The 54,982-nt window shown below is 52.5% G+C and overlaps 3 protein-coding genes across 3 annotated transcripts; 2 read left to right on the top strand and 1 right to left on the bottom strand.

Annotated features, from left to right (window-relative positions):
* Positions 1-15,955: 15,955 nt before the first annotated feature.
* Positions 15,956-23,764, bottom strand: NYAP1 (neuronal tyrosine phosphorylated phosphoinositide-3-kinase adaptor 1). The gene is made up of 7 exons (XM_060077920.1): positions 23,677-23,764; positions 22,276-22,427; positions 20,392-20,747; positions 18,406-19,926; positions 17,332-17,547; positions 16,995-17,104; positions 15,956-16,510 (listed from the first exon to the last, which is right to left on the bottom strand). The coding sequence occupies exons 2-7, from the start codon at positions 22,341-22,343 to the stop codon at positions 16,247-16,249; spliced, it is 2,535 nt and encodes an 844-aa protein (XP_059933903.1). The 5' UTR covers positions 22,344-22,427; positions 23,677-23,764; the 3' UTR covers positions 15,956-16,246.
* A 3,078-nt stretch (positions 23,765-26,842) lies between these two features.
* TSC22D4 (TSC22 domain family member 4) lies at positions 26,843-37,010 on the top strand. The gene is made up of 5 exons (XM_060120121.1): positions 26,843-26,931; positions 27,376-28,417; positions 30,719-30,885; positions 35,851-35,899; positions 36,336-37,010. Exons 2-5 carry the CDS (start codon positions 27,656-27,658, stop codon positions 36,543-36,545), a joined length of 1,188 nt encoding a protein of 395 aa, XP_059976104.1. The 5' UTR covers positions 26,843-26,931; positions 27,376-27,655; the 3' UTR covers positions 36,546-37,010.
* A 260-nt stretch (positions 37,011-37,270) lies between these two features.
* SPACDR (sperm acrosome developmental regulator) lies at positions 37,271-41,037 on the top strand. Its single transcript, XM_060120123.1, has 3 exons — positions 37,271-38,276; positions 38,541-38,878; positions 40,603-41,037. The coding sequence occupies exons 1-3, from the start codon at positions 38,223-38,225 to the stop codon at positions 40,823-40,825; spliced, it is 615 nt and encodes a 204-aa protein (XP_059976106.1). The 5' UTR covers positions 37,271-38,222; the 3' UTR covers positions 40,826-41,037.
* Positions 41,038-54,982: the final 13,945 nt, after the last annotated feature.

Raw genomic sequence — 54,982 nt, 5'->3', positions numbered from 1 at the left:
TAGGGCTCCTCGTTTCCACTGCAGGGGGCATGGGTTTGATCCCTGGTTGGGGAACTAAGATCCCACATGCCGCGTGGCATAGCCAAAAAAAAAAGAAAAAAAAATTGTTTTGGTGTCCTAGCTTTCACTCTTCCTCTCAGCCACATACATTTAAAAAATTGAGGGAGTTCCCTGATGGTCCAGTGGTTCGGACTCCTCGCTCTCACGGCCGAGGACCCTGGTTCAATCCCTGATCTGGGGACTAAGATCCCACAAGCCTCGCAGCGCAGCCCGCAAAAAAAAAAAAAAAATTGAGATGTAATTCCTATACCACAAAATTCACCATCTTGAAGTATACAGTTTGGTGGTTTCTAGCATATTCATATAAATGGACTCATACAATATGTAACCTTTTTGTGTCTGGATTCTTTCACTCAGCACTGTGTTTTTAGGGTTCATCTGTGTTGTGTGTGTCAGTACTTCATTTTTATGGCTGAATGATATTTCACTGTATAGATAAACCACACTTTGTTTATCCACTCATCTGCTAATGAACATTTGAATTGTTTCCACTTTTTGGCTATTATGAATAATGCTGCAATGAACATTCATGTACACGTTTTGGTGTGGACATATGTTTATTTCTTTTTATCTTTTATTTGCTTGTGGGATCCTAGATTCCTGACCAGGGATTGAACCCGGGCCCTTGGCAGTGAAAGTGCATGCAGAGTCCTAACCACTGGACCACCAGGGAATTCCTTGGACATATGTTTATAATTCTCTTGGGTATACACCTGGGAGTGGAATTGCTAGGTGATATGATAACTCTGTTTAACTTTTTGAGGAACTGCTAAATTGTTTTTCATAATCATGTATATTTTTACATTGAGGAAATAACACTTTTTTAAAAATTGAAAGCCACTTATCCACAAGGGGAAAAATAATCAGAAATTATATCACTCAGAAGTAACACAATTTAGAGACTAAGTATGGAGGTACACTCACATTTACCTCTTCTTCCTGAAACCCCACTGAAAAAATAGTTTAAAAATTTCTTTTAAGATATGAACCCTCATGGATAAAGAAGACAGAAAGGAGAAAATGATAACAAAATGTTTTGAAATTGAAAAGCAGATGGACCACGGCAAGTGACTCACAGCAGACCAAAGAAAGCTAAGACCTAAGCTAGCAATGGGGGAGCTCAGTAGAAAGCTGACATGGGTTGCACAACAGTGTGAATGGATTTTTCACTACTGAACTGTATGCTGGTTAAGGTGGTTAAGATGATAAATTTTTTGTTAAGCATATTTTACCCAGTTAAAATTAAGTTGATAAAGAAATAGATTCTTTGCTCCCCTTCTTCACCCTGAACAAAATGGCGGTCCCGGGCTTCCCTGGTGGCGCAGTGGTTGAGAGTCCTCCTGCCGATGCAGGGGACACGAGTTCGTGCCCCGGTCCGCGAAGATCCCACATGCCGCGGAGCGGCTGGGCCCGTGAACCATGGCCGCTGAGCCTGCGCGTCCGGAGCCTGTGCTCCGCAACGGGAGAGGCCACAACAGTGAGAGGTCCGCGTAATGCAAAAAAAAAAAAAAAAAAAAAAAAAAAAAAAAAAAAAAATGGCGGTCCCTCCTCCAATCGAGGGTGAAGATGTGTTGCTGACTCTCTGAAGAGGTTGAGCAAGAGGAACTCTGGGCCAGAGGATGTAACACAGCTGAGGGCAGGGGGCTTAACAGGGCCAGTGAGACCTCCAGCAGCCCCTCTCCCTTCATTCACATTTCTTAGTGCTAGAAGCTAAGATTATGACCTCTGTTCCCACTCCCACACCCCCACTGATGATCGGTGGAGTCCTTTCTGGATTAATTGATGGCTCAAGAGAAAGACCTTCGGATACTGACATATAAATGGAGAGCTGAAGGTCACACCAGCCTTTGACCATAAAAGACAGAAACCAAAGCAACAAAGAGAAAGAAAAAATGACCTTGGGAGAAGCAGGAGTAGAAGAAAATCTTAGAGAAAAAATTAATATTGTTAGTTGTTGGATAGATAAGATTGATATTTCATCCTTGAAATAAATAAAAAATACCATGTAAAAGGAACATTCAGAGAACAACAACAAAATCTCTTAAAAATTAAAACTATGGTACTGCAAATGAAAAATTCAGTAGAAGCATTGGAAAGTAAAGGTGAAAAAAAGCTCCTGGATAGTAGAACAAATGACAAAGACACAAAATAATGAGAAAATTCAATATGGCACAAATGAACCTATCTACGAAACAGAAACAGACTCACAGACATAGAGATCAGACTTGTGGTTGCTGACGGGTGACGGGGTCGGGGGAGGAAGGGATGGACTGGGAGTTTGGAGTTGGTAGATGCAAATGCAATAACATCTAGAATAGATAAACAACAAGGTCCTACTGTATAGCACAAGGAACTATATCCAGTCTCCTGGGATAGATCATAATGGAAAAGAATATTTTAAAAAAGAATGTATATATATGTATAATTGAGTCACTTTGCTGTACAGCAGAGATTGGCACACCATTGTAAATCAACTATATTTCAGTAAAAAAAAAAAAAAGAAAAGAAAAAGAAAATTCAAGGATCCGTTTAGGAGATTGATCCAACATCAAAAAACTAGACAGGAAGAAGTTATCAAAATAAAATAAAATAAACCTCTAGAAAAATTGCCAGAATTGAAGAAACTAAATTTCTAGGTGGGGAGGCCCCGTGTGTCATTGAATACATTGAATTAAAATAAACCCATATGAAGACAGATAATCTTGAAATTTCAGAATGCAGAATCCAAAGCAAAGATCCTGCAAGTTTATAGAAAGAAAGAACAGGAAATCAGAGTGACTTCAGACTTTTCAACAACATCATTGAAAACTAGAAGACAATAAAGCAATGCCTTCAAAATTCTGAGGAAATATGCTTACAAAAAATCATTATGCTGTACACCTAAAACTAACACAATATTATATGTCAATTACAGCATAATTTTTTTAAAAAGCAAGCCTTCCATGGAAAAGCATAATATTAGTCTTAATACAGTTTATTGAAAAACTATTATCAAAAGAGACTGATAACGAAATTTAAGGAAAAGTCTGAGGAAGTATGATTGAAAACCTAGAATTCTGTACCTCGCCAAACTATCAGTCCAGTTAGGGTAAAAGACATTTTCAGGTATATGAAGTCGCAAAAAAATTATCTCCCTGGCACACTTTCCCAGGAAGCTGTTGGAGGAGAGGCTCCAATAAGATGAAGGAATAATCCAAGAAAGAGGAAACAGGGCTCAGGCACAGGAGCAGGGGAGAGAGGTGAAAAGTGTCCCAGGATGACAGCTGTGTCGCAGCCTATAGCAAACCACCTAGAGCCACCTAACGGGATGAAGGGCTACAAGACAGATGTCTTCAAGAAGATTAGGCTGGGGGAATTTCCTGGTGGCGCAGTGGTTAAGAATCCGCCTGCCAGTGCAGGGGACACGGGTTGGAGCCCTGGCCTGAGAAGACCCCACATGTCTCGGAACAACTCAGCCCGTGCGCCACAACTACTGAAGGCCGCAGGCCGAGAGCCTGTGCTCTGCAACAAGCCACCGCAATGAGAAGCCCGCGCACCACAACGAAGAGTAGCCACCGCTCGCCGCACCTAGAGAAAGCCCTTGTGCAGCAACAAAGACCCAACGCAGCCAAAAATAAAAATTAAAAAAAAAGATTAGGCTGATCGATCACCTTTGCGATAGGTACCTGGAAAACTAGGCAAACAAAAACTTGTTAATTTGACAATTAACTCCAGGGGAAGAAAACTCCAAGAAAGAAAATACAATCATAGTCTATCACATGGCTCAGCTGTAAATAATATTTGTATAATAATAATAATGTTATAAACACTGTATTCTGCTCTGACCAAAAATTAGGATATAATTTTTTTCAGGGAGGATGAGGGAAGGGGAAGAGTTGTGTATGTGTGTGGATTCAGGTGTCAAAGTTAAGCTCTAATTTTCTGTCTTAAGAAATCATATCTAAAACTGAACAAAATGGAGAAATAGCTGCACAAGCATGCTGTTTAGAAACAGGGAGGTACATACCAGAAGGAACGGCTGAAAGACTTGAAAATGATTGAATCTGAGAAGCAGATGGAGAGTGTAATGAGGTGAGGTTGCCTTTATTTATTTATTTTTGGTCGCAGCATACGGCTTGTGGGATCTTGGTTCCCCGACCAGGGATGGAACCCAGGCCCTCAGCAGTGAAAGAGCGGAATCCTAACCACTGGACTGCCAGGGAGTTCCCTGGGGTTGTTTTTCTTCAGGATTAGTCTTTGACTTTGTATTTGAGTATTTGACTTTTAAAATGATGTACGTGTCTAACTTGATAAAAATAAAAACAAATTAATTAAATCAAAGGCAAGGGGAAGGAGCAATAAAATGAAAGAGAGATTTAGGTGGAGCCATGGAACATTCTGTCCCTTTGCATTTTAAAGTAGGGGCAGGGCACATCGAACTATATAATATGTGCAATGCATAATAAAAGATAGGATTTATATGGGACCAATTATAGAGCAAAAATGAGGAGAGACAGATGATGAGAGAGAGCAAGTGATAGAGAAATAAAGAAAGGAAGGAAGGGGAGGGTGAGAGAGAAACAAATGCTAAGACACAGAAAGATATACCCAGATGCACATACACAAGCGAGAAACATGAAGAGATACAACAGGAAGAAATCCACAAATACGCTACTGGAGTGTATACCCCACATGTGTGCACACAACCAAGTAAGGACAGAAACCCAAGTCTTCATGGGTAACATCTCAAGCTTTTGTTAAGTGGCACAGAATTAGATTATTACCACTAAACATCACTTCCACCACCACCATGAAACTGAAACTCCTCCGCTTTCAAGACTCAGCTGAAGACTCCTCTTCTTGGGAGCCTTCCCAGCCACACCAGTCTGGAGCCACTGTTCTGTCTCCTCAACTTCTAGAGAAAGAAGGTCTTGCCTTACCACTCACTTGGGGGAAAAACATCATAGATGGCCTTGTGACATTCTAACATAGCTATATTAAGCTGTTGCTGTTTAGCTTTCCAATGTTCACATGTTGCTCTTCAACTTGGTTATAAGCATATGGCGGTCAGAGGAGCCAATCCTTACTCACTGAGGAATCTGCCACAGGCCCAGCTCCCAGGGAGGCTTTGAGTTGGAATACCTTCTCTGTCATTCACTTGCCATGTGACTTTGGGCAAGTTACTTGACTTCACCGTGCGTCAGGGTCCTAAATCTGTAAAGTAGAGCCAGTATGGGGTTGAATTATACGATATTGCCAATATTCTACCATATTTGACCAACAAAAATGGCAATTTTATATGGTTCAACCTAATAAAACTGCAGCCTCTTAGGTGGTATGTGGATTACATGCAGTGCCTGTTGAATTGTAAGCAAGCACCACCCTGCTGCATGAAATGTAGACCTGGTAGTAAGCCACTCAGACCTTGTGGAACAAAGGCAACACCCTTGGAATGCAGAGCAACCAAGCAGAAAGAGCAAGAGCCTGGCCCTGGATATCCTGCAGCCTTCAGATTTGCTATGGACTGCTTACGTCTAGATGCGTATATGAGGAAGAAATAACTTCCCATTTAGGTTAAACCAGTGTTGTTTGGGTCTGTTTTGAAGCAGTTAAATTGATATCCTAATGAATAAAGTGTGTGTGTGAGAGAGAAAGGATGCCGGTATCTCTGCCTCGGGAGACTGGATGTGATGCTGTTGAGCCAGCAGCCTAAGACACCGCAGGTGGCTTGGTGGGAGGATAACGAGTGCAGGAAACTGGCCTGTTCTCTTGGAGCCCAAGAGAGAGGTTGGAAATAACTAGTTTGGGAATCACATGTGTGTATATGATTATTGTAATCTTGGAAAGGGTGTGATCATTCTGGGAAGACACGTAGATACAGAAAGAAGAGACTCTATTAGCCAAGTATATCATGAAACGGTGAGGACGCTAATGACCATGATTATTATGACCAGTGCTGAAGCCCTTCGCCATGAGCCAGGCAGGCTCTGAGCTAAATGCTTCAAGTGTGTCAGTTTAATTCTCAGGATAACCCCTTTGGTGGATATCATTAATCCAATTTTACTGACGAGAAAACAGGCTTAGTGGATGGCAGAGCTGGGATTTGAACTGAGGTCTGATTGGCTTCAAAGTCCACATTTCTAATCCTTACTCCATAAATCTAAACATAGTTTTGGTTTTTTTAAACTTGTGGATGCAGGCATATAGAGTTGTCAAAACTCATCAAACTGTAGGCTTGAAATGGGTACATTTTGTTATATGTAAATTATACCTCGATAAAACTGATCTAAAAAAATAGAAATGTGATTTCAGAGCTTTCATTGTGCATGCATCAGGGGTCAATAACCAGTTGTTAACAGGACAGAATATAAACATAAAGTGTTAACAAGTGATAAAGGTTAGAGCTCAAGGAAGATTTTGTGTAATTCCCCACCCCCACCCAATCTGAGTTACAAATAAGTCTTACTGGCACACTCAAAAACATACAAAAACTGGTGGATGAAATAAACTTGTTAGGTTTTACCACAGGAATCTCAAGGTACCACTTTCTAAAGGTTAAGATCCTCTAACTCAGAGCTTCTTAACCACAAGACGCAAGGTTTTTGGTTTTTTTATTTAATTTATTTATTTTTGGCTGTGTTGGGTCTTCCTTGCTGCACGCAGGCTTTCTCTAGTTGCAGCGAGCAGGGTGCCTGGGCTTCTCATTGCGCTGGCTTCTCTTGTTGGGGAGCACGGGCTCTAGGAGCGCAGGCTTCAGTAGTTGTGGCTCGTGGGCTCTAGAGCGCAGGCTCGGTTGTTGTGGCGCACGGACTTAGTTGCTCTGCAGCATGTGGGATCTTCCCGAACCAGGGCTCGAACCCGTGTACCCTGCATTGGCAGGCGGATTCTTAACCACTGCGCCAGGGGAGTCCCAAGACACAAGTTTTCTTGACCGCAATGCTATTGACATTTCAGACCAGAGCTTCTTTCAGACCAGGTGCTGGTAGGGGGACTGTCCTGTGCATTGTAGGATATTTAGGCAGCCCCTCTGGCCTCTACCTGCTAGATGCCAGGAGCAACTCCATTTTCAGTTGAGACAACCAACAGTATTGCCAGATGTCCCCTGGGGAGGCAAAAGAGCCCAGCTGAGAACCATGCAATTAGCACATCACCTGGGTGGTAGAGTCTCCTCTTGGGCCGCAGTACCACCAGAGTCAGGGACTCTTGTCCACTGGGCCTACCCAGGGTGCCACAGTCACTTTCTGGCCACCTGAGCTCATCCCACGCACCCTTCTGGGAGGGACAGCTGTTGCTTGCCTCCTTGGCTGGATGCCTCTACAGCTGCACCCCGTCCATCCTCTCCCTGAATTGATCTGGTGGTTTGATGCTGTTTCTTCATCTGCACCAGCAATGGCTGGCCTCGCTGCTGTCCTCTTGTACCTGCCCCCACTGCATACACTGTAAAGCCCAAGTGGATTCCCCTTCCAAGGTGTAAAGAGCAGTGGTCTGTTGGTGGACGGGGCAATGCCCCTTCTCCCAAAGAGGCAGCCCTGCACTTCAGAATGGCAGTGGAAGGGCAATCCTCCATCCATCATGGGAAGGGTGCGCTGGGGGCAGGCCTCATTCAAAGCAATGATTGAGAGCAGCAATGTTGGGTAGGCAGCCACCTATTCTCTTCTTGGGAAGGATGTGGATACCCCCCCCCCCTCAGCAGGGAATCCTAGAAGCTGACTCTCCCTGTTCGGGTCTGTTCTGTGGTCAGGGGCCCTTCCCTCCCCGGGTGTATAGCTTTGCCTCTATAAGAAGTTCCTATTAGGAGCTGTCTTCTTTCTCTTGCCTTAGGACCTGCTAGGTGGGAAAGGAAGAAAGAAAAAAAAGGAGAGGAGGGGAACTTTTCCCCATAGACCTTTCCACTCACCCACCCCAACCTCAAAATCGAGGGGGGAGGTGTCCTCCATTTTTTAGATTTCCTTATCTCTAAGTAGACCAACCATGAGAGTTTTATGACCCAAATGCAAGGATGCATTTTATGTTACTAAATGAGCAAAGTGACTTCGGATCTGAATGGGCAGTGAAATAAGTAATATATATAATTTAAAATTTTCCCTCTGGTTGCTAATTTTTCCAGAAAGTCTCCCCTCATGACTCTGAAATTTCTGGAATGTGTACATCTCACCGTTCCACCCATCCCTGGGCTTTAAGGCAGGAATGTCAAACAATCAGCATAAGGTCACCAGTTGGTCAGTGGAAATTTTTTGAAATGGTGGTGACACCAATCTCTGGTGCCTCCAGCCTGCGGTTTCTGGCTCCCAGCCATTTTTGGTAGCAAAAGATTGCCCTGGGGTGGTGGCAGAGGCCAGTGGGTGGCCTGGATGAGTCCCCAGCCAACACTGCTCCTCACCTCATCCTGGGGGCAGTTTGGACGTGGCAGAGGAGCAAGCAAGAATGGAAGCTAGACCCTCAAAAGAGGCTGCCCCTCTGAAGGTGCATCTATTAGGGGCACCCGAATCTGAATAGCAAGCGACTCTAACTCTTGGTGCCTATAAACCTTAGAGGCACCCTGAGGAAACAACCAAGCACAATCCAGGGAGTGTGAGTTATGGGAACAAAGGAAGCAAAGATAATGTGTCAAATTAGACGAGACAAAGAAACATAACCACCGGTTGCAATGCCTGGTTCTGGATAGAATCTCGGTTTGAAAATCACATGTTGAATACGCTCCAGTGTGATAGCATTTGGGAGGGAGATCTTTGAGAGGTGATTAGGTTTACATTAGGTCATGGGGGTGGGGCCCTAATCCTTAAGAGGATTAGTGTCCTCTGAAGAGAAAGAAAGACTAGAGCCGCTCTCTCTCCACCATGTGAAGACACGATAAGAAGGTGGCTGGCTGGCTGCAAACCAGGAAGAGACCTCTCACCAGGAAGGGAATTGGCCGGCACCTTGATCTTGGACTTCCCAGCCTCCAAAACTGTGAGAAATAAATGTCTGTTGTTTAAGCCACCCACTCTATGGTATTTTGTTATGGTAGCCCATGCTGATTAAGACACCAGGACACTTTGGGGCACAATTAGGGAAATGTATATACAGCCTGGATATTAGATAAAATGAAAATCTATTGGGACTTCCCGGTGGCGCAGTGGTTAAGAATCCGCCTGCCAGTGCAGGGGACACGGGTTTGAGCCCAGGCCCAGGAAGATCCCACAAGCCATGGAGCAACTAAGCCTGCACGCCCCAACTACTGAGCCCACATGCCACAACTACTGAGCCCACGCGCCACAACTACTGAGCCCACGCACCACAGCTACTGAAGCCCACACGCCTAGAGCCCATGCTCCTCAATGAAGAGAAGCCACCACAATGAGAAGCCCTCACACTGCAATGAAGAGTAGCCCCCGCTCACTGCAGCTAGAGAAAGCCCGCGCACAGCAACAAAGACCCAAAGCAGCCAAAAATAAATAAATAAATATATTTATTTATATTTATTTTATTTTTTATTTATTTTTTGTGGTACGCAGGCCTCTCACTGTTGTGGCCTCTCCCGTTGCGGAGCACAGGCTCCAGACGCGCATGCTCAGCGGCCATGGCTCATGGGCCCAGCTGCTCCGTGGCATGTGGGATCTTCTCGGACCGGGGCACGAACCCGCGTCCCCTGCATTGGCAGGTGGACTCTCAACCACTGCTCCACCAGGGAAGCCCAATAAATTTATTTAAAAAACAAAAAAAGAAAATCTATTGACATGGGGAAGTGGAGACCATTAACGGAGAATAGCAGCTTTCAAAACAGCATGTGCAAGATAATCTCATTTTGTTAAAAAACATATATATGCATAGGAAAAGCCCTGTAATGTTATACAGTAAGCTGTGAAATGGTAACCTCTGGGTGGTGGAAATATGGTGTTTATTTTTTCTTTTCAGTATTTGATGACTTTCTACAATGCATATATATTGCTTTGTAAAAATAAAAGTTTTTTTTTAAAGGTTATTTTTAATTAGAGAGGGAGTGTGGTCTGGGAGGGGCTTCATAGATTGTTTGATCCCAACCCTCATTTTTTTTCAAAGGAGGAAAATTTTTGACTCATCACACTGACTTTTAAAAAAACAACAACCCTTTTTATTGTGGAAAATTTCAAACAGACCCAAGCGTAGACAAAACATTCTACCAGCCTCAACAATGATCAACTCATGGCCATTCTTGTTTCATCCCCCCTCCCCTCCCGACCCAATGCACTTTCCCCCTTTCCTTTTTGTTCTGAAGCGAATCCCAGACCTCACATAATTTATCCCATTAATATTTCAGTACTATCTCTTTAAGGACTCAAAAATACACAACCACAATACATTATCATGCCTAAAAAATTAATAATAATTCCTTAATATCATCAAATATCCAGCCAGTAGCCATAATCCCAATTGTCTCATAAATGTAAGAAGTCAGTTTATTTGGTTGAATCAGGATCTAAATAAGGTCCACAAATCACAGTGGATGATGTCTTTTGCAGTCTCTTTTAATCTGTGGGTTGTTGCTCCATCTCTTTATTTTCCCTGGTGATATATTTGTGGAGGAATCCAGGTGCTTTGCCCTGAGGTGTTTCCCACAGTCCTAATTTTGCTGGTGTTCAATGTGTTCTCCTCTCCTCTGTATTTCCTGTAATTGGTAGTGGCCTCTAGAGGCTTGATCATATTCCTAGGTTTGATTTTTAGGGGGCAAGAACACTTCATAGGTGGTGGTGCATTCTTCCGTCAGGAGGCATAGAATGTCTCGTTGTCTCTTATAATGTGATAGGTGATGTTAGCTGCTGTTGAAACTCAATACCTGGATCCATTCCTTCAGGGTGATGCTCCAATTCTAAAATTCTATCTTTGTTCATTAGCTGGGAGAGTTCTATAAAGAAAAACTTCCCTTCATCGGTGATCTGATAAAGGCAGACAGATGCTTGATTTTTCCCTTTACTTACGAGTTTTCAAAATAATGAAGTGATTCTCTGGCATCCTCCAAAGGCGAGCAATTTTTCAGCCATTATGAACTCATGAATTTAACTCAGTCCACTGCAGTTCTTACCCTTCCTGATGCTCCAATTATCCCATCCTTTGGCCATTGGGAGCCTCTTCAGATTTGCTCCTGAGTCTTTTTCATGTGATCCTAGTAATCTTTGATAGAAATCTCTCATCAGAGCTGAAACATGATCTCAATGGGTAAAATGGGCCATGAAAGATAAGGCAGGTGTTATTTCTGAGGTCTTTTTTTTTTCTCCCCTTTGGTTCGAAAAGCATTCCCTCCCCAGTAAGGGTCTCCCCTACCCAGCTCCTGTCTCCCCCTTGACTTGAATGTTCCAGGGCCCTCTCACCTCTGGCTGTGCTGCCCTAGAGTTCCCTGCTTTGCTGGGGTTTCAAAAAGTAGAAAGTCAGTGTTGGAAGTGCCTTGGTGACCCCAGGAAGGGATGTGGAGTCCCAGGTGAGTTTTACCAGGTGTCAGGCAGGCAGGGCTGGGTCCAGGCTGACTTCCCAGGGGATGCTCATTCCTCCAGATGCTATGTAAGGTTTATAATTCCAGCACACCCTGTTCTTTCAACTTCTAACTCTTCTCAGGCCTTTGATCTTGTACACCTAGCAGAAGGGCTGTGTACCTCTGACTCATGGCAGCCTCAGCTGCCTGCCTTTGCCTGAGCCCCTCCTACCCTGACTCTGTCACTCCAGCCTTGCTGAGGTTCTGGTCTCTTTCTCATCTCCCCCATCTTGGTCTGTATCCCTACCCATCTCTCTTCAGCCTCAAAGGAGGCACTGTGCTATCTTATTCAATCTCAACAACCCTCTAATCATTCCCATTTTACAGATAAGGAAAGTGAGAAACTTAGCTGTTAGTGCTGATCTGGGACTTGAACCCACACAGGCCAGCTCCACAGTCCCTGACACCTCGTGCCTGCCTCTGCTTCTTGTCACTGAGCAGTTTTTCCTTTTTAGAAAATAATATCTATTTTCTGATTTCAGAATGAAGACATACACATAAAAATTCAAGCAATATAAATTTTACTATTTTTTAAAAGTAAACTTAAGTCCCCTCTCTTCTCAGACCTCAAAATCATCACCATCAACTATCTGGTGTATTTCCTTCCAGACCTACATAAACATTTATGAATAAATAATTTTTCTAAAAATGGGCTTTCTCTGTATGTACTTTTCTGCACATTGCTTTATTCACTTATTAATTTATTGGGAACTGCTTCTTGTGTTTAGAACATCTATATTTCCTGCATTCTATTTAACAGTTTTAGTTTTCCATTGTTACCATAATTATTTAGTCAGTGCCATACTGATGAACTTTGGGGTTGTTTCCAATTTTTCATTATTTCAAACAATGCTGCAATTAGCACCCTTGTGCATTTAGCTTTGCACACCTGTGTAACTATTTCCGTAGGATAAATTCCTGGAAATGGAATTTCTGAGTCAAAACCATGCACATCTAAGATTTTCATAAATATTTTTAAACCGACCTCCAGAGAGACTGTATTAATTTACATTTACACAATGAATGCCTGTCTTCTGCACATAGTTGCCAGACTGATGTTACGAATTTTTTTCAGTTTTGTCTGATGGGTGAAAAGTGTTTTATTATGGTTTTATTTTGCATTACTTATTGTTAAGGTTGAGCACGTACGTTTGTTGGTAATTTCTCTTTCTTTGGTGAACTGTCTGTTCATGTCCTTTGTTCGCATTTGCTGGGGTTGTTTTTTCTTTTTCTTATCAACTCACAAACCTTTCTTATATATTGCATCAATCTTTTTAATATGTGTTAGAAATAGTTTCCTAGTTTAATGTTTCTAGTTTGACTTTGCCATATAGAAGTTCTAGCTGTGAATGAGATCAAACTTAAGTGCCTTTTGGTTTATTTGTTACTTTTTTTTTCTAATTTTTATTGGAGTATAGTTGATTTACATGTTACTGGTTTTCATATGATTTTAGAAGGGCCTCCTCCCTCCCAAGGTTATAAGAATGTTCACCCACTTCTCCCTTTTAATATTTTGTTTTTACATTTAAATCTTTCGATGTAATGAATGAAATAGAAATCCAGCTTCCCACACTCTCACTTGACTAGCTAATTGTTCAAGAAACAATTATCAAATAATCTTTTCCCCACTATTCAAGTGCCACCTTTATCATATACATGCTAAATTCCCATGTGCATTTGCTGCTATTTCTGGACTCTGTTCTGATAGATTGTGCCATTCCTGTGCCAATCCCAGCTCACTGTGCTTTCAATATTTGATAGGCCAGGTCCCCCCCTTACTCATCTGTTTCAGAATGTCCTGGTTTTTCTCATTATCATTCTGGATAAACTTCTGAATTGTTTTGTCAAGTTTCCCAAATTATCCTTTTGAGATTTAGAGACTTCATTGAATTTACTGATTTAGGGAGGACTTACATCTTTTACATTACGGTCTTCTTATTTAAGAACTAGTTATTACTCTGCTTATTCAAGTCTTCCTTGGTTGAGTAACTCAAAGTACTTTAGTTTTATTGATTAATCGAATAGAGGTCCTATACTTTTCTTGTTAAAGTACTCTTAGATATTTTATGATTCTTGTTGCTCTTATAAATGAGATATTTCCTTCCATTAATTTCCTAACTAATTATTAAAAAGCTATTGGAAATCCTGCCATTTTCGACAACATGGATGGACCTTGAAGGCATGATGCTAAGTGAAATAAGTCAGACAGAGAAAGGCAAATACTGTATGACCTCATTTATATGTAGAATCTGGAAAAAAAAAAAGAAAGAAAACCAAACTCATAGATACAGAGAGATTGGTTGCTAGAGGTGGGAGGTGGGAGGTGGGGAAAAATGGGAGAAGGTGGTCAAAAGGTACAAACTTCCAGTTATAAGATAAGTAAGTCCTGGAGAGGTCATGTACAGCACGGTAACTATAATTAACAATACTATATTCTATGTTTGAAAGTTGCTAAGAGGGTACATCTTAAAAGTTCTCATCACAAGAAAAAAAAATTGTAATTATTTGTGGTGATGGATGTCAACTAAACTTATCAGGGTTATCATTTCACTATATATATATATATAGAAATTAAAAAAAACATAAATAATTTAAAAGCTATTCCTTGTTCTTAACTCTTATCTCCGTCCACACCCTCTCTATGGAGCTTAGTCTTGGCCTTGAGTACCATCTTTTATGTTGATGACTCCTAACATCCAGTCTTGTCGGCTCTCCCAAACCATCATCGTCTTATCTCTGACTTGGTATTTCCTAAATTTCAAAAATTCTCACACCACTGTCATAATTTTTCATATTCTGTATTCCACCTGTACTGTTATTTGCTTACTGTTTTTCTTTAAACCAATTCATTAAAAATAAATTTAGCCTTATCTTGTGCAATAATTGCCGTGAAATAACAAGTAGTATTCTGATGTGCTGATTATAATTTCTCTAATATGCATGAATATAAATACAAAACTATTAAAGCTTTTAAAAAATGTTCTTCATACCACTAAACGACATCTCTGGTATCATCCATTGCATTTTTTAATCTCTGGTCTAGCTGGTAACAAACCTGAATATTCACCATTGCTTCAGAGTCAACATTCTTCCCTCATAGCCCCTCTCAACCCCACTTTCCATGCTATGTCAGGCTGATCATTTCCTCAGTCACCTGAGCGCCAAACTTGGGCTTCATGGATACCCCCTTCGGCTCCTTCATCCCCATCAGAGGATGTTTTCTTTCAGTTGCATCTTGCAAACTGTCCCTTTGCCCTCCATTCTCCCAGACACTCTTTTTATCCTCCTCCCTGGATTCCTTCTTGAGGACCAGCCTCTTGCTTTGAGGCCCCTCCTTCTGCACCAGCTTCATCAAGGTTGACTCACTGCCCTCAGCATTATTTAAACACAGTTGCTGTGCCCATCCCACCATGGCAGATAATCATGACACGAGCTTGGGACCTTCCCCCTGCTCATCCAAACCTTACCTGTACTTTTAGGCTCACTGTGCCTTGTCAGAGGAGTCCAGCTCTCTCCCTCTCCTACTCCTGGAGCACTGCCTGGTGTCGGCTCAGGTATATCACCTCCCTGAATAGACTACAAGCTGCTTGAGGACAGGCTTCAGTCGGAACGTTCCTTCTGCATCGGCGCACGGCCACGCAAACATCAGATGCTCAATTAGGGTTTGCTGAGTCACTGCACGGTGGCGTTCCCAAAGACTTTCCTCCAGCTCCACCTCTCCCTCTCACGTGCCATAGTAACCCGCCCTGCACAACCTCCGGCTCCCACCAACCAGGGGCAAGAGTGAAAACGGGACAGGTATATGAAAGGCGGAGCGCACTGAAACATAAGAAGCCAGTTCTAGGATCGTTAGTCTTTTAATATATTATTCTGAAAAGAAAGGAATTTAAAAAAAGTTCCTGACATCTCTGCTGGGTTTTTTGTTTTTTTGCTTTTTAATTTAAATAAATACCCTGCCCGCCCCCCACCCGCGAAAATTTCCCTCCTTCCCCATCATCCCCCCCATCCCAGGTGCCAGCCCCTCACCCCGGAGCTAAGTAAGATGCCTGCTTCAGAGCAGGCCAAGCTCACTACCAAATACTGGCGACTTGTAAATACTGTAAATGAGCCCTCTAGCCCCCGGGCTCCCCGAAGCCCCTCCCTTCTCCTGCTCCACTCCCCACTCCAGACCTGTCCCTAGCGTTGGTGGGGCGTGGATGGCAGGGCCTTTAGGCGCTGGGGAGAGTGCTAGCTTGGTTCCCTTTACTTGCCTGCGATTCCCCACTCCCTGTTCAGGAGCAGGTCAGAAGGGCCAAGAATTGCCCCCCAGCCCAAAATAAATAAAATAAACAGCACCTCCCCCACTCCCTAAAAGAGCTCCTCTACCTCTCACTCTCGGGTCCCTGTCCCTCGCTGACCCGCCCCCCCTTCTTCCTCCCTGACCCTTCCCTCCTCCCCCATGCTGACCTGGCCTTGGCCTTCGCCCTCTCAAGAGGAGGGGTCTGCTTGGCTCAGTGGGAAGGGCGGCGGAGGGCCTCACTCCCAACCTCAAGCCAACCCTCCCCCAAGTTTCTGGGGGTGCTGCTTGGCGCCCCCAACCCGATGGGCCCGGCCGATTCCCCGTCTCGGGGGCTAGGGTGGAGGGCAGGGGTTCTCCCCGGCTCTCTCTCACCTGGTCCTTCAAGCGTCCCTCTTTCGAGGCCGGTCTCCCCCGCCCCGCTCCCCGGTTCCGGCGCCCCGGCCTCCTCAGATGGCGGTGTCCCAGAGGACTGTGTGCTGCCGGCGGCAGGGCGGGGTGCCGGACTTGCGGGGCTCAGGCCCGCGCCGCCAGCTGGGGAGGATGGGCATGCTCTCCTGCTTGCAGAGGCCGCGGTCGGGCCGGTGGCGCGCCTTGATCTCCTTGCACACGCAGCGCTTGCGCTCGATCACCTCCAGCAGCTTGCCGTCGCGCTCGCGGGCGGCCTGGGGCGGCAGGGGCAGCGGCAGCGGCAGCGGGAGCGCAGGCTGGGTCTGTGCCCCTTCCTCCCGCCGCCGGCCCCGACGGGGATGGGGGGGGGAGGGAGGAATAAGGGGGTCAAGGACCTCAGAGTCACCCGACCCTGTCCCCACCGCCGAGCGCCGAGGCCAATGCGTCGCCCAGAAACAAGTCCTCTCTTGCCCCTAAGGCCTCCGTCCTCTCTCCCTGCGCCCTGGTGCCAGGCGGGGCGTGTCTCACCCCAAGAAGGGGCGCCTTTTCAAAGCCGTCTTCCCAGCAGGATGCATTTTTCCACCCAGAGGGGATGTCTCTTTCTAAACGCAACGCACAAAGGCGCACGTCGGCCAGTGGCAGCCCTGGCTGGCTACCCAGGATCTCCCCCACCCCCTCGCTCTCCAGCCTTCCCTGTTAGTCTGTGGCAGGCCCCAGCCTGAAGTCTTGCCTTTCTTCCCTCACCCGGGCCTTCTTACCTACCTGTTCCTTCACAAATAAAATGCCCAACCCCGTCTCCCTCCTCACCTGGCTCGGGGCATCCCTGGGCTGGCTGCAGGGCCGAGGGGTGTGGAGCGCGGCCTGCCGGACTCCTGAGGTGGAGGCGGAGCGCCCCAGGCGGTAGCCTCCCGTGAAGTCTGAGGCAGAAGATGGAGGGGTGAGAAGGGAAGGGGCCTCCACGTTCCCCTCCCCCAGTTCCCTGAGGACAGCCCCTGCCAGGCCGCCCCCCACCCCCGCAGCCTCATTAGAGGAGGAAAGGGCTTGGAGACGTGGTATTAGAATGTAGGGCCCAGGATGAGGACCCTGGGAGATTCCCCCCAGCCCGCCCATCTGTGTGCTGGTGTACGAGGGCAGAGCGTGTCACCTCCGTTGCGGTGGCAGGCGGGGAAGGTCTGGCAGGGTATGGGCAGCGCGGGGCGGCTTCCTCCTCGGTCCCCTCCGTGGTGGATCCTGGCCAGCAGACCCTCTGCTCCCTGGCCCCTCACTGGGATCCCTGATGCCATAGAGCCTCTGTCCTCACGCTCCACCTTGCCTGGACCCTCGGCACTGCCATTCCAGGCCTGGACACTGTCCTCGACCTCTGCTGGGTGACAAGGAGAGCTCTGAGACTGTACAATGGGAAGGGTCTTGCTGTCCCCCCAGCTACACACACCGCGGCCTGGGTGGACCAGGAGAAGTAACTTGCCCCGTTGCGGGTCACAGCTGGGAAGGGAGGGGCCCTGCTTCACACAGAACATACACAGAAGGAGGGACGCCAGTCCTGGCACCACCCCTGGGCTGAGAATCATAGATATTTACTGCTGCCAAACCCTTTTCCCTGTTCAGAGGGGTCTCCCCTACCCCAGTTTAACTTCAGAGCCCACCCCCCAGCCCCAGACAGTGCCAGAATAAACACCATCTGAAACAGAGACCAGGGGCGCTGTTCCCTAGGAGGGGGAGAATTCCCAAAGCCGGGAAGTGAGAAGGGGGGCATTGGGGGAAGGGCTGCATGTGAACTAAGCTCATCTCCCAGAGTAAGCCTGGCAGAGCATTGCGTTGCCAAGCAACGGTAGGGGCCTCCCTCTCCTCTCCCTCCTGTCTGGATGGGTTGCCATGGTAACGGCTGGGAGGCAGCTGTGTTTAGCTCCTAGTGTGCGCACACTCACAAACACACACCCCTGCAGCCCAGCGAAGGGAGGGGCAGGGAGTAGAGCGGGACAGGGCAGGAGGAGGAGACCAGATTCTACCCCGTCCCCATCCCAGGTCTTCCTGCCCCTCCAGAGCCCACACGGGGACCCTAATCCCTTCAGTTTGCTGCATACCCCCATCCCTCTGGTCTCCCAGAAAAGTTCCCAGTTCAGGACAATGGGCTGTGGCTTCCAAGTATGCCCTTCAACACCTCCCCCAAATCATCACGGACATCCCCGGTCCCCCTCCCCGTCACCCCCTCCTCACTCACTGTCCAGCTCTTTCGCCTTCCTCCCGCCATACAGGACCTTCCTCTGCAGAGCCCAGCCTGCCCCAAACGTCGAGGCGCCCATCTCCTCTTCTTCCTCCTCTGGTGTCCCCGCGCTGGCGATGACGTGGGCACAGGAGAGGCTGGCAAAGGCCCCCCCGTCGGTCCCTTGCTCCTGCAGCTGGATCTTGACCACGGGGGATGGAGCCCCCATTCCACAGCCCTTATTCAGCACCCCCCCAGCCTTGAGGCTCTCATAGGCAGGGGGTCTCTTGAGCCCAGCTGCCGCAGCTGGGTAGGTCCACAGCGGGGTCAGGGGGCCTGCAGTTGGGTCCGGAAGGCTGTGTGGGGAGGCCAGGCAGGCGCGGTGGTGGATCACCCCAGCTGCTGCGCCCATAGCCCCGCCATGGGGGCTGGACTTCCCAGGCACGGGGGGCCTCGAGCGGGTGCACAGCATCCCGTGGAGGACTGAGATCTCCTTCTCCGTCTTTGGCTCCCCAGCACCCAGGGGCGGACCGGTGGGCAGGACGGAGTGCGTGGTCACCTTGACTGCTGAGTACACCATGGTGTAAGACACGGCCTTGTCCTTGGGGGGGCCGGGGAGCAAGGCAGCCGGGGCAGGAGGGGCTGCCGGCACCCCTGCCGCCTTGGGGCAGATCATGCTGTGGGAATTGGGGAGCTCCCTCTCCCCCCGGGGCTGGCCAGAGCCCTGGGGCGGCAACGGTGTCGAGTGGCTCCGGGCTCGGCCCGAGGGTCCCAGCAGCAGCAGGTTGGCAGCGGGAGGCGGAGGCGGTGGGGGAGGCGTCTCCCGCTCCCGGGCAGGCACTTGGGGAGCTGGGGTGGAGCCGGCTGGCTCCTTGGAGTGGCAGAGGACCGGTAGCCTCGAGACCCCATCGCCAGGGGCTCGGGAAGCAGGCTTGGCCTGGGGGAAGGCCAGGAGTGGAGGACGGTGCTGGAGGAGGTTGGGGAAGGGCGGCGGGATTTCACAAGGAGTGGTCTTGGTGGGCGTCCCCTCCCTCCGGCTCGGGAGGGCTGAAGCTGGACGGCGCTGGGTGTGGAGCTGAAGGGCGTGAGGCTGGTGCGGTGTGGAGCTTGCCGTCAACGGAGGGGCCCCATTGGCGCGGCCTTCCCCGGCCTCCTCGGGCAGCGGGTACTTCATCTCCTCGTATATGGCCTCGCTCTCTTCTGAGTCCGAGTCAGCGCCAGCCGTTGGGGTCGGCCCCCCCCCACCCCCAAGAGGGGGCCCAGTCAGTCCCCCTCCACTCCGCCCTCCTCCCCTGAAGACATCCCCCACCATCTCGATGTACACCGGCTCTTCTTCCTGGGCACCCACCTCAGGGTCCCCAGCTACACAGGACCCCCTACTGAGGCGCTGAAGGGGCGGGTTCCCCCCTCGAGGAGAGGCGGCTGGGGGACAGGACTCATCAAAGGAGACAGAGAGCTGGGTGTTGGGACTTCGCCTGGGCTTCTGTGGAGGAACCTTCCGGCTGGACTCGCGGCCCTCCGGGGTTGGCTTCTGTGAGCCTGGGCGGGAGTGGGAAAGAGAAAAAGAAACCGGGCTCTAAGTCGGGGAAGGAAATGGGGAGACCCACTGTGACCTCTTGACTCACCGGCAAGGACATTTCTGCCGCTTCATTTTCCCCACGTCCCTCAACTTACAGCCCCAGTAGGTTCTTTTCCTACCGGTCTGCCTCCCGTCCTTCTAATGAACGCCCCAGAATCTGCAGCTCCCACCCTCAATTCTCCCCAACCCTCAAGGCCCTCCAAGGCCACCCCTTTCCCAAGAATGAACTTTTCAAGGAGCTTCCCCTGCCCTTGAATGGTTCATCTCAGGCCCTTCCAAAAAGGAACACCCCCACTCCTTCTGAGAATGGAACCTTCCACTTCCTTGGTTCTTCCCTGAATGAACCCTCCCGGCAGGCCTCCCCTGGCCTGGAATGGATCCTCCCAGCTCCCGGGTCCTACTGGGCAGGGGTGCTGGTGTCTCACCTGCTTTCTTGCTGGGGGGCGTCTCTGCCCCCGGCCCTGCCATGCTGAGCTTGGTGCTGGGGTGTCTCCGGGGCTTGGCCGGGGGTCTTCGGGTGCTGCCGTCCTCTGTGAGGCCCCCCCCGCCCCCCCCAGGCCCGCCCCCCACGCTGTCCATGCTGCCCACCGAGTGGCAGGAGAGGGAGCGTGGGGCCATGGCGCTGCGGCAGGGGTGGGGGGTGTGCTCTTGGGAGGCGGGCATCGTCATGAAGCCCATCCTGAGCGAGCGGCGCAGCGAGGCAACGTCCCGCACGCGGACCCCCGGCCCTGGGCCGGCCCCGGGCCCCGCGGAGCCTGCGGGAGCCCCCTCCTTACTGGAGCTGGGGAGAGAAGGCCCAGATGGAGCAGAGGTCGGGCCTCAGGCCTGGGCCCCCCGCTCCCATACCCCAAGAGGGGTTTGCAACTCTGTGGCCTCCCAGGTAGGAGGAGGGGGGCCGGGGTGGAGATGGGGGGAGCCTGAGGGTCCAAAGCACTAAGGTAGAATCTTCAGACTGAATTTCTAGGCTTTGAAAAAGGCAAGGATATGGAGGGCAGGGATGAGAGAAGGGGTGAGCCTGTGTGCAAGGGAGCATTCCTGGAGCTGGCCGACCCCAGCCTGGGCATCTCTGGTGCACACACACGTGTGGACAACTTCGTACATGGAGATGCAAACCCAGGCAGCGCAGCCCCGCCTGGCACATGCTCCTGCCACCCTGGCTCTGCTCCTTCTCACTCTCACGCTGGCCCACACCTGGCCTCTGGCCTCCCTTCATGTCTGGCTGCTGCAGCCTCCACTCCCACACCGCCTCCTTTCCTGGACCCGGGCTGTACCGCCGCATCCTCAGAGGAGCCTCCCCCGGCTGATCCTTCTTCCTCCCTGCCTCTCTCTCTTTCTTTCTTTCCCTTTCCCTCTCTCTCCCTCTCCCTCTCCCTTGGCGCTGTCCTCTCTCTGTCACCCTCCCAAGCTCACCCCCCATTCCCTTTCACTGTCTCTGAGCTTCTGTGTGAGTGAAGGGGGGGCGCGGCCGGCAGGGAAGAGGGGAGAGCTGTGGTGGGATGGGCTCTCATTAAGGCCCTGTCTACTAACCCTTCATTAGGGAGAGATCAGTGCAGTGATAGCTCTGATTAATCTAATTAACAACAAGAATTAAACTTCACAGTTTTGAGGAGGGAGAAGGGAGCAGGGAGGTGGCTCTGACTCAGGCTCCGAGCTGCTGTGCCGTCAATGGGAATGAAGAGAAGGGAGCAAGACGGAAGAGGCCAGGTGCCAGGTCCCCGGGAGGGCAAGGAGAGGGGGCGAGCCGTGTGTGTTGGGGGGGGGTTGGCTCCCAGTCCTGGCTCCTCTGCAGGGCCAGCCTGCCCGTCCCCCACCACACACACACACACACACACACACACACACACACACACACACACACACAGCCCTGTCACTGGGAGGGAGCCAAATGGATCGTCTCTGGCGCCCCTCAAATGACCCATCCCTGGACCATGAGGGCAGCAGGGCCTGCCCCTTCCAAGGTCAGGTGACAGGGGAACCAGGAGCCAGGCCCACACTGACAGAGAGGAGGACATCACAGGCCAGAGGTGAGTCAGGAAGGAGTGTCTTGGGCCTCTGGGGATGGGGAAGAGCCAACAGGGTGTCCCTGGGCTGGAAGCCCCCTGAGAGGCCAGGGCAGGGGCTGGAGCCAGGAGCCAGGAGCCGGGCAGGGACAGGGCGTGTGCAATTCCAGCAGTTCTGTACTGAGCACGGGCTCTGAGATCAGACTGATGACCAGGCTGTTGGAGTCAGGAAGGGCAGAGGGATGTGGCCCCGCCACGAGGGAAACAGAGGTGGGACAGGCGAGGGGGCAATCTGGGATGCGGCCTTACCTCCTCTTGGCCTCCTCTTCCTTGTGCTGCCTCCACTCCAGCTTGGTTTTTCGGTAGAGGAGGTTCATGTCGTGGGGCAGGAGGCAGGTGCTGGGGATTCCTGCTCAGCGCCACCAGGCCCGGGGGGCGACCCTCCCTGGGTCCCGGATCCACTTGGTAGGGGGGAATGGAAAGGAAAAAAAAGAAAGACGTGGGGTGGTCGGGGCCAGGAATGAATGAGAAAGAGAGAGAAAGGAGCAGAGATGTGACTTGGGTCCTCATAGAGAGGAAAACAGATGGAGGCACAGAAAACCCAACACCGCCTCCAGGACCCACACACGTATAGACACAGACGGACATGTATCCAGAGTCACACACCCTGACAAAGGTGTTCAGAGCCACAGATACACACTCTGGAGAGATCAGACTGAGAATCCCATCCTGTAAATACATCCTGATCCACCACACAGACAGCCCCCACCAACCTACAGCAACCCTGCAGCCACACAAACACACATTCAGACCCACAAACCACCGGGCCACAGACCCATATCTACCAACAGAGGACCAGACACAGTGATTGGCATAGGTAAACACAACCTAGGAACAGCCAGACACACAGACATAAACACGCCGACACACCCACAGCACACACAGACCTACAGACACACACAAATCGGCTGCACCGACTGGACGTACCTATAGACAAGGAGTTATGCTGGGGCCTACTTGCCTACACTGCACCCCGCTGGGGAAGGGGGAGACAGTCAGACTCCTCACCCCCTCTTGGGGCCTGAGGCTGGGGGGTGTCATGAGGGCAGGGCGGGGATGCTGGAGAAAGGGTGGGGGCATTCTGAGTTGGGCAGCTACAAGACCACCCATCCATGTCTCTCCATTCCCTGCCGACCCCCTCACCAGTCCTTCGCCTGGGCCCGGGCTTCCGTCCACCCCTATTCCTGCACCCTGGCCCCTCAGCGATGGTCTCCGCCTCCCTCGCTGAGGGCCCAAATCACCTTCCTCCTCCGGGATCTGGGAGGCTCCCGGCTTCCCTCTCGCAGTCCCCGCCCCTCCATCCCACCCGGGGGTCTCCAGACTGGCCTCATAGCTACCTTCTGAGCTGCGGCCTCCATACCTGCCCTGGTTTCCCTTCCCCCAAACACACTCTCCTTTGCGCTTTCTGCCTCACCTCTCCTTCTAGGCGCCTCTCCTCACTGCCGTCCTCTCCCTTCCCTGTTTGTTCCAGACCTGGCCGGCTTCATCCCCCTCTCCATCCAAAGGCCCCAGGTTCCCGGGCACCCCTCCCCTTCCCCTTGTCCTGCTACCCTGGGTTTCTCCGTCTCTCGCCCCGCCAATCCTCCCTACCCCTTGTCCCCCCATCCCACCTCCCCGCACCAAGCATCCCCAATTTCTACATCACCGTACCTGGCCTGCCGGGCGCCGGCCCCCCCATGCCGGGCTCCGCCCGAAGCAGGAGGAGGGAGGAGGAGAGACAGAGAGAGACCGGTGGGGGGAGCCGAACAGGGCCCTGCCGCAGAGACAGCCCCGCCTCCGGGTCCGCCCCCAGACCCGCCCCCGGCCCCAAACCCACCCTTCCACACCCTCCAAGGACGGAGCGGGAGTGGCTGTGCTGCGCTGCGCCGCTAGCCTGGTGTGGGGGGCAGCGGGCCAGCGGAGCCGGTGGGGGGACTCGGAGAAACGTCGTGGGGTTCAGGGGACCCGGCGCCAGCCCGCCCCCGCTTTGGGGCGTCCGCTCCTTGCAGCCCCTCGCCCCTGCCCGGCAGGGCCGTGCTGGGTTTGGTGTCCAAGGGCCCGGCGGAGCGAAGCTGGGCGCAGCGCGCAGCGGCGCCCCCCAGCGGCGACCCGGGGCCTGTACCCACGCGCGTACCCCGTACAGCCGGCGCTCCCCGGGTGCGCACACCACGTCCGGCCCGGGCGAGGTTGCGGCTGCGGGGCCCGGGGTGCAGTGAGGCGGCGAGGCCGGCAGGGGGGGCCGGTTTCCGGGCTGAGCGGCTCTGAGAGTCGGGAGCTGGACCATCCGCGTCTTTGTCCAGCAGGGGACGAGCTCCCTGGGCCGCGCCCCGTCTTCCAGCCGCCCCCCAGGTACAGGGAGGGCACTGGAGCTGGCTCTCTTGGTGCTCGTCGCCAATCCTTGCAGGTTCCCAGGGGTCCAGACCTGTTTCACCGCCGGGGCTCAAAATCTTTTGCCCGTCCGCCCCCGCGGCCCAAGTCATTCTCCCAGTAACCTTTGACTCCGCAAAATAATGAATATAAAGAATAAGTTGTAAATGGCCCCATATATTAAAAGGCTATTATAAATGCCCCTGGGAGAGTTAACACATTAAAATACATAACTGTCCTTTCACATTTACACCTTAGTGTGAATAAACTTTTATTTATTCATTCAACAAACATTTACACAGAGACCAACAATGTCCCTGGGACTGTAGGCAAGGAGGAGTCCAAGTTGATGTTGATTGTCTGAGTTGGTGGGAAGAGGAGGATGCAAAGATAAGTTTGAATAGTTTGTAGCGAGCTATCGCCGAGGGAAGGAGGATCTGGGGGCGCAGCAGCGGGGCTGTGTTCTGAATATTGCCAGAGGGGAGAGGGTCTGGGGGTGGGGGTGGGGCCGTTGTGTGGGAGGCTGCTTCCTGCACCTCACCACTTGGGAGGCCTCAGGATCTGGCTAAGGTAGTCATTGTTACCATTTGAAGGGAGAGAGACAGGAGTGCAGGTGTATTTTAACAAAGAGATAAAGATAAACTGGGGGAAAGGGGGTTTGCATTATTTTGTTTTTGTCTACTCGTAAAGGGTGGTTAAAAATTTCCATGAGCTAAAGCTGAGGAAGGAAGGATGTGTCAGACAGCCCAGAGCTAGTCTCAATGCCATCAAACGCTTGCTCTGAGGCCTTGGGCAAGTAACCCAAGCCTCAGTTTCCTTAGCAGAGACGCTGGAGCTCAAAACCCACCCCATTTCTGCCCAGGGCTGTTTTGAGAATCCATGAGATAATTTCGTAGAGTGGACAAATATGAAGAATTTTAATATGCTTAAAAAGAGTTCCATATGACCCAAATTAATTAGAATCCATTTCCTTCTGAACCTGGGAGTGAAGGCAGATGCGGTCGTTAGACGCTGCTTTTGCTAAAATAATTCTTTTCAGAATGTTGGGGGGCGCAAAAAAGAGAAAATGGCAGTTGGAGGTTTATTCTTTCATGCCAAGCACATAGTAGGCCCTTTGAGTGTGTGTGGATTATCCACAGTGAGCAGGGGATGGGATGGAGAGGTGGGAAGGGTGAGAGGTGGGTGTGTGGGGAAGGGTCCAGGCTTGTGGCCAGCCAGGTTCCTCCTCCGGCGGGCACATCTGTACGTGTGCCTGTGTGTGACCCGCAGTTGGAGAGAAAATGCAAGTCAGCACCTTCCTGAGTGTGTCTCTGTCATTTCTCTATCCTGATCTAGGGAGCCAGACAAGGACACACCTGAGTGTGAGAAATGTCCCTGCTCTACCACTGATAGCCTTTCTGAACGTCCTGGGTCTCAATTTCCACATCTAACAAGAGGAATAGTATGATGTTTGGGGTTTGATTCAAATACTCCAGCACACTACAACAAAAGATATTGGGGGTATAGATGAAACAAGACTGAGTTTCAATTGTGAGTTGACAATTGTTGAAACTCCATGCTGGGTCCCTAGGGGTTCATTTTACCATTCTCTCTAGTTTGGGGCATGTTTGAAAATTGTCATAAGGATCCACTTGAAAAAATAAGGACCGGGGAGAAAAACAGTATCTTCCTCGTACGGTTGCTGTGAAAACCAGCGACGACGATATGATAATAACAGCTGCAGCAGCACCAGAACAATTTACTGGGCGCTTATGGAGTGGCAGGCACCCAGCGGGATCCTGGTAAGTTCCTCCCTACTCTTCCGTGCGTCTGTAGGCCAATGGCAGCAAGCTCCTACAAGTAAGGGAATCCCGGGCCTCCCCGCAAACTCCTCCCCTTTCTCTCCGCCCTCCGCGGCCCCTCCCTCCGAGGAAGAGCTGGGCTAGGGCCCAGCAGGTGTGGGGTTAAGGCAGCCTGTCCCGGGCCCCTGGAACAGCAGCGGCAGCGGCAACTGCACCAGCAGTGGCCGGGGCAGACCTGGCCCCGGGCCAGCTGGCTGGGAGCCCCAGGAGCGAGAAAGGGCGGAGGAAGGGGAGGAAGAGGGGAAAGAGGAGGAGGAGGAGGAGAGGAACAGTCAGCAGGCCCGAGGAGGCAGGACTTCCTGGCGTGGGGGTTGTCAACAGCCCCGAAAGAGAAAGACCGAGAGGAGCGGAGAGAGACCCAGCGGTGCCACGCGGGAGGAGACTTGGGAGAGCCACTCGCCGCGACGACCACCGAGGCGGCTCCACCTGCAGGATTGGGGGCTAAGCCGCCCCCTCCCGCATCAGTCCGCAGACCCTTGGGGCTTCGGAGGCCGCGCCTGAGCTCCGCCAAGGAGGCGGGGGTTCCTTCTTTTCTGGACAGCAAACTTTCCACGGAGATGCCTTGCGGGGCGAGGTGCGGCCCCCGAAGAGGACCGTCCAGCCTCTGACTGCCGCCTGCGCCCCCGAGCTGCTGGGGCCAGGAGGCGCCGGGGAAGGGACAACCCAACGTCTTAGGCGGCCGGGACCCCCGGCCCAGCTCGGTGGCCGCGGCCGAGAGGTAGGGCTCTGGGTTGGGCGGGGCGGCGGGGCGGCGGGGCGGCGGGGCGGCGGGGCAGGGCCTGCCTCAGGGATGGGGGAGCTGGGGTGCGGGGGACCTCGGTGGCCCAGCACAGGCCTCCCGTTGGCCTGGCCGGGCTGAGGAGCGGCTTCACTCCTGTTCACCCAGGCCTTGGAGCCCTTGCTCTTGGGACGACTTGGGTCCCGTGAGTTTGAATCCCAGCGAGAAATGCCCAACTTTGGGTCTGGGCCGCCCCTTCCTGCTCTCTGCGCCCGCCCGGATCTGTCCCCTCTGCTCTGGTCTCTGTCATTTCTGTCTCTTTGTCTCTGGCGGTTTCCCCTTCCTCCCCCCATTCCGCTCCCCAGAGAGGAAGCCCCGGAGGTGGCCTGCCCACTGCTTTCTCACACATTCTCTCTCTGTCTCTCTCCCTCTCTCTCTCTCCAGTTTGCAAACTCAGCTCTGGAGTTCGGCGGTGACAGCGACAGCAGCAGGAAAAACCTGCCCCTGCCCCCCCAGCTCCCGCCGCCTCCCCTACCCTGTTCTCCCTTCACTAACCAGGCACCCACAGTTCCCGTAAGGCCCTTCTGCCATGTCGGACCCAGACATCCCCAGGGGCCCTGGTGTCCTCACCATGTGGCCCCCCTGTTCCTGGGGTGCCTGAGCTCCTCGAAAAGCCACCACCGCCCCCCTGCCCACCTTGGCCCAGTCCTGAGCCCCAGGGACCATGAGTGGGGGTAAGAAGAAGAGTAGTTTCCAAATCACCAGCGTCACCACGGACTACGAGGGTCCGGGGAGCCCAGGGGGTCCAGATAACCCTGCCCTGCCGGTCCCCACTGGGCCCCCGCCCCGCCTGCCCAGTGAGGAGCCCAACCCAGAGCCAGGGGGCAAGGGTACCCCCCGGAATGGCTCCCCACCGCCTGGGGCCCCCGCCTCCCGTTTCCGGGTGGTGAAGCTGCCCCAAGGCCTGGGAGAGCCTTATCGCCGAGGCCGTTGGACATGTGTGGATGTTTACGAGAGAGACCTGGAGCCCCCTAGCTTTGGCCGGCTCCTGGAAGGGATTCGAGGGGCCTCAGGGGGCAACGGGGGCAGGTCTTTGGATTCCAGGTTGGAGCTGGCCAGCTTAGGCCTGGCCACCCCTACCCCACAGCCAGGCCTGTCTCAGGGCCCCACCTCCTGGCTCCGCCCACCCCCCACCTCCCCTGGACCTCAGGCCCGCTCCTTCACTGCGGGTCTGGGCCAGCTGGCAGTGCCCGGCAAGGCCAAGTTGGAGACAACCCCCCTGTCAGCCTCCCCGCCCCAGCAGCGCCCCCCAGAGGCCGGGACGGGGGATAGCGCGGGCACTTCCCGGGCTGCCACGCCCCTGCCCTCTTTGAGGGTAGAAGTGGAGGCAGGGGGCTCAACAGCAGGGACCCCTCCACTTTCGCGTGCGAAGGATGGAGCTCTGCGGCTGAGGATGGAGTTGGTTGCTCCAGAGGAGATGGGGCAGGTAAGAGCTGGGTTCAGGGTTGGGGGAGACACCTGAGGGGTGGTGCTTGCCCATTTCGACCTTGGCCTCCACTTCCATACTGACCTCTCCCCGCTCCATTGTCACCTGTCCATCACATCAGACAGCCCCGTCTTTTTTCTTCCTGCCCTCTCACTTGGAAGTCCATTCCTGCTCCTCACATGGCCCTTGTTTTCTCTCTTAGGCTCCCTCTTCCCCACGTTCTGCACTTTCTTTCTCTTTGGTCTTTCATTTGTTGCCTTTGGCCCGAGTCTCCATCTCCAGGTAGCCCAGTCCTGTCTCTCCATCATGGAGATGTGACCTCCTCACTTTGGCCTTCACCTTCTGTCTTGGTCTCGCTTCTTCACGCACTGAGGGTGGAGGCCCCAGGCAGGGCTGGGGAAGTTGGGCCTGCTGGGGTTGGGAGGGAAGGGCAAAAAGTAGGTATTCCACTGTAAATCTCTCCTTTGCAGTCCCATCTCCAGTTGGGTGTGTGTGGGGGTCTTCTTTCCACTCACCACCCTCCCAGCCCCACCTCCAGCTTTGTCCCAAGACAAACTTCTCCAAGACATTGAAGAATTGGGTGGGGTGAGGGAACCCATTACAAGGACGGGACGTTGGCTGGTTCGTCCTTTCTACCCCCAGTTGTCAGTCTCAGTTCCCTGCGTCTGGGTCTCTCTAGGATCAATCACTGGGGGTGGCCACCATGCATTGGGAGAGAGGTGGGGAGCAGCCGAGAAAGAGTTAAATCCTTTGCTCATTCTGCTTCCTGCCTCCAAAAGAGCAACAAGTCCAGGCTCGGGGGCAGGATGCCTGGGTCCTTGGGGTGGGGGGTGGGCAGCAAGGGATGTTGGATGTGTCTGTCCTGAAGGAGAAAATAACACGTTGGATGCAGGAGGAAACGCAGGTAGTGTGAGGATGAGAACTTTTCCCCTTCCTGGCCTTGGGCACAAACCACAGTATAAAAATAACCTGAGACTGTGTGTCTGGGCCTTGTCAGGACCGGTCAGGACCGGCTCCCCCCACCCCCTCCTGTCCTCAAACTCACGTCTCTCATGCCACCCCCCACTTTTCTTGAGTTCTTTCATTCAGTTCCTACCCCAGGGGAGAAGATGCGTTTCCTTTACTGGTCCCTGTCCACACACTCTTCCAAAGCAAGCTCCCTTTGCCCCCAGCCTCAGCTCTCTCTATCCTTAAGCCCTGCCTGAGCTTCCCTTGGGCCCACAGACCCTGCCCCTCTCCCCTCTGTGCCCCCAGTTCCCTTTCCTTCCCCCACGTCCTGATTCCTTACTGTGCCCCTGCCTCTGTGCTGCTGTTTCCCTGTCCCAAAGTTTGTCTTCCTCCTACACTCCCCCATGCCTCTTCTCCCCGGGTTGCCTCTAACAGGGGCCTGGAGGAGGGCCGGGGGCACCACCTGGGCCCCCTTCCTCTGTTCTGTCCCGCCAACCACCCTGGACTCTCTGTTCTTGGCTTTTTCCGAGAAGCTGGGGCCTCCTGGGGCCTCACAGAGGCGTCTTGTTCCTGTGGCCCCCGCCCTTTTGCAGCCACCCCCAGCGCCTGTTGGGCTGTGTGGGTCCACGCCCAGGCTCCGCCTCTCTCCATCTCCGTAACCGCTCCCCGGTCCCCAACCCCCAAGAGCCAAGCTCAGGAGCAGAACTTCATCTGAGTCCCTAGAAGTTTGAGAGGAGAGGCTAGAATGGGTAGAGAAGGGGGGAGGGGGGAGGAGGTGGAGGACCAGTTTCTGAGGATTCATTCATTCTACAAATGGCTATTGAACAAACTACAAGTTCTGCCCTCTGGAGCTTACCTCAGCAGCAAGGAGGCAAAAATACTTTAATTTCAGATAATTTTAGGGACTATAAAAAAAAAGTAGAACAGTTCAGTGGAATTCACGAGTCACAGGATGGAGAAATACCTCTCTGAGGAAGTGACATTTGAGTCGCCTTAAGAAGTCAGGTAACAGAAGGCACAGTCTCTGACTGGCCTCTGATTAGGGGTCCTAGTTCAGGTGGTGGAAGGGTACTGGAGTGCAGACCACAGCCCCTCTCCGATACCCCATGAGCCACTTTTTGGAAGCCACTCACCCAGTCCTCAGGATGGGTGCTGTTTCCCTTGTCTCTAGTACCTCCTTCGGCAGAGCCGGGGGAAAGAGGGGCTGCGGGGGCAGGACACCTGGGTCCCTTGTCTTCAGAAGACGGGGTGTGTGGGGAGAGCTGGGGAGGGAGGAAGACTAGTAGGCAAGTTGTAAGGTGGCTGGATCCTTTCTCTCACTCAATGTGACAGTTCCCACCTGTCTGTCTCCAGGTGCCCCCACTCGACTCTCGCCCCAGCTCCCCAGCCCTCTACTTCTTCCCCGATGCCAGTCTGGTTCACAAGTCTCCAGACCCCTTTGGAACAGCGGCTGCCCAGAGCCTCAGCTTCGCCCGCTCCATGCTGGCCATCAGTGGCCACCTGGACAGTGATGACGATAGGTAGGTGGGCTCCGGTTCCCCACCCAGCACCTGGGAAAGCTGAGTGAAACTGCCTGGTAGGTGTCCTTCCCCCTACTTGAACTTGGGGAGGACCTCTTAAACTGAGAAGCCTAGCCTGGGCATAACACACTGGGCAAAGCTGATTTGAGACCTACTCCCTCTCTGTGGAGAGAGCTGGGTGGGACTCCCTGGCTTAGGACTGTCAAATGGTAGACTTTTTTAGAGTTTGAAGGGAGTCATTGTTGTCAAATTCCAGAGCTCTTGCAGATTTAGCGATCATCTGGCCAACCCTAAGAATTTACTGGCAAATGTTCAGGAGACCAGAATAGGGAGTCGGTCTCCTCCCAGTTCTCCCTCTCCCTACCGAGGGGAATGGTACTCCTGCAGAGTCCACGCAGACTACTTTAGGATCCTGGGACCTCTGGTACCAAGAAAGCATGTTCCCAAGGTTCGGTTCTCTGTGCTAGGATCACCATGGGGGCTGAGCACTCCCCGGAGGCCAAGGCCAAGCCAAAGCCGTGGAGAGGCTGGCTGTCGGTCACAGGGAAGGCACAGGAGAGCAGGATCTCCTGGGGTTCGCCCTTCAGGGGAGAATGTCCCGTTCATGGCACGGTGGGCAGAACTTCCTGTTTTGTGGGCCAGGTTTCAACGTAGCAAAGTCAGCAAGCTGAAAGGGGAGGAACAAAATCGCGAGTCAGATGGCCAAGCTGCTCCCTTCTAGCTGTGGACTGATAGGAACCCAGGAGAGGGGCCGGGGAGTCGCCACTTTTATTTTGGAGGGAGGAGTGGGACTTCCGGTTGAAGCCTGGGGGGAGGGACTTCCTGTTTGGAAGGCACTAGGGGGCGGGGCTTAGTGGGAAGTTGGGGACTTATTTCAGCGGAGTCTCTCCTTCCTGCCTTCCAGTCACGTGGCGACCCCACCCCCCTACCCCCCTTTCTCCAGTCAGGCACCGAGGCCTTGGGGGGGGCCAGAGAGGAAAGAGAAGGGGGTATAGGGGCCGGTGGGATGGAGGGCGAGGGGCCTGGTGGAGGCACTTGGAGAATGAGGGACAGAGCAGGGCTGGGCAGGGCCTCATCTGAGCTCCCTGCTCTAAGGAATGTGTGAGGTGTGAGGTCGGCCAGGCCCGGGAGAGTCATCTGCCCCCATCGCTGCTATTCTCAGCGCTTCCCACCCGCTCCCCTCCCACTTGGGAGGTTCCCTGGCACGGAGGCTCCCTGTCCCTCCCCCACCCCTGTTGATTTGAGAGGCCAGCTTCCAGCTTTCTCTTACAGAGTTCTGCCTCTAGAAGCCTCCTGAACTGTATTTTTTCGGCTTGTCCCCTCCCTCTCCTCCTCCCTCTGTCCCACCCCCTCAAACACCCCAGTCTGACCGGTCCACCTCCCAGCCTCCACTTTACTCTGCTGAGCTCCAAGCCTCTGGGGCTCAGGCCCAACCCCTCGTGCTCCACCCTGCTGGGCCAGCGTGTTTGGGCTGGGCCACCTCCTTGGCCCCCTGGAATGGGGCGTGTAGCCCCCACCTCACCTCTCTGGTGTGCCGGGAGCTGGCAGAACAGGGTCTGAGTGGCATGGGACCTACGTTTTGAGAGGGAAAGTGGGCTGGGGTATTAAGTGCCTGGATCCCAGATGGGGAGTTGGGGATGCCTGACCAATCCTAAATCTGGGGATGGGAGAACAGAGGGTACATGGTGAATTCATGCCCCCAGCAGGGCCTGGCAGTTGGGAGGTACTTGAATAAGTGGATGGATGGATGCATGAGGGGATGGTTGCATAGGTGGGTAGATGGCCAGCATGGGGGATCCAGGCATTACAGGGAATGAATTCCAGGAACTCAGGAAAGAAAAGGTATGTTTATCCAGTGCTTCCTTGGGGTCAGATGCTACCTCTTATCTCACATAATTCTAAGAGCAACCCCATGATCCTCACTTTCCAGATGAAGAAACAGAGAGGTGGAAGGTTTTTAGAAACTTGCCCACTGTCACCAGCTAGTAAGTGGCAGGACTGCTGTTGGAGCCTGGGTCGGACCCCAAAGCCACTTTCTCTCCCCTCTCCTACTGGAATGCCTGTGTCCCAAGAGAAGAGGAGGAAGCAAACATCTCTGCGATGCCCTTTCTCTCCAGGACAGAGGCAGGGACAGCTCTCCCAGTCTGGGCAAAGAGCCACCCCCCCCCCCCGCCCACACACAGATCCAGGAGGGAGTGTAGACGAGGCAGCCAGGCTCCTGGGGGCTCATCAAAACACGGTGAGGGAGTAGGGCTGGCCCTGTCCCCCAGCATCAGAACCTCTCCACCTCTCCCAGATGTCCTGTTTCTTCATCTGATCCTCATTTTGAGGCTGTTTCATCTGACCTTCAAAAAGGAAGACCAGCCTCTACAGCTGTCCTTGCCCCAGGACCTAAGAGTCCTGCAGGGCCAGAGTCCCCAGGTGTGCATGTCGTGCTCTGCACAACTCCAGGGGGTGCCACTCACATTTAAAGTCACTGTTGACACTTGAAGTCATGACAGTTTTCGAGAAGATGGCGATAAGTCTTGAAAATTTTATTCTGACTCATACAGAGCTGCTTTGGGGGCTTGTGGTGAACGCTGATCCCATCCAGTCAGCCCCAAGCTTCCCACTCCTGACCCTGCTCAGGGATTCCAGCACAGTGCCAGGCAGTCCTTCTCGCAGGGGTTCTCAAAGGGAGGGCTTGGGTTGCCAGAGTCCTGGTCCCTTGAAGTGTTAATGTTAGAATGTGCCAGTGGAAAGTGCCGTCAAAAACTCTCCAGTGCTAGTCAAACAGGAGATAATGATCTATCAGCCAACAAATGTTTATTGTTGTATTATTCCTTTATTTCTGGCAAGAAGGAACAACTTACTTGGCATCTTTACTGAGTTTTCGCCAAGCAAGGCCAGTGTTCCTATTCCTGTGAATCTGCCCCTCTTTGGTCTCTGTGTGTCTGTGTGTACCGGTGGCTGGGGGGAGAGTTCTGTGGTGGCCCAGTCTCCACCCAGGTGTCTCGGTTTGAAATAGCTTGAAAACTGCTTTGACGCTCCAGCTGGCTGCCCTCCCTCTGCTCTCAAACTTGATTCCTCCCCCCAACCCCAGGAGTCCCAGGTATCCTTCCCCCACCCCATCCTGTCCTGCTCTCTCAGGCCTGGTCACCCTCTTGGTTACTCCACCTGTCAGCGCCTTCTGCACCCAGAGCTTGGATGGGAAATGGAAAATTCCCAGTGCCCTCGTGCTCCCTTCCTGGCTGCAGGGCCTCATCCAAGGGTCACCTTGGATTGAGCGCTAATTCCCCCCCACAGGAAAGCAAGTTGGAACTGACAACCAGGATAGAGGGCTGGACAAGGGAGCACAAGGGTGAGGGAGGCAGCATGTTGGGGCCACCTTCCCTGAGAGGGGCGAAACTGGGGGTTGGAGGTCAGGACTGGTGATCCAGCGGTACTGGGAGGCATAGGTGGAGGACTGTCCCCGGGGCCGAGGCAGCTGAGGCAGAAGCTGGACAGGTGTGGGTGGTGAGCTGCAGGGTGAGGCAGGAACCTGGGACCTGAGTGGTGGGGAGAGGGAGCTTTGGAGGAGAGGACCGGGTGCAAAGGACGGTGCAGGTTCTGGGACCCAAAGCCTGGGCCTGGGGACTCTTGAGCCAGGCCTGAGTCGACCTCTGGTGGCCACTTAATAAACTGCAGCCAGACCTGCTCTCCCCTCCCAGTCTTCCGTTCCCAGGACTCTTCAGAGCGCCTGCCCCTATTCCCAGTGTCCCACCTCCAGCCTCACCCTCTCACCTCTCCTTATGCCCTCGCTCCCTCCAAGATCCCAAACACCAGACTCGGGTCCCAGGTCCATAGGTTGTACTCGTCTTTCAGGCTCTGTTTCTGTTGCCATGGTAACTTTCCCATTCCTCCTCACCCTCACTGTGGGAGGAGGGGAACTCTCTGGCTAGGCCCCAGGGGTCATCCCTGATGTGGGCTTTGTGTTTCAGGGAGGTGCTCATAATCCAAGGAAGACCACAAGCATATCAGAAACACACCCCACCCATCGCCTTCACTCCCTTTCTTACCTCGCGGCTGAGAGCAGCTGAGGCCTTCAGGGAGGCCAGTGTTCGCCCAGAGGGGGCAGGATGGGGTCAGAGGTGGGAAGAGGCCTCCCAGGGCCAGGCCGTCTCTCACCCTTCACACTCTTCCCCGCCCCAGGCCTCTGGCCCTGCAGCCCCTCCCTTGACTCCCCTGACTCGGCCCCCCAGCTGACTGTCCTCGGCCGGCCCCCCTCCCCTCCGCTCTGGGATTGGTGCCAGGGTGAGAAGGGGACACTGGCACTGACCGTGTCTGGGAATTCCCGCCCACCATGGAGCCGGCGGGAGGGGGTCCCCGTGTCCCTGAGGAGCCAATAGCAGGCAGGCTTTGCCCTGGGGAGTGGTATATAGCTTTCAGGCCAGCACCCCCCAGGCACTGTCTCCTTTCTGCCTGCCTGGCACCAGCCAGACTCTGCTCTGCCCGGGGGGCTTTGAGCCCCCCAGGCAGTCCTTATGATACAGCTCTCTCCCTCTGGGGAGGCCCAGGGATCCTTTCCCCTTGGGGATGGCCCAGCCAGGGGTCTCAGTCAAGTCCCTGGTGTCCTCGTATGAGACCCGAGTGGTGGGGATGGCTCCGGGGCCTCCCCGGAAGAGGGGCTGTGTCTCCTCTCCTTGTTCCCCTCGGGGAGCATCCCCCATCCGAGGGGCATCTGGACCCCCGCCCCACCGGGGCTTGGGGGGGCCCGGGCAGCGGCCCTCACCCCGCCGGGGGATGGACAAAACCCTCCTCTCCCTGATTCTCTACTGTCACAGGTACAGGCAGGGGTGTGGGTGGGAGGCTACAGCAAATGAGGCTTGTGGAGGAGGCCAGAGCCTGCTCTGAGAAGCACCTGGAAGGCAGCAGGCTGGGGTGTCCAGACACCTGGCTTGGCACCTGTTCCTCCTCCTTACCGCTCGTCTCCCTGTGTCTCTCCAGTGGCTCCGGAAGCCTGGTTGGCATTGACAACAAGATCGAACAAGCCATGGTAAGAGAAGCCATCTTGGTCCCAGCAGGTCCCGGCTCATGTGCTGATGCCCAGGCCCCTGCCTCTGTTGGCCGCCCCAGTGCTCCATCCCTGCTCTCCTCTTTATTAGGGAATACTGACTTCCGCTCCTTGACCTGCTCCCAGCTGGGTTCCCTGGGGTCCTTCGCCCCCTCCTGAACCCTTGACATACCTTGCTTCCTAGCCTGCTCCTGGCCCCTGTCTCTGTCTTTGAGCCCTGACTTTGCCTCTGTCCGGCATCCTTGCCCATCCCGATACCCCACCCCCTGCGCCTTCCCTGTTTGACTTCTTCCCCAGTGATCCCCCATCATCTGGGGTCAGGAGGTTCTCCCACACCTGGCTCCTCAAGGCACTGGGCAGGGGATGAGGTTGGGGTGGCCTGGGACCCCTGACGCTTTGCCTGTCCCTGGACCCTCAGGACTTGGTGAAGTCCCACCTCATGTTTGCGGTCCGGGAGGAGGTGGAGGTGCTGAAGGAGCAGATTCGGGACCTGGCCGAGCGGAACGCCGCGCTGGAGCAGGAGAATGGACTGCTGCGTGCCTTGGCCAGCCCCGAGCAGCTGGCCCAGTTGCCTTCCTCGGGGGTCCCACGGCTGGGGCCCCCAGCGCCCAATGGGCCCTCAGTCTGAGCCTCCCTTCCTTCACAATGTGCCTTTGGGGGCCGCCACAGCTGCTAGGCCTTGAGCCAGCTGCCTGCCCCCTCTTCCTATGCAGCTTTAATGCCCCCTGATCCCCGGGGATGGGAGTTGAAGGCTCAGAAGTGGCCTGTTCCCCGCCCTTCCTTGGTCTCCCCATAGTGCCCAGGGACTGGGCTGGGGCATCCCTAGACATTGATGGAGGAGGGAGGGCATCAGGACAGGGTGTTAGATGGAGCCCCCCTCCTCCCTCCCTAGGGGTCAGTGTTCTGGGACACCCCCCGGCAATAGATGGCTTGGAGGTGTTGGAGGCTGCCTGGAAGACATCCCCACCTTGTTCCCTGGAGTGCCCCCTTCTCCTCTGCCCAGGGGAGGGAGTACAGAAAGTATCTGGAAGTTCTGGGATTCAGGTTGTTATTAAAATAATAATTATAATTAAAAAATCCGAAGAAACTTGAATCTGGAGGTTGGCATCTCGTTGCTTGTGTCCAGATGTGGGACCTGCACCAACAGTTTCCACCTGTGGGAGAAAAACTTGAGGCTGTGGGCTCCCCTGGAGATCTTGTCCAGACTGCGGAGGTTTAATGTGGCTCAGAGTGGAGATGCGGAAGGAAAAGGGAGCCAGCGGCCTGGGTCCTGGGAAGAGGGAGGCGAGGCAAGGTGGGGGGGTGGGGGGGGATGGGGGGCGTCGGCCCACGTGCTGGTGGGGGACAGGAGAACAATGGAGGCTTTGGTGATTGTGCAGGATCCACCCCCAGCTTCCCAGCGTGTCCCCTCTGCGGGCTGGATCCGGGTGGCTGCTTGGGGGTGGGGCGGGGGGCCCTGAATGGGCCCCTTGTCTCAACTCTGGGTGTGGGCCAGGCTCCCCGGGCACACAGTGCCCTCGCCAGGCCTGGCCGGCCTCCGTGGCCTCCACCCCCAGCTGGCTGAGGATGGGGCCCTGTGGGTGAGCAGGCCCCTCCCTGACAGCCTCGGCTCCAGCCCAAGCGGAAGAGGCAGGTAGGGAGATGGACCCCATCTAGTGGGGAAGCAGGGAAAGCAGCAGCCTCCACTTCAGGAGACCCCCGGCCCCACTAGGGGGGACCTGCTGAGAGTGGGATCCTGGAGGCAGACCTGGTTTGGACTCCCTGCCCTGTGGGCTCCATAGATTTATGACTTGGGCAGGTTCTTTGGTTTTTCTGAATCGCAGCTTCCTCCTGGGTAAAATGGTACTGACAATAATACCTACCTGAAGGGCAGCTGGGAGGGTTACATGACATCAAACATGGGAAATGCCCAAGGAGTACCAGGCACTCAATAAATGTTAGTTTTCCTTCCTTGGATTCGGGGGAAGGAGGGCCAAGGGCGCAGGGATTGGCTCCGGGGATCCTGGAAGGGTCTCAGGTGTTGGGGTCAGGGCCAGGCAGGCTCTCACAATGGGCTAGAACTCTCCCTCCCTCTGGGTTCTCATCTGCTTTGACTCCTCTCCCGGTCCCGGGGAGGGGAGGAAGGGCCTAAGATGAGTCACTGAGGGGATTTTTCCTCCTGGATTCTCTATTTCTTTCTTCACTGCTATGCTAGAGGCTCCCCAGAGACCCCTGAGGTGGCGGCCACTGGCCTGCAGCCTGTCCTCCTCCCCAGTGAACTAAATGCTGGTTCTGCCCCCTACTTGGGGCTTGTGTATCGGAAGAAATGGCTGTGGTCATGAGGTTCTTCCGATGGACTTGGCGCAAGATTAGTCGCTGGGTGAGTTTCAGAGATCGCCCCTTCCTCTTGCCCTGCTGGGGTGGGAGGTGCTGGTCAATGACCTCTAGGTCACAGAAACCCGCACTTCCTCACCTGGCCTCCCTCCTCTCCTGGCCACCTGTGGCCAAACAAGACGGAGAGGGAGGTGGTGAGGGACAGGACAGCTGGGGAGGAGGCCCCTTCTCTGCTGGGCCTTCCCTTCTGACTGTTGTCTCTTGCTCTGCCCCTCTCTTCTGTCTCTTCTCTCCCTGTCTCGGTTCTTAGGTTTTCTTCTGGAAACACAAAGCTAAGTCAACCATCGTAGAACGCACTGACTCCAAGAAAAATGAGTTGAAGGTGGAGAAGACTTCCAAGGTGTCTGAGACTTTCAAGTTGGTTGAGTCCCCCAAGGAGGCTAAGGTCTCCAAGATGGATGTGTCCTCCAAGGTAGCTGACCCCTGCGTGTTGGCCAAGACCACCGCGGACGGGGCTGCAGTGGAGGCGGGCCACGGGCAGAGATCGCTGTTGCAGCTGCCCCGGACTGCCGTCAAATCTGTCTCCACACTCATGGTCTCCGCCCTGCAGTCTGGCTGGCAGATGTGCAGCTGGAAGATCAGCATGTTGTCCCCCTTGTCCCCAGCAGCACCCCCCTCCTATCCCCCATGACTCATTCACGCTGGTAGGAATGTAAAATGGTGTGGCCACTCTGGAAAAACAGTGTGGTCAGTTCTTCTAAAACTAAACATGCAGTTATCATATGGCCCAGGGATTGTACTCCTGGACATTTATCCCAGATAAATGAAGTTTTATGTTCACACAAAAATCTGTACGTGAGTATTCATAGCAGCTTTATTCATAAGAGCCCAAACCAACCCAAATGTCCTTCAATGGGTGAGTGGTTAAATTGTGATATATCATGGAATGATACTACTCAGCCATAAAAAGGAATAAACTATTGATATATGCAACAACTTGGATGGCTCTCAAGGGAATTCTGCTGCGTGAAAACAACCAATCCCAAAAGGTTATATATTGTATGATTCCATTTATACTATATACCACTCCAGAAATAACCAAATTAGAGAAGTGGGGATCCAATTAGTGGTTTAGTGGTTGCCAGGGGCTGCGCATGGAGGGAGAGACAGGGGAGGTGGGTTGGTTATAAAAGGGCAACATGAGGAATCCTTGCGATAATGGAAATCTTCTGTATCTTGACTATGGTAGTTGGATACATGAACCTGCACATATCATGTAAAATTGGGAAGAATTCAACACACACACACACACACACACGAATACAAGTAAAACTGGAGAAATATGAATAAATTCAGATCAGTGGATTGTATTGATGTCAGTATTCTATGACACTACTAGAGTTTTGAAAGATTTTACTATAGGGGGAAAATAGGTAAAGAGTATAAGTATTATTTCTCACAAGTGCATGTGAACCTATAATTATCTCAGTCAAAATTTTAATTTAAAAAGGGAAGTGTCTAGATTACTACCAAGTCAATTTATTTTTGTTTTGAATTAGGTATTACTGCATTAATAATAATTTTTGAAAGTTCACCTGGGGAATTCCTTGGTGGTCCAGTGGTTAGGACTTGGCGGTCTCACTGCCGAGGCCCAGGTTCACTCCCTGGTTGGGGAACTGAGATCCCACAAGCCGCGCGGTGTGGTCAAAAATAAAATAAAATATTCTGGGCCTGGAGAGAGGCATCAGGTAGAATAAGTTAATGGATTGGAGTGATATTTAAGAGGTAGAATTGTCCCACGTGGTTGATTGCATGATGGTGAGGGGCGAGGGAGAGACAGACGTGAAAACAGGCTGGAGCCATTCACTGGAAGGACTTAGGGGAGAAAGTAACAACTTTAGGGCATTGGGACAGGATGAGTTGAAGTGTCAGAGGGACATCTGCAGGGAGATGTCTAGGAGGCAGTGGGATATACAGGCCTGGAGGTCACAGACGAGAGCTTTGGGTTGGAGACAGAGTTGGGGGTGTCATTCTGGCCTTCATTTTAATGCACTCTCCATGGAACCCTAGTGGGGACTCAAAGGTGGGTCGGACATGGTCCCTGTCTTCCAGGAGCTTGCATGCTGGTATTGAAAACAGATGAGTCCGCCGAACAAATAGTGCATAAAATGTGGTATGACAGGGTGAACACAAGAGTAGAGACAGGCCGAGAAGGCTTCCTGGAGGAGGCGTTGCCCAAGCTGAGGCTTGACAGAGCAGGTGGAATTAGAAAAGCCTTTGCCGTTTATCTGCAGGTGGTTCCACCAGTGGTTTCCCCCTAGACCAAGCTGTTCATCTGTGCTCATCTTCTCTCTTTCACAGTCACCTGTGAGTTCTACCTCAGTCACCTCCCAAATGAAGACCGAGTCCCCTTTGGAGGCGAGAGGGACTGAGGTACTGCGGGAAGTGTACCTGGTGCTGTGGGCTATTCGGAAACAACTGCAGCAGCTGGCCCTCAGGCAGGAGAGGCTGCGACGGCGCCACATCCGGGCCCACATCTGTCCCCAACCTGATCCAGTTCAGGGCTTGAAACAGGATTCCCAGAGTCCCCTCTAGGGGGGAACCCCACATCCTCAGAAAGCCCCCACCTCACTCTTAAGTAAGGTTGATAGGAGAGGTTAAGGCAGCAGGCCAGGAGTTGTGGGTGAGGAGAAGTTTTCATACCATCACCTCTCATCGGGACCCCAAGGCCTGGCCTGGGGTCCCACGTACTCCCCTTCATTCCTTTTATTCAATTTGTAAAAAATTATCAAAATGTTGGGAAATAAATATCGGATATTTCTGAGTAGAGGTAGAGTGTGTTTGTGGATGGTCCGAGGCACTGAGGGGAACTTGGTGGGGGGGGGGGGGGGTAGGGAGGGGCACCTGGGGCGCCGGCCCAAATATGTGTGGGAGTAACGGGGCGGGGTGCGGGTGGCGGGCAGGCCCCCACACACTTTTAGGGGCTGAATTGCCTTTGGCAACTGTGCCGGGCCAGTAACGATAGTCTCAGAGGCACCGGTTCATTGAGGACATGCTGGGTACCAGGTGCTGAGCCCGGGCTCTCGCTGGAAATCCTACAAGACAGACTGTTGCTGATGTTACGGGACTTGTCCAGGGCCCTACGGAGAACGAGACCTCGCTGGAAATTCCGCCTCCTCAGCTGGTCCACTGCCCTGCCTCCCTGGCGCTCTTGGGACCGGCCATGACGAGGGTCAGGGTCCCTCACTTGGCGGACGCGGACACGCATCAGGCTCTGTGGGCCTCGCCCCTGCCGAGGGCGGCCGAAAACTACATCTCCCAGGGTTCCCGGCGGTGAGGCTGGGCCGCAGGGCGCAGAGGGCCTGGGCCGGGGGCCAGCTGGGTCGCGGTCGGAGAGCGCGGGAGGGTGTCTGCCTGGCGCCGCGGGAGCAGCGGCTGGAGACCGTGGCGATCTGGTGCGAGGTTGGGGGGCGGGGGCAACACGAGGGGAGACCGTGGAGCCTCAAGTCCCTTCTCCACCTTAGCCTGCCCTTTTGCCGGGCCACGCGAGGGCGCAGAGGTGGCTCCCCAAGGAAAAGCAGGGATATTTCTCCAGACGGTAAAATTCGGGGATGTCAGAATTCACAGGGCTTGGAGGTGGGGGAAGGTGCACGGGTTGGCAGCCGCGCCCGAGCCTAGGGGGCAGCAGAGGCCCTGGGAGCGGGGGAGGGACGGCTGTGCTACTGGGTCTTGCTCACCGAGACGTTAGGTGTGAGCAGGAGGCGGTGGGCGTGAGCAAAGCTGGGAGCCGGTGAGGAGCAGCAGGGATGGTTTGCTGGAAGCTCCCAGTTCACTAGAAAAGTCAGCAAACTCTGGCCCCCAACCCCACCCCCCGCAGCTCTGGCAAAGTTGGACACCATTGCTGGGAATTTGAGTGGCCTTTCCCAGAAGTCCGGAGCAGCCCCCGGCTGCCCTGCCCGATGCCCTACAGCCCTGCTACCCTGAGCCTGTTAGCTGTGCACCGCACCTCAACATTTACAGCCCTCGTAATACCACCCACCACTTATTAAACACCTACTCTGACTATTTTTATGTCTTGTTCTAAGTACTGTAATTCTCACAGTGGCTTTATGATGAAGTATTATCACTTCCATTTTTTAGAGAGGAAAGCTGAGGGACAGAAAGGTCATGTTTAAGGTCGTGCAGCTTTCATTCATCCAACGAATGTCTAGCTCACACAGGACATGTTACATACATGTTACATGGCAGGTGTTCAATACATGAATGTGGTGCCTTCTCCAGGAATCCGTTCTGAGGTGAGTCTGAAGCCAGTCAGGCCCTCAAAACATTCTAATACACAGTGGCTCAATTCTGGGGCTTTCAATCACCAATTATTCACCACATCTCCATTGTGTGCCAGGAACTGTTCTGGGGCCGAACGGGCCATGGTGGGTCTGTCCCAGGAACCCTGGAGGATTAATGGGTCCCAGGCTTTTGGAGTGGTGCCTCACTGTCTAAGGTCCAGAATCAGCCCCTCCAAATCCTTAGAGAGATGCTCCTCTTCCTATTGGGGACCTAATAGGAAATTTCAGTGAGAGGAGGGTAGAAAGGCTGGGCGCCCCTGAGGGTCACTAGTAAACAGCCTTACAAGTAGCTACAGGCCCAGGAGCTAATGGGCTTGAGGCTGTGGGCTTGTGGGAAGGAATACACCTCCCATTTTTCTCTGGCTTCTTCAGCATCATTAGGATGTAAAGGGAGGAAAGGAAGAAGGTGAGTTCAGCCAGCAGCCAGGGGAGCTGCTGGCACCTCCCACCGTCTCTCCCTCCCCAGACGTGATGGAGTCCTGTCTGGGCTTGGCCAAGCGGGGGCAGGAAACTCAAACTCATGGGAGAGAAAGGGATGGGACGGAGGGGGAAAGTCCATCGAACTTGCTTTTCCTAGATGTCCCAGTGCACCCAGGCGGCCTCCTTCCTCCCCATCCCAAGTAATCTAGTCCAGAGCCCTGGAGAAGGCCCATGTTGGGACGTGAGGATGAAATTCCCAACTGGGGGGAAAGCATATAGGATCTCCTGGGGTGGAGATTTGTGTGGGGGTTGGGATTCTTACCCACCCAGCCCTTTCCTGGTAGAGAGCAGTGGGGGGACAGTGTGACCCCTGGGGAAATCTTCCTCCTGATGAGTCTTTTTTTTTTTTGACCGTGTTGGGTCTTTGTTGCTGCACGCGGGCTTTCTCTAGTTGAGGAGAGTGGGGACCACTCTTCGTCGCGGTGCACGGGCTTCTCATTGTGGTGGCTTTTCTTGTTACGGAGCATGGGCTCTAGGCGCAAGGGTTTCAGTAGTTGTGGCATGCAGGCTCAGTAGTTGTGCCACATAGGTTGCTCCACGGCATGTGGGAAATTCCTGGACCAGGGCTCGAACCTGTGTCCTCTGCAGTGGCAGACAGAAGTCCCCTGATGAGAGTCTTGAGCAAAAATCCCACCTTGGCCAAAAAAAAAAAAAAAGAAAAAGAGAAAAAAGAAAAAAAAGGGACTTCCCTGGTGGTCCAGTGGTTAAGAATCCGAGTTTCCATTGCTGGGGGTGCAGAACTGCTGGTTGGGGAACTAAGATCCCGCATGCCACGTGGCACAGCCAAAAGAAAAAAAAATGTCGCCTTGGCAGCTCGGTGCTTTATGTCCACCTAGAGGGGTGGGATAGGGAGGGTGGGAGGGTGACGCAAGAGGGAGGAGATATGGGGATATATGTATATGTATAGCTGATTCACTTTGTTATACAGCAGAAACTAACACACCATTGTAAAGCAATTATACTCCAATAAAGATGTTAATTAAAAAAAAAAAAAACTCGCCTTGGACACCTTGCCCTCCTGTCCCCATCAGACCCCAAGCACTTTCCCTCCCCCAAGGCTGCTGGATTTCATGAGGCAGAGGTGGTAGGGCTCATGGTGGGCCCAGCTGGGACCAGGGGTCTTCATTTTCAAATCCCACCCATCCTAATGGGGCGGGGGGCCCTGGAAGTGTGGGGAGCAAAGGAGAGTGCTGGTCCCAGATGCCCCTGCTCTTTTCTCAGTCCTGCCTCATCTCCCCTCCACCCCTTCATCATCAGATTTCCTGAAAGTGTCAGATCTCTTCTTTTTCCCTGGGATCCCTCTACAATCTATTCATCACACAGCAAAACACATCACTGCCTTGCTTAAACCTTCCAATGGCTTTCCATCGCCCTTGGAAAAAAACCCAAACTGTCCCCTTTGTTTAAAATGCCCTTCTCTCAGATCTTGTCATGGTGGGCTCCTTGCCCCTCTGGATTCTGTACAGACGTCGCTATGTCTTTGTGGACTCTTTCCCTGACCACCAGACCTACAGATTGGGAGAGAGCCACTGTCAAGGTCATCCTCTATCTCTCACCATGTTTTATTTTTTCATAGTACTTAACAGTATCTGAAATTATCATATTGATTTGTTTACCAGTATACTTGGGTGGCAGCAGGGGAATTCAGTAGTTAAGAGCATGGGAAATGGTTTAAGTGAACACTTCCTTGATGTGTAATCTTGGGTAAATTGGTTAACCTCTCGGAGCCTCGGTTTCCTTGTTTGTGAAGTGGGGCATGGTAGTGGTCCTGGTGTCATAGGTCTGTCGTGAGGGTCAGGGAGATGAAGGCTGGCACACCATAAGGGCTCAATAAATGTTATGTGCTTTTATGATGCTAATGGTTATGATCTATGGTTTATGTTTATTATCTCTGCGGCCTAAAACAGTGCTGAATGAACCAGAAAGTAAACCTTCACCTAGTGTGTGGGAAGCACTTTCCAAACAGCTCTCTGCTGGAGGCAACGCCAGTTTTGGAAGTGACAAAGAATGCCGTGTGCCGTGAGTAACAGGAAGAGTACTTGAGAGAGAGTCAGGAGATCCTGGTCCTGGTCTCAGTATTGCTGCCACTTTGCTGTGGGACTCTGGTGAATCCCTATCCTTCTTTGGGCCTCAAGCTCTTCAGATAAAATGATGGGTTGAAACGGCTGGTTGATCTGTCCCCAGCCAGCTTCCAGGGGGTTCCAGTTGGGTCCTGTGCTCCCTTTATCCACTGCATGCTTTTCAGGGTTGGGGACACATGGTGCCTCTAGCTTCCTCAGCTCTGCTTGCTAACAGTTCAAAGCTGCCACAGAGAGAGTTGACCCAGGGTAAAATATTATTGGTTTAAGCCTTTGAACCCAGAGACAAAGTCCCAGGCCTGGACACTGGATCATCTTTCTACCCCTGTCCTTCCCTCCCCTTCAGCCTCATCCACGTTTGTATTTGAGCCCTGGGGGAGGAGAGCCAGTCCTGAGCCCCACTGTGGGCTGGGCAAAGGCATGAAGGTCTTGGCCTCAGACACACGGGCAGGGTGTGTGTACAGCTGGAAGTACACACATGGATGTGCCTGTGTGTACTTGTGGGTCTCTGTAGTTATATTTTAACTTGTTCCTGTTTTCCTCTCAGGAGTGGCAGGACTGCGATTAATTAGAGGAAAAGGTTGTAGGATGGCAGGGCTGGCATTCTCTACCCTCTGCCTAAGGGAAGCTGTCACCTGTCAAATGAGATGTTAGTCTCTAGGACTGTTGTAGGGCTAGCTTCCTTTGTCTACCCCTCCCCCCAAAATAGGCACATGGTCCCCCAGGACTTGAGGGAGGAGGGGGATGAGAGGGGAGCACCTTTGGGATTCAGAGGGCTGGAGCTCTTCCAAGGGGCCAGGAGGGCTGCAGGCCTGGGAGCAGGTGTTTCTGGTGGTGGCCTCATGCTGAGTCCTTTGTCCCCTGGGTCATTGCTGCCCAATTTGCCAGCGCTGTCTACTCCTTACTGGAGCTGCCTATCTACTCACTGGGTCAGTCTGCGGGGACAGGGTAGACTGGCTGGTAAGACCTCCAAGGGAGGGGCTCTTTTCTTCCCTTTTCTGTCCTCTTTGTTTCAAAAACTGAGCCTACCTGCCCCACACCTGTCTCCCAGCTCACCTGGGATGCTGTGTCTGTCTCCCTGCTAAAGCTGAGTCCTGGCCTGCCAGTCTCCCTTTCCCTCAGTTCCTCCTGGAGCAGGTGGCTGCAGAGGGGCAGGTTTTGGAAGGCGGGGATTGGTCTTTTTGTGTTGAAGGAGGAGTCTGTGCCTTGTGTAATGAGTTGTGACGTGGGCTGGGCTTGCCCAAGCTGGGGCAGATGGGGCCCTTAAGAAGGTTGGTTCCCAGGGTGCAGGGAGGTCTGCACCACCCTTCTCTGGATTTCTCTCCTCTCCTCTAAGTTTAAGACCCAGTTGTTTTTCTTTTACCGTTTATATGCTCTGACAATTTTTCTAGTCTTTTCTAGAGACCCACAGAGTTTAAGAGTTTGCATTCTGGAGCCAGACTGCTGGGTTTTGAATCCTGGCTCTACCACTTACTAGCTCTGTGGCCTTGGGCAAGGTGCTTAACCTCTCTGTGCCTTAGTCACCTCACCTATGAAATGGAGATGATATGGGAATGATGTGAGAATTTAATGAATGAATGCATCGAAAAAACTTAGAACACTACTTGCTACATATTATGTGCTGTATACATATTTGGTTTTGTTACTATTTCTTTGTCGAGAAACTTTAAATGTGAGAGGCATCGGCCCTTTATGATATGAGTTGCAAATATTTTAACACAGTCCTCTGTTTTCTTTTTTTTAAACTTTTATTTAGAAATAACATGGATTCATATGCAATCGTCAGAAATAATAGAGCTCTTGTATACCCTTCATCCAGACGTTACTCAGTGATAACATCTTGCATAACTGCAGTACAATAGCACCACCAGGAAATGGACATTAATGCACTCCACTGACCTTATTCAGATTGCACCCATTTTACATGTACTTATTTGTGTATGTGTGTGTGTGTGTGTATTTAGTTCCGTGTAAATTTTTTTTTTTTTTTTTTTTTTTGCGGTATGCGGGCCTCTCACTGTTGTGGCCTCTCCCGTTGCGGAGCACAGGCTCCGGACGCGCAGGCTCAGTGGCCATGGCTCACGGGTCTAGCCGCTGCGGCATGTGGGATCCTCCCGGACCAGGGCACGAACCCATGTGCCCTGCATCGGCAGGCGGACTCTCAACCACTGCGCCACCAGGGAAGCCCTAGTTCCGTGTAATTTTATGACATGTAGATTCCTGCGACCACCACCACCACAGTCAAGATACAGAACAGTTCCATCAAAGGGATATCTTGTGCTGCCCTCTTATATCCTTAGCCATATCTTTCCCTCTCCCCTCCCTAACCTTTGGCAACTACTAACCTGTTCTCCCTCTGTATAATTTTGTCATTTCAAGAATATAATATAAATGGAATCTTGTAGTACATAGCCTTTTGGGATTGGCTTTTTTTCATGCAACATAATTCCCTTGAGATTCATCCAAGTTGTGCATGTATCAATAACACGTTCTTTTTTATTGCTGACTAGTATTCCATGGTATAGTTATTCCACAGTTTGTTTAACCAGCCATTGAAAGACATTGGGTTTTTCCAGTTGGGAGCTCTTCCAAATAAAGCTTCTACGAACATTTGTATGCAGATTTTTGTGTAAGTTTTCATTTCATGCACAAGAGTGCAATTGCTGGGTCACAAGTTAAGTGCGTGTTTCGTTTTGTTAGAGACTGCCAGGCACTTCCCTGGTGGTGCAGTGGTTAAGAATCTGCCTGCCAATGCAGGGGACACGGGTTCGAGCCCTGGCCGGGGAAGATCCTACATGCCGCGGAGCAACTGAGCATGTGTGCCACAACTGCTGAGCCTGCGCTCTAGAGCCTATGTGCCACAACTACTGAACCTGTGTGCCACAACTACTGAAGCCCGCGTCCCTAGAGCCCGTGCTCCGCAACAAGGGAAGCCATTGCAATGAGAAGCCCGCTCACCGCAACTAGAGAAAGACTGAGCACAGCAGCGAAGACCCAATGCAGCCAAAAATAAATAAATACATTTATAAAAAAGAAAAAAAAGAAACTGCCGTACTCTTTTCCGGTATGGCTGTTTCATTTTACATTCCCGTCAGCAATGTGTGAGTAATCCAGTTACTCCACATCCTTACCAGCATTTGCTCTTATCACTATTTTTCATTTTAGCCATTCTGACAGGTGTGTAGTGATATCTCATTCTGGTTTTAATTTTCATTTTCCTAGTGGCTAATGCTGTTGAACATCTTTTCATTTATGTTCAAATAATTGCCATCTGTTTAGCCTCTTTTTTTTTTTTTGGCTGTGGCACGCAGCATGCAGGGTCTTAGTTCCCCGACCAGGGATTGAACCTGTGCCCCCTGCAGTGGAAACGTGGAGTTTTAACCACTGGACCCCCAGGGAAGTCCCCACATAGCCTCTTTAGTGAAATGTCTGTTCATGTGTTTTGCCCATTTTCTAATTGGATTGTTTGTTTGTTTTTTACAGTTTTGAGAGTTTAAAAAAATATTCTTTATATATATATGTACTTTGTTGGAGATGGCAAATATATTCTCCCAGTCTGTAGCTGCCATTTCATCCTCTTAGCAGGGTCTTTCACAAAGTAAAAAATTTTAATTTTGATGAGGTCCAGTTTATCAAGTTTTCCTTTTATGGACTGTGCCTTTGGTATCAAGTCTAAGAACTCTTCCCCTAGGTCTAGGTTCTGAAGATTTTCATCTATTTTTTCCCCTATATTTTATAGTTTTGTATTGAAGTGTATGATACATTTTGAGTTAATTTTTGTATAAGGTGTGAGGTTTAGGGCAAAGTTCATTTTTTTGCTTATGGATGTGCAACTGCTCCAGCACCATTTTTTGAAAAGGTTATCCTTTCTCCACTGAATTCCTTTCACCCCTTTGTCAAAAATCAGTTGGATCGGGGCTTCCCTCGTGGCGCAGTGGTTGAGAATCTGCCTGCTAATGCAGGGGACACGGGTTCAAGCCCTGGTCTGGGAAGATCCCACATGCTGCGGAGCAACTAGGCGCGTGAGCCACAACTACTGAGCCTGCGTGTCTGGAGCTTGTGCTCCGCAACAAGAGAGGCCGCAACAGTGAGAGGCCCGCGCACCGTGATGAAGAGTGGCCCCCACTCACCACAACTAGAGAAAGCCCTCGCACAGAAACGAAGACCCAACACAGCCAAAAAAAAAAAAAAAAAAAAAAAAAAAAAATTGGATCATATATTCACCATTCTCTTTAAAAAAAAAAAATCAGTTGGATCTAATTCTGAGTTCTCTAGTCTGTTCCATAGATCTATATGTCTGTCCCTTGCCAGTACCCCACTGCCTTGATTACTGAAGTAAGCCCTACCACTGGGTAGAGTGATTCCTCCCACTTTATTCATTTTAGCTGTTATTTTATTTTTCAAATATACAATACAGTATTATTAACTATAGGCACCATGCTGTACATTATATCCCCAGGACTTATTTTATAACTTGAAGTTTGTGCCTTTGGACCCCCTTCACCCAGTTTGCCCACCCCTACCCCTTTGCCTCTGGCAGTCACCAATCTGTTTTCTGTATCTATGAGTTTGGTGTTTTTCTTTTTTAATTCCACATATAGGTGAGATCATACAGTATTTGTCTTTCTCTGTCTGACATTTCACTTAGCATAATGCCCTCAAGGTCCATCCATGTTGTTGAAAATGTCAGGATTTCCTTCTTTTTTATGACTGAATAATATATACACATTTTCATTATCCATTCATCCATCAATGGACACACTTAGGTTGCTTCCATGTCTTGGCTATTGTAAATAATGCTGCAATTTATTTATTTATTTATTTACTTATATTTATTTATTTTTGGCTGCATTGGGTCTTCATTGCTGCACACGGGCTTTCTCTAGTTGGGCGAGCGGGGGCTACTCTTCTTGCGGTGCACAGGCTTCTCATTGAGGTGGCTTCCCTTGTTGCTGAGCACGGGCTCTAGGCCCGCGGCCTCAGTAGTTGTGGCTCGCGGGCCCTAGAGCGCAGGCTCAGTAGTTGTGGCACATGGGCTTAGTTGCTCTGCGGCATGTGGGATCTTCCCCGACCAGGGCTCGAACCCGTGTCCCCTGCACTGGCAGGCAGATTCTTAACCACTGCGCCACCAGGGAAGCCCAGTGTTTTTATTTCTTTTGGACAAATCTCCAGAAGTGGGATTGTTGGATCATATGGTAGTTCTATTTTTTTATTTTTATTTTTATTTTTATTTTTTGGCCACGCCACGAAGCTTGTGGGATCTTAGTTTCCTGACCAGGGATTGAATCCAGGACCACGGCAGTGAAAGCACCAAGTCTTAACCACTGGACTGCCAGGGAATTCCCTGGTAGATCTATTTTTAATTTTTTGAGGAACCTCTCTACTCTTTTCTATAATGGCTGCACCAATTTGCATTCTCATCAGTGCACAAGGGTTCCGTTTTCTCCATGTCCTTGCCAACACTTGTTATTTCTTTTTTTTTTTTTTTTTTTAATTTTATTTATTTATTTATTTTTGGCTGTGTTCGGTCTTCGTTTCTGTGTGTGGGCTTTCTCTAGTTGCAGCCAGTGGGGGCCACTCTTCATCGCGGTGCACGGGCCTCTCACTGTGACGGCCTCTCTTGTTGTGGAGCACAGGCTCCAGATGCGCAAGCTCAGTAGTTGTGGCTCACGGGCCCTGTTGCTCCGCGGCATGTGGGATCTTCCCAGACCAGGGCTCGAACCCGTGCCCCCTGCATTGGCAGGCAGATTCTCAACCACTGCGCCACCAGGGAAGCCCACTTGTTATTTCTTGTCTTTTTTTTTTTTTTTTTTTTTTTTTGCGGTAGGCGGGCCTCTCACTGTTGTGTCCTCTCCCCTTGCGGAGCACAGGCTCCGGACGCGCAGGCTCAGCGGCCATGGCTCATGGGCCTAGCCGCTCCGCGGCATGTGGGATCTTCCCAGACCGGGGCACGAACCCGTGTCCCCTGCATCGGCAGGCGGACTCTCAACCACTGCGCCACCAGGGAAGCCCTATTTCTTGTCTTTTTGATGATAGCCATTCCAACAGGGGTGAGGTTATTTTACATTATTTTTTTTAAATTTTTTTTACCACACATATATTTTTGAAAATTTTTATGGGGTTAGATAGAGATTTCGGTGTAACTTGGAGCATGTCATCTCTCCACTTAAGATTTCAGGGCATCCTGTAGCATTTAGGATGAAATCCAAACTCCTTGCCTCAGCGCCTGGCTGTGGCCCCTGCCCACCTGCCTGGCCTCATCTCTCCAGGTGTCCCTTTGCAGTCACTTCTGCTGTGCCTGGCTAGTCTCAGTTCATTTCCTCTTGCAAATGCTGATTGTTCTGTTTTGAAAGTGGTTCCCCCACATTTTTCACTTGGCTTGCTCTCATTCCTCCTTCGGATTTAGTCTCTAGCTACCTCAGAGAGAGGTGCCTTCCCTGAATTCCCGTCCCCCTGTCCCCTGGGCTTTGTTCAGGGCTGTGTCTCAGAGCTCACCTCAGCACAGTGCCTGGCATGCACAGGGCAATAGGGTTTGGGGTAAGGAAGGATGACTCAGGTAGGTAGTATGTACCCCTGGGTCCTAGTCTGCCCATCTGATGGGGTCAGACTCCTTCCGTTTGGCGTCCTGTCTCTGGTTCCCCAACTGTGCTCCCTTCCAGGCTGTGCTCCCCTCCCCAGGAGCCAGTGAGGAGAGGCAGAAAGCTGGGGGCTGCGAGGAACAGGCAGGGGAGAATGAGCACCATCCTGAAGGGGTGCTGACCCCTGTCTCAGGCCCGCTCCACAGAAGTAGAGGTTAGGGGGTGACAAAGGAGAAACCCGGCTCTGAAGTAGACAGGAGTAGGAAGTCACAGGTGGGACTCCTCATCCGTAACAGCCCACCTAGGTTTGTTGTTTTCCTCACCACCCTGTCCTTCACCTGAGGGCCCCCTGAGATGTGCTATGCAACTCTCCACCCCGTCAGCAGCTGTGGCTTGACCCGTGTGTCCCTGCCCCCAAGGAAAGGCTTCCCCTGGGGCCTGTCGGGGCAAAACCTCCAGGCAGCAGTGACCAGGTGCCTGGGCACCTGTGTGGCACCCCCCCCCCACCTTTTCCTCTCAGGACCCCATGGTCCTGCCTCCCTCCTGCTCTTCCTGTAACACCCAAGTGTCCTTCCTTCTCCTAGTCCCCGTGATCTAACCAGGAGACTCTGGAGCCGATCAGAGAGAAGTCAGGGCAACTTCCACTCCAATGTGAGTGGGAGCGAAGGAACAAGGGGTCAGGACTACGTGAGGAATAGGCTTCTCTGTCTTCTCTTCATGAACTCTCTGGGCAGAAAAACTGGTACCCAGCAAAGACAGTCCCCTGAACCTAAGGCAATGCGGGAGGGGGGCTTCAGAGCCCCATCCTGCACTTCTCAGCAGTGCATGGGAGGCTGAGCCAGCCCAGCCTTTGGATTCAGAAAGACTTGGTTCAAATCCTGCCCTTCCTGGCTGTGTGACCTTGTGCAAGTGAGTTAACTTGTCTGAATCTCACTTTCCTTATCCGGGAAAAATGGTAAATATTTATTTCACGTGGCTGTATGAATGTGAAGCGCCTTGCACAGGGCTTGGTACCCAGTGAATTGACAACAGGTGAAAACTCTTCTCCAAAATGTATCATTAAAGAAGTGGTTCTCCCAGTGTGGTCCTGGACCAGCAACATCAGCATCCCCGGAGACAGGTAGAAATGCAGACTCTCAGACCCCACACCTCCTGAATCAGAAACTCTGAGGATGGGGCCCAACAACCCATTTTAACGCCCACTGTAGTTTGAGAACTGCTTTGAATGAGAATGTGGACAATGAGATTCTGAAGCCTAGGAGACATCAGAAGCACCTGGAAGCTTGTTAAAAATACAGATTCCTGGCCTCAAAGCCAGAGATTGAGGTGGGACCTGGGAATCTATATTTTAACCTGCAGTTAGTTTGGTGTGGGACCCTGCACCAGAGGCTGCCCTGAGGGAAGGTGATGGAAGGCGCTTCGAGTCATAGAAGGCTCCAGCCTGGGGAGCTGAGGGCTTCCCATGGGTGGAGAAGGGGATTTCAAGCTGGAGAAGGGAATTTGGACTTTACCCTAAAGTCCCTGTGGAACGGGGAGGAGTAGTGCCCAGTGAGGGAAGGGCGTGCCCTCTGTGGACACCTGCCCAACCCCGTGACGTCACCCCACGAGCCGGGACCCCTTGCGCTCCGTCCGAAGGGGCGTGGCCTCTGGAAAGTGGGGGGTCTCTCCCGCCTCCGCCCTCGGTCTAGTCGGACCTCCCTCCACGACAGGTGGGGGCGGGTGGGGAGAGGCCTGGCCCGAGGGCACCGAGCGCAGGGTGGGACCTGTGGGGGTGGAGGGGTCAGCGGGGCGGCCTCCGAGCTGGGGCACCTGGAAGACCGGCTGCCTCGCGGTCCTGAGCTCCGGTGCGCTGCGGTGCGCGGACGCCGTTACTCCCGCGTCGGCTCCATGGCCGTCTCGCCGCGCCTCACTGGGCCTCGGGTTTGGGAACTCGCAGCAGCCTTGTGGGGACGGCGGCGGAGATGCGGGTGGCCTCGTGTTGGTGTCCGCGAACAGGGAGGCGTACCGTCGTGAGCCCCTGAGCCCCGATCGAGGGGCCGGCTCCCCCCCCTCAGCCCCGACGGCGTTAGCCGATGGAGGATTATGGACGAGCTCCTACCCCGTATCCTTAAACACACAGGGTCACCCGTGGTGACACGGGCCATTGGAGACACTGCTTTCACGGGACAGCTAATCTCTAGTTAAAACAACTCCTCAACAAGCTAGTGAAACCATGTCCTTTGGCCTGGAGCAGCCGGCCTCTCTCTCCCTCTTTCCCTCTCTCTGTGTCCTGCTCTTGTTGCCAAGTCCACCACCATCGGGGCACTTACTTCATGTCGAGCGAGATTTGCATCAGCTTCTCATTCAATCCTAAGGGCAGGCCGTCCCTTAGGCCCTAAAGGCATCACCCCCATTTTCCAAGAGGGGTTCAGTAACTCCGGCAAGTTTCCAGTTAGTGCTATGAGAGTGAAAAAATGTCTGCCAGGCCGGTGCCCTTGTCACAGACCACTGCTTTCCCCACCTCTCTGACTGGAGCCAGGGGTCCCTCCTTCTCTCTCCCGGAGCGCCCCTCCTCCATCCCTCTGCTTGCTATTGTGCAGGTTGTACACTGCACAACTCCACAATCGACAGATGTATAGAACCATTAGGGCAATTTTCCATCAGATGGCAGTAAAGAGCTTTGAGGAAGGGGCACACTTTTCTCATTTGCACAAAGTAGCCTTCTAGGCTGCCCTGCTGTCCCTGCAGCCATCTCCCCACGTTTCTTTTTCCTCTCCCTGGCACAGAACTTGTTCCTGGTGGGGGATCTGACCTCATCCACCCCTTTAGCTCTCATTGCACCCACTTCATGCTTTTAGGGTTTTCTCTCCTGCCAAGGAGCAGCTGATCTTCAGCATCCAGCATCCCCCAAACCTGCCATTTCTGAGCTGTATCAGGAGACCTGCTGCTTCCTGCTCTGTCTGGTAGGCCTGGCTGTTGTGGGCATGCTCTCTCTATGCAGTCATCCTGAGCTGCTGCTGCTGCTGGGAGTGAGGCCGGTGGAGGCTGGATGGGGAGGCTGCCTCGGACGATGGGGAGTGGGGGATGCTGGAGTCCTGGGGAGAAGTGGAAGTCCTGGATAGGAGAGAGGAAGGGGCTGGCTGCAGGAGATGCCAAGGAGAGGGGACTAGCCCCTGGTGGTGGCAAAGGACTGAAATAAGTGTGTGTGTGTGTGTGTGTGTGTGTGTGTGTGTGTGTGTGGTGTTGGGGAAGGGGATGTATTGTCTGGAACAGAAGGTGCTCAGAGATCAACTA

Source organism: Mesoplodon densirostris, chromosome 16 (assembly GCF_025265405.1).
Source record: "Mesoplodon densirostris isolate mMesDen1 chromosome 16, mMesDen1 primary haplotype, whole genome shotgun sequence".
NCBI classification, from domain to species: domain Eukaryota; kingdom Metazoa; phylum Chordata; class Mammalia; order Artiodactyla; family Ziphiidae; genus Mesoplodon; species Mesoplodon densirostris.
Note: the sequence above shows the minus strand (reverse complement) of the source record. Positions and strands in the feature narration are given on the sequence as shown.

Coding starts and splice junctions, on each gene's coding strand:
- TSC22D4 (XM_060120121.1), top strand. CDS start 27,656: ATGAGTGGGGGTAAGAAGAAGAGTAGTTTCCAAATCACCAGCGTCACC. Junction 30,886..35,850: donor CTGGACAGTGATGACGATAG/GTAGGTGGGCTC, acceptor GTGTCTCTCCAG/TGGCTCCGGAAGCCTGGTTG. Junction 35,900..36,335: donor ACAAGATCGAACAAGCCATG/GTAAGAGAAGCC, acceptor CTGGACCCTCAG/GACTTGGTGAAGTCCCACCT.
- NYAP1 (XM_060077920.1), bottom strand. CDS start 22,343: ATGAACCTCCTCTACCGAAAAACCAAGCTGGAGTGGAGGCAGCACAAG. Junction 20,748..22,275: donor GAAGAGGAGGCCAAGAGGAG/GTAAGGCCGCAT, acceptor TTCTCTCCCCAG/CTCCAGTAAGGAGGGGGCTC. Junction 17,548..18,405: donor GAAGGCGAAAGAGCTGGACA/GTGAGTGAGGAG, acceptor GTCACCCAGCAG/AGGTCGAGGACAGTGTCCAG.
- SPACDR (XM_060120123.1), top strand. CDS start 38,223: ATGGCTGTGGTCATGAGGTTCTTCCGATGGACTTGGCGCAAGATTAGT. Junction 38,277..38,540: donor GGCGCAAGATTAGTCGCTGG/GTGAGTTTCAGA, acceptor CTCGGTTCTTAG/GTTTTCTTCTGGAAACACAA. Junction 38,879..40,602: donor AGCTGGAAGATCAGCATGTT/GTCCCCCTTGTC, acceptor GTCACCTGTGAG/TTCTACCTCAGTCACCTCCC.